Source organism: Melospiza melodia, chromosome 3 (genome assembly GCF_035770615.1).
Source record: "Melospiza melodia melodia isolate bMelMel2 chromosome 3, bMelMel2.pri, whole genome shotgun sequence".
Taxonomy (NCBI): Eukaryota; Metazoa; Chordata; class Aves; order Passeriformes; family Passerellidae; genus Melospiza; species Melospiza melodia.
Window position 1 is genome coordinate 135,230,364 of NC_086196.1, and position 71,684 is coordinate 135,302,047.

Sequence of the window (71,684 nt, forward strand, 5' to 3'; positions counted from 1 at the left end):
CTTTGCCAGGTGAAGGTCATTTGGAAAGATCTGATCTTTTTATTGCTATTCTTTACTTTTCTTTACTTTGTACAATTAATTCTGTTCTGTACAGCAGCTGTTGTGATTGTATTTAAATGTGAGTGCGCACTTGGTCACCAACAAACAATGTCCTCTTTATTGCTTTGGAGTTTTGGTTTGTTTTTTTTTTCCTTCCATTTAATTTAATTTATAATTCAGTGGTGAAAAACATAATCTTTTATATTTCTATTTCCTATACAAGCTACCTGTTTTACATGAGTCTATGAAGATATGACCACATTTGATCAAACATTTCACGGCAATAAAATCTATGTTGATTTAACCCTGATCTGTCTGGTGCTTCAAAATATTTTCCATCTCTGAAAAAAGATTGTCAAACTTGACCAGGAGCCAGATCTATGATGTTACAAGACATAGAATTTTCATTAAACAGGTAAGACATAGAAAGCAGAGAAACTATAAAAATATTATTCTGAAATTACAGCAAGGAAATCTGTTTATACAGAGATTAAAGTTTGGATTTATTGCACCTAAATGTGACTATGTTAAATAGTTATTTGGTCTAGAATCTGCTACCCAGATTTAATGTTTTTATGTAAAGAGGAAGACCTAATGCAAGGCAATTCATATTGTGCTAAAGCAGGAATCCAAAGTGGTTAGGATGATTTATATTAGATAAGTGGTGGGTTAGATTAGGAAAAGTAGCAGGAATCCTCATGTCTGTTCACTCATAATGGATGCACCCTGGAAAACTTGCTAACCCTTGATATTTAATATTTAGAGGCCCTCAGATGTGCTTTTCCCATAACTGTGGGAAAGGTTGTAACAATGCTGGCAATCAAATCCTCATCCCTACAGCCTCAAACTAATTATTTACTCTCCTCCCTGAAAATTTACAGCAGTTCATTTCCAAGTGCTACTTCAGCCAAGGGTCTGGGCTAAATGCCACTGCTCCCACTCGAGATCTTTATTCCAATATTGTGGCACAAGGTTTGACTCTTTCCAGGCAGAAACAACAGTCATAAAAAAATCTTTAGATTTAAACAATATCCTCTTCCAGGTATGACTTAAAGCAACTCTAGCTCAGAGGTTTAGCCAAGATATCCAAGAACAAATGGATCTAAACATTTTCACTAAAAATTAAAAAAACCAAAAATGATGTGGTTTTAACAGCAATTTTATCGACATATATATTCAAAACTTTGGGAGCCTGATGACAATCCTTCATTTTGTGTTGTTTCAGAATTGAGCAATCCTAGACAAGTCACCAAGGGCAAAGCTGTAGTGAGAAAAACTTCAGAAGAGTTTCAGGTAGAAAAGGAAATGCATTGGGAGGAAGTTCCCACATATTTAAACTTATTTTAATCCAACTATCACCTCTGTTCCCTAACAAATGAACTCTCAATAATTAATATTATCCCTGTAATCTTCTAGGAAATATAATTCCTCAGGTGTTGCAGTGAATATTTCTAACCAATTCTGTCTGTGCTCTTCTCCAAAATCAGAGGAAATGCAACTGTGACAAATTCATCAGTATTTTAAACACAGTCACAAGAGAGGCTGCCTTTCCTATCTCTCTTCACTTTGGTGTGTTAATTTTTCCACTCAATTCATTAAAACAAAAAGTAAACAATCCCACTGAGATTTGCAGGGGTGCAGTGCCAAAGCACAAGTCAATGTGCAAAAGTAGCCTCTAAGTTGTAGATAGTGAACCATACAAGAAGATGAAAAGGAAAAAAATTAATAGAAAAAAAATTAATCTCTGTCAGATTTTATATGCAAACTGCATACAGAGAGCTTGGGCAAATGTGCATTCAGAGTAAGTGACCAGGCAAAAAAATTGATAAAATCTGTAAAAAACTGAGTGTCCTGAACTCCAGGAATTAGCAGAGTTATTCAAGTATGTATGGTAATATTATCCTTTATTTCAACAGCAGAGCTCCCACTTGTTATAAAAGCTGTGTATTTATATTTTGCTAGAAAGTGCAGTTTAGTTTCTAGGCAGGGACGAAAAGCCTAATCTAACAAAATCTAACCTCTTAACTCCTGTTCAGGTTCACCTTCCCATAAAAGAACATGAATAAGAAATTAATGGGAAATTCAAGCCTTAATGGAAAGGGCATTTTGCTCTGGGCAGAGTTTATGTTGTGGAGTTTTATAATGGAAAGATATTTGAATTAGTGATATATAAATGCATCTCCTGGAGCAACTCAAAATATCAAGATTTGGAGGCTGGCCCTGTCTACCCTGTCTGACTACCACTGCTCCTCTAGAAGGATCAGGGCCTTATTTGACCTGTATCTGTCAACCCCCTTTGTATACTTTGGATTCTCAAGGAAACCTTGGTGAAGGTTTTCCTTTCCTCAAGGAAATGCTGGTGAGCATCATCTTCCAGCAAGAAAAAACATACATTGCATTTGTCTGTCTACATGCACAGTAGTAATATTTTAATTCAGAGGCTCCCACCTTAATCTCCATCTTAATCTGGAGAAAAGGAAGCTGAAGGAAGACCTTATTGTTCTCTGCAACTCCCTGAAATAAGGCAGTAGTCAGGGAGCTGTCAGTCTCTTCTCCCAGGTAACAAGTGACAGGAAGAGGGGAAATGGCTTCCAGCCACACCAGGGGAGATTTAGATTAGATATGTAGAGAACTTTCATCATGGAAAGTGTTGTAAAGCATTGGAACAGGCTGCCCAGGGACATGGGGAAAATAACATGTGGAAGTGTCACTTGAGGACATGGTTTAGAGGTGAACATGGTTGGACTTGATGGTCGTAAATATTTTTTCCAACCATTCTGTGATTCTGCCATCTAAAGTCTTAGACTGGGCATGTGATGGCAGGAAGATGATCCCATTACTGCTATGACCCAGAGCTATCTATTTTTCACATGCGGGGTGTTTTTTCTTATTAATTAATGCATTTAACACAAATATTAATGAATCACTCTGGGCCATCATTATGGTCAGATAAATTAAGGTGTTATCAAAGCACTGAATCTTTGCCAATTAACACATGCAGTGTGAAGCCAGTAATAAAACTGCACAGAAAATTAGGAATGGCCAGTAGAGAGCACTTTAGTGGAACTGGATGCTCTGTGAATAAACTGCTGGAAGTTTGCCAAGATATTATTTCCTTATTTGTCAAATTTGGATCTGAGAAATAAGTGGGAAAACTTTCCCTGAAAATTGCCTATGATGTGAAAATAAAAAGGAAAGATGAGCAGACATATAAAAATATTGCACAATGAGCTATAAACAGGTGTATGAGGAAAACAGCTTAAAAATTATTATTTTTATTCACATTAAAATTTATGTTTCTCCCTCTTTATTCTTTCAATTAAACCAGAAACCAGAGATCCTCTGTGGCAAAACCACTTTTGAAAACTGCATTGTGAGTGTATGCTTATCATGACACCAACTGTTTTGAGTAAAAAATAAAAAAACTTTGATGCCTGATTAACAAGCCAAGTGTACTGTGGCAGCAGAAGAAGCTTTTGTGGACCCACTCTTACTTTTGTAACAAAATGAATTGAGAGGTACCACTGGTCTTTGCCTACTTTTCATTGTTACCATACAATTATTTTTTAACTCCACTTAATCTGCCTCTCAGAACTCCTAAACAAAAGCACAGGTTTGCCCAGATCTCCAATTTTAGACATAGAAGTCAGGTACAAATTTGGACAGGTTGGCTAGAACAACTCCTTTGACTCTAGGGGAAGCTTAGCTTGATTAAACACCTAAATTTATGTAGAATGGGGAAACCCCCACACTAAACTTACCTTCAATTAAAACTAAATGAGAGGAGCTTCTCATCACCACTAGTTCAGCTCAGGACTGAAATTGGTGCTATTGAAGAAAGAGTTTCATCAACTTTATCTCCTGTTCATCCTGCCCTCCAGTTTTCCAGGTTCAATTCATCCACCAGACTGGACAGCGTTTCCAGTCACAGTTTGCTGGTGTTACAGCCTCTGCTCCAGATTCTGCACTGTTATTAACCTGCTGAGTTGACTCAAGTTTGTTGTCTTGAGGAAAAAAAAGAATCAGAGCACCCCAAAAATGGCTACTGCATAAACAAGCAAGAATGAGAATAGGAAGAATATTCCTCATGTAAATCAACAGGGTCACAGAAAGACTGCACCAGTGGGAAACCAAGGAGTCACAGATAAAGTTTTGAATAATTTGGTTTATTAGTTGATGGGGTTTTTTGCAGTTTTGTTTTTTATTCATTGGTGTTTCTAAACAGATTGGTCTCTTGTCCTGAGGCCAGCTGTCACGGCCTGGCCACAGCTCTACAATTAAACTTCAGCTGGAAACCAGACAGGGAATCCATCCTTAGACTGCTGTAAAGGTGTTTGCACCACATAACCAAGGATGTAAGGATGTGATAAGTTCCCTGATATATGATGTGTTCTGCAAGACACACAGGCAACAGGATGATCTATCCAGCCATTCCAGCTATTTCAAATAGCAAAATCAGTATTTGGGGCAGTGAATATATTTCAGTCTTTATTTATTAGTACAATTCAGCTCTGTGCACTTTTTTTTGTTGTTGTTAATTGCCTGCCGAAACTTAAGCTGCATCTCATTCATTACTCATTCAATTATAATAGAAGATGCATTTTGACTTTTCAGTTTCAGCTGCTGTTAGTAACTTCTGGGTAGAATTTCTCAGGAGTCTGTAACCTCAGCTTTCATAAGCAGCTTCTTGCCTCTTAGCTGCTTCTTTTGAGTAGCTGATTATGTTTCACTACATAAAATGTTCCTGTCAGTCACTTCTGACATGCAGATCATCTGAACTTTGTGCAAAGTGCAGTAAAGACAGCCTGCCCTCAGGAAGGGCATTAAAAACATTCCCTAAAATATCTGCACCTAATTCAGATCAGACAAACGTGCCACAGCCACTATCAACAAGGACAATGTGGGGAGAGAGCCCAAGATGAAGCCAAAGCCAGAAGAAGTCAATCACAAATTAGCTTTTGGAGTCAGGTACATACATGTCATATCTGTCAGCCCCATATTTCAGGGAGTCTTGTCAGGATCAGAGGAAACCTCAGTGAGGCGAACATTCCCAGCCTCCAACTGAGAGGCTGAATCAGCTGTAGCTGCTGAATGACCCCTGGATCAAAGTAAAAGTCTCACTTGTAGACAAAATAAACAGTTATATTATTCAAATTTTAATAATGTGTGTCAATGAAGATTATCTGTGATGATGATGATGATGATGATGATGATGATGATGATGATGATGATGATGATGATGATGATAATAATAATAATAATAATAATAATAATAATAATAATAATAATAATAATGGCAGTCTGTTTATATCCCAAAATGCTAAAGCTTTCTTGTAATGTTAGTGGTACTCCAATAATTCTTAGGATGACAAACAAAAGTCTGATCCACTGAATAATATTTAATGATTAGATAAAGTGAGTCTATTATTCACCATGGGGAGCAATGTCCTCTAAATATCAGTTCAAACAGAACCACCTAGTTTCCTCTTTTCACCTAGTTACACAATACCCCTAAAGAGTGATAATTCCTTTCATTTTCCAATATCACACTATATCCTTGATTTCTGATACTCAAGTACCTTGGGGCTATCTTAATGACCCTGTTCAGCCTTTACTTGAGTCAATAACAAAATCCCCATGGACTTCAATAGGGCCAGAATTAATTCCAGACAGCTCTGTTTATTAGCAATATTTTTTCCCACTTATTCTATGAGACTTTTTGTATTTATCCCAAAAACATTACAGCATGACTGCTCCCCTTCAAATGAGGTGGCTGCATCCACACTTCACAAGAGCAAAGGTCTCTGATATGTGCTACCCCTTTTCCCTGATGCTTGGGAGACTGCTAGTTGATCCAAGCCAAAACTTTTCCAGGAGCTCTTCTAACCTTGGGAGAGTGTGGGAGATCACTAGAGATGGCAGAGCAATGCTCAAGCTGTTTGCTGTTTTATTATTCCTTCGTAACTCCCCAAAATTCTCATTCTCAAAAATAACAATGACAACACAGCTGGAATCTCTCTAGCCCCTGAACTCCATGTGGCTGCTCCCAAACATCTGTCCCACCAAAAACCTGTCCTACAACCACAGTGTGTGTCCTCTACACAGCTGAACTCAGCCTGCTCCCGGGAGGAATACGCACAACCCATATATAAATACTGGTCTGGTTTAAATGTGTATTTTCTGTATATATTTAGAGGTCTGTGTTATCCACACAAGGATATTGTTCCCTGCATTCCAGTTTATTCCCTTTTATTATTCCAGTTTCTGCTCTGCAGAGAATCTGTCAGATCATTAGGAGCAATTGTTCTGATTTCATCCCCATGCTGAGGGGGCAAGGTGGCACAAGGAGCGGAAATGTTTTGGTTTTTTTCAGGTGAGTTTTGGTTTTCTTACATCTAATACATGAGGTTTTTTTCCTATACTCCATCTGAAATCATGGAAAGCCACTATTTCCAGGTTTGTGAAATTACAGGAATGAGATAAAAGGGAGAGGGAGGATTTTAATAGCAGGGATCAGTCCAGTGCAATAATCAAACCAGAGCAGCAGGCCCTGTAACCCCTCACAACAATTATTAACTTGTGCCTTGAAAAAATTAAACAAATTGTATGGATAAAAAAAGGGAATAATTTCATCTGTGGTTACACAATATCTTACAATATGACAGCTTGGGGAGCTTTCAAAGAAATGATCAGCTGTCTGGAAAATAAATATTTATTTTTTTATAACTTGGTGAAACACAGTAGATAATTTGTGGCTAAAATTTTCAAAATATGAACAGTAAAATTGACATAATTAGATACTTTACAGTCTGGCATCAGTTCTGTTCCCACTAATGAATTATCTGACTGAGGACTCAATTAATAAAAAAATTAAAGGATGATAATGTAATTAACACTAATCAATATTGGTTTACAGGAAAATAGATGTTGTCAAATAAACTTGTTTTTCTTCCTTTTAATGAGATGACAAATTTGATCAAGTTCTAGAGCACATTTAACTTGCCACCACAATGATCTGACTATAAATATAACAATCCATCAAAATGCTAAATGCCATAAATGCATATAAATTTATCTATTTGATCCAGAAATGGATGAAAAAGATAGAATAATGATTAAACATGCAAATTCCGAAGAGAGTTTCAGGTTTCAGTTCCTGCTCTGGCAATATTTTATATGCTCATTGATGAGAATAAATAACATCATTGATGACAATGTTTGTAATTTGACTGAGAGCTTGCAGAAAAACTGATTAAGGGGAAAAAATGTACCATGATACGGATTATTCAACAAGTTGGATGTCAGTAATCAAGTCATTAAAAGATGAAAATCTTAGAGGAAATCTTAGAAGAAAATCTTAGAGGAAAATACACTGTCACAGGTATGAAGCAGCAGCACATGGAATATGAAGCTCATTTCTGACACATCCCTTTCATAAAGCTGTTGGTGAGATGAATAAAGTGATGTGGCATCCCTGGTGTCACTAAAGCATTGTCTGAATCTTTACAGAAAATACCTGAGCTCCTGGTGGACACCCAGCTGGGTGTGAGCCAGCAATGTGTCCTTCACTCCCAGGTGGAAAAGGAATGTCCTGGGCTGCACTGGAGGTGCTGGAGGCAGCTGGGAGGGGATCATTCTCCTCTACCCAGCTCTGGTGAGCTCTCAGCTGCGTCCAGTTCAAGGCTTCTCGGTGCCAGAGGGACATGGAACAAACTGCAGAGTGTCCAACAAAGGACCCCTGAGGTGATTCATATTCTGGGGCATCTCTCATGGGGAAAGGCTGAGAAAGCTGTGACAGGTTAGCCTTGAGAAGAGAAGGCTCAAGGGGGATTTTATCCATCCCTAAATCCCTGAAGGGAGAGTACAAAGCCAGGCTCCTCTCAGTGATGTCCAGTTAAAGGACCAGAGGTCAAGTGTATCCAGGGTGGCCCTGCTTGAGCAGGGGGGATGAACCATGCTGGCCTCCAGACATCCCTTCCAACTTCAGTCATTCTGTGATCCTGTGAAGTATAACAGAATCTACATAATCTATATAATGAAAGGCAAAACAAGCCTAATTTATTCATCTTAACAGCAAGGTGATACAGGGAACTAACTGCAAGAGTTAACAGGTACATCCTATCAAAAGATTTTACTGTTCAAGGATTCCCTTTCCATAAAACCCTGAATGGAAAACAGACGTATTTTTATCAGATGTAGCAATTAAGAAAGATATAATTTATTAAATTAGGCAAGGACTTTATGTCCATGGCCTTAAAACCAAGACATTGTTATTATTGGTGCTTCTGCAGGAACACTGTGGCTCATCCAACAGTTGTTCCATGCAGATTTTCTGGCCCATGTTCTGCATGAGTTACATTAACTGAGCAATTGCAGCTTTTGTTTCCACAAAGCTGTGATCCTCCCACGTTCCTGGTCTATCTTGTGGCTATTTTCATGACTTGCACAAAATAGATTTGCTGCTCTACTTTAGACTAATTCCACATTCAGAGGATACACAAATGGAATCCCCTAGGGAATGAGAGAAGCTGACCAAACAGCAGCACCCTTCATTTGCACAAGAGATCCTACATGGCATAAGGAATGCTGACATCATCTCGAGTTTCCGAGGTATTAGAAACTCTCTTTTTTCCAGCCCCTTGACAGAAGAAGAAGTCGAGAGTCGTTGGTTCTGGTTTTCAAGGTTGTTTATTTTTTCTCATCTATTACATTCTTTTTCAGACCTGCTGAGGTCTGTCTGGCAGGTCAGTTTGTGGCACACTGACTGCCCTTGGGGTGCTGTTATCTTTTTATACTAAAAACTACATGTACTTTATTTACAATAATCTTCCAATACCTATCACCTATGTTAGGCAGTCTGTCTCTAATCTAAACCAATCCAGAAGTGCCACCATCACAGCAGAAGACAGAGGGCAAGAAGAACAAGAAGAACAGGACGTGCCCAGATTCCTCCATCTTGGCTCTTGAACCCCCATTCTAAATCCCCAAAATTCTACTTTTTCACCCTGTGACAAATTAACTATTATTCTACTCAAACTCTTGTGGCTTGTAAATCTTCACACAAAGTTGGTAATTTTTTCCATGGGCTAAAATCAAAGGCACAGGTGTCTTTGACTCAGTGCCAAGGTCTCTGAGCCCCTTGCCAGGGTCTTGAGTCCTCCAAGGCAGCCAGAGGAATATCCTGGGTTCCAAGAACCTCATAGGAATCTTTTGCTAGAAGTTGTTCTTGGTGCTGCAACATTGATCCCTTTTGTTTTTGTCAGGTATCTTCCTGATGTTCCTGCCTCTGGGATGTGATCAGGTTGGTTCTGATTAATTGTGTTCAAAGCCAGGCTGGACAGGACTTGGAGCAACCTGCAGTGGTGGAAGGTGCTCCTGCCCATGGAAGGGGGTTGGAATGAGATGGGTTTTAACGTCTCTCCCAATCCAAACTATTCTGGGATTCTATCATTCTATAAATCATGATTAACAACAAACAAGGTAAATCAAAGTGGAGTTTCAGTAAAGAAATTGGTGTGGACAAGGTCATGCTCTCAGGATCAGTCCAAGTAGGGCTGGGAAAGGGAAGCATCCTCCTAAATTCCAGTTCCCCTCTCCACTACACTAATTAAGATCCCTTCATTTACACCCCATATGCTTTTAAGAGTATTTCTGGTTTGTGTTTTCACTGAAGTTTTACAGATTAATCATCTTATAATCAACACTAGTTACAAGAGGGGTTTTATTAAAAAGCAAAGACTGAAACAAGGTTGGTCATTCAGAGAACTCTGATACTGCACTTGTGATTCCATCATAAGAGAAAACTCAGGGTAAAGCCCCTGTAAAAAAAGTAGACCCTCAAAAAAATTAGTGCTTACCTTATCAGTGAAAAAACTGACCACGATGAACATCAATAACAAAGAACAATGTTGTCAAAATGGAACAGCAATTCTGAGAGTCATTTTTTAAGGAGCATTGTCATTACATCTTTAGGAAAGTATTCTGAAATGCCATAAACAAATCTGTTTATCAAAGTGCAGATTTTCATATTTTTTGAATTGTACTCTTCAGGTAGCAAAATCAAATCATTAAATGTTCATTTCAAAACTCAGAGTGGGAAAAAAGCTAAAATTTGAATTTTCAAATTTCTCATTTTGATAGCGGAGAACAAAATGTTTAATTTCAGAACTGTTAAAAATATTCATTTACACTTGCTCATTCTTATGCCTGTTAGGCAGGAAACATTGACTTTTATTGTGCTTCTGCATTTATAATATGAAAGGAATGATATACAATTACCTTAGGAATACAACTCTAAATTGCATTTCTATATTAATATTAATATCATGTTCTATAACTAGAATGAATATTTCATGAAAAGTGGTGAGGATGCAGTTAACCTAAACCAAACAAGTTTGTGCCTAATTTTTAGGTTCTATCTGAATTATGTGCTGTGACTTAACTAGCACAGAGTAGTTTATTTCCATATTAATAAAGTTTAAGTGACTGAATGGACTCTAAATCAAAGTGATCCTATTGATTCAGACTCCTGGGAACAGTGCCTGGTCCTTCCTGCCCCTCAAACTGTGCTTGGAAGCTGCCTGAATTTCTGATATGAGCCAAAACCATGCCAGGATCCTGAGGAATAGGAAAATTGAGTAATCAGAAATGTTGGGAAGGGAAGGGAAGGGAAGGGAAGGGAAGGGAAGGGAAGGGAAGGGAAGGGAAGGGAAGGGAAGGGAAGGGAAGGGAAGGGAAGGGAAGGGAAGGGAAGGGAAGGGAAGGGAAGGGAAGGGAAGGGAAGGGAAGGGAAGGGAAGGGAAGGGAAGGGAAGGGAAGGGAAGGGAAGGGAAGGGAAGGGAAGGGAAGGGAAGGGACCTAAACCCCCTCTAATACTTGGGCTAAACTCCCTGAAAGCCACAATACAGTGTATGAACAAACTGAAGGGAGAATCCAGGGAATGGAGTAACTCCAGATCCATTATGAGCAATTTTAGGAGCCTGAAATGCATTTCCCCTATCGATGCAGTTTGCTGACTTTGCTATGTCTTCTTTCATGTACCCAGAATTTTTTCTCTCCCTAAAGCATTGCCTGTGGTCATATTTTCCAAGTGCCTACTGAAAGAAAGCAAGTTAAGAGAGTGAAGAAATTAAAAAGCAAGGGGGCTGGGAGTGATACTTGAGGAAAAAAGTTATATTCTCAAAACAGATAATGGGCCATGTCTTAATTTTTCTTCTCTCCCTTTAAAACTAATTAACTCTCTCCTGACATGAAAATTAAATATAGCATTTGCTCTGTTGCTTGCATCCTAAAATGGAAAAAGTGTATTTCCTCACATGAATATAATTTAAAGATTGGGTTTTTTTGCTAAATTATATACAAATACTTTTTAGCCACACAAATATAGCTGAACTAAATTAAACTAATAAAACTGGAATCTCCTGACTTCCTGACATTTTAAATATTCACTAAAACTAAGACCTCCCTTTAACGGGTGCAGTTTGCCCAGTCTTGATTTTTTGGCTCTATTTAGGTATAGGGGGATTGTTTGGGAATGGAAAAAATAGAGACATTAAAAGGATATGTTTTATTTAGATACTCAAGCTAATTTCAGTGATGGTCCATATCCCATGAAAGATAACCTGTTATGACTGATTTCAAATTTTCAAGGAAACAAGCTCAGCAACTTTTCAGTGTGTTTTGTTTGGCTTCCAGGAGGAAGAAGGTTTAGAAAGGATTAATTCACTTTCAAAAGGTGGATGTGGAGACAAAGGATAACCATGCAGCAGTCAGAGCAGCACTTGAGAGTTCTCAGCCTCCCCTTTGTGTTCCAAGGGATAAATCACCCATAAAGTCTTCAGTTTAATGCTCTATCACCTAACTCCTGCTTTTCCTGTCAGTCATGGAATGCTGGGAAGTTGGCACTCAGTATTCAAAGAGATTTTGGTCTTGAGACAAGGAAACACAAGGCAATAACACAGGCAATCCAAGCTCAGCTGGTTGGGCAGTACAACCTGAGCAAGGCTTAACTTCTGAAGTTCACTCAGCCTTGAGCTGAGCTCAGATCAAAATAAAGATTAAAGGACACTGGAATGAGAAAAACAGTCCTGAAATGTTCTTCATTCTTAACCTGGGAGATCTGATTGCTGTTTCAGCTCCAGAGGGTTTGGGGTCTGCAGAACAGTTCTGAAAAGGGGATGCCAAAGCTGCATCCCACCCCACCACATCGCCTCAAGGTCAGGGTCCTTGTTGGCATCGTGTACCTGGATTTCTTGTGGGGAAAAAAACCCCAGGCAGTGCAGAGGGATAAATCACATGGATTGCAAACAAAATTAATCTTGGATGCAAGAATTCTCCTCAGTATAGTAATGCAAGAACTCTTGGAAGGGCTTCATTTTCCAAAGAGGCTGTGTGAGGTTTGGTCTGGGAGAAACTGAGCCTGACCCATCAATGTGAGGGTTCACCATTTGGGGTTCCTGACATCAAAAATGGGTCACTAAATGGGTACCACAGAAAAGTGAGTGATGTTTGAGCTAATTTCTTATCACAATTAGGCAAAATCAGTGGCTTCAGTTTTGAGCTCCTCAATAAAAAAAGGTGCTGGAATGGGTCCAGAGTATGGAAATGAAGCTGGTGAAGGATGTAGAGAACCTGTCCTGTGAGGAATTACTGAGGGACCTGGGGGTGTTAAATGTGGAAAACAGTTTGGACATGTCCATAAGGGTTCAACACATGCGGCTGAGCTTTCCTACCTTGCTAAAAGCTGTTCTAGGTATCCTTCCTGCTGCTGGGTTTGGTGATGTCCTTCCCTGAAGAAAGCACTGGTGGGTTTGGGAAAATGTAAAATAATGGAATAGAATTATTAGCAGGGTCTGTAATGACAGAGCAAGGGGTTTAAACTGAAAAAAGACAGACTTGGACTAGATAAAATGAAAGAATTTTTCAATTAGGATGGTGAAACACTGTTACTGGTTTTCCAGAGAGGTGACGGATGCCTCGTTTCTGGAAATGTTCAAGGCCAGGTTGGACAGGGCTTGGAGCAACCTGGCATAGTTAAAGATGTCCCTGCTCAAGGCAGGGGGTTGGAGTAGATTACCTTTAAAGTCCCTCTCCAATCCAAATTATTCTATCATCCTACAATTGTATGGTTCCATGAAAACCCTCGTTTTTCTGGGGATGGTTTTGTCTGGAGATGTAGTAGGAAACACAGATTTAACAGCAAACGTTATGAAAAGCTGGATTTTTAAGAGAAGAGTCTTGGTATTGCTCACAAAGAAAAGGTATAAAGTGGTCATCAAAGCAATGATTTTGTAAATCTATTAGCAGGTGGCAGTAAATTTCAAGACACCTGCAATGCAAATTAAAAGCTGTACAATTAAAAATAAGCTTTTAAATAAAAAATACTGATTTCTGAAATACACGTGAGAACACACAGAAGAAAAATATCAGGAGCAAAATAGAGCTGGTTTGGAGGAAAAGGTACCAAACATGTTCAAAAAGCTTGGATTTTACCAGAACTCGGAAATCTGCCTTTCTATGAGCTCAGCGAGCAGCAGAGGGCGCTGGGATAAACGGATTTCTTTTAAACTCCAGCCAACAATACGGATTTTCTGGGAGCTGGATACTGAGGGAGATAGACTTTTATTTATAGAGATCCATGCCAGATTTAAACGGCAGAGCAGGAATTAATGCCCATTTCTGAAACAGGGCCTTGATTAGGGGCAGACAAAATTAAAAAAAAAAAATCAAATGAACAAACAAACAGAAAAAAAAAAAAAAAAAAAAAAAACCAGAAAATAATTCTGAGAAAAGCATATGAGCTAAAGGTAGCATAACTTATTGAATTAAAATTAATTTTTTTTCGAGTTCTCAACAAAATAGACATCCTGTTATTGTGGGTTCTTTCCTTCCCAGGGCTATAAACAGATATTTCATTGTGATAATTAGGATATTCATCCTCACTTTATTCTACTATTACTCACTATTATTCTACTAATACTCACCATTCTATAGTGAGTAATACTCATGGTATTGAACATGGGGTATGGAAGATTTATTCTGATTTTAAAGTATAGGTTGAAACACCGAATGGCCAGCTAATCAAAAATCAATGTAAATAAGAACCTGCAACTTTATCCTTAAGGAGGAAAGATTATATCAGCATAACTTCTAGCAGAGGAAATATTTGAGTGTTTGTAATTGCCAAATATGGACCTGGACCTCTTGGAGCAAGTCCAGAGTAGAACACAAAGATGCTCTGACAATTGGAGCAGACAGGCTGAGTGAAGAGAAGGGTCCAGGGAGACCTTGGAGCCCTTTCCAGTGCCTAAAGGAGTTCCAGGAGAGCTGGAGAAGGACTCAGCACAAGGGACTGGAGGGACAGGGCAAGGGAGAATGGCCTTAAAAAGAAAGAGAGGAGAATCAGAATGGATATTGGGAAGGAATTGTTCGCTCTGAGGGTGGTGAGACCCTGGCAAAGGGTGCCCAGAAAAGCTGTGGCTGCCCCTGGATCTCTGGAAGTGTCCAAGGCCGGGCTGGGCGGGGTTTGGAGCAGCCTGGGACGGTGTGAGGTGTGTCAGGGGCGTGGATCGGGCCGATCCTTGAGAGCTCCGATCCGATCCGAGCCGCTGCGGGGAGCGAGTCCCCATCAGAGGGCGCCGCTGCCCCGCTCAACGCGCTCCGAGCTCCGCGGGCACCGAGCGGGCAGCGGGGCTCCCTCCGCCCTGGGCACGGCCACGGAGAAAGATATCCCAAAACAAACCCCAAAATGATAATTTAAAAAAAATATTATGTGTATATATATATAACATATTCCTTTGCCGTCGTACCTGCCAGGCTGAGACATCTCGCCGCTGGAAAAAAACCCCGATGTTTTCCTTGGAAAAGATCAGAAAAGCGCAGCACACACTGCCGGGAAAGGACTGGTTTTCTGGTTTTCCCCCTTTGTTTTTTTTTTTTTTTTATTACTTTTGAAAGTATGGGTTGTGGTGGTCAGTTTTGGCTACATATGTCGCCTTTTGGACGTAGAGTTCATTGCACGTTTGAGGGATAAATCGGTGCAAGCGTTGCCGCGTGGGATTGCTGAATTAAACTGGGGGTGCAAAACAAGTGCAAAAATAAAATGTGAAGGACTTACTTTTCCAAATGAGCTCCTGTTTGTTTGTCATGCTTTGCAAATGCAAGACAAATGTAATAATAATGGGGTTTAAAAGTCAGGATTTACTGCCTATACCAATATGTTAGCAAGGAGACAGTGGACGCCAAATCTATTTTAGTCTTCTTTTTTTTCACTCCCCTCCTCTCCCCTCCCCTCCCCCAGCTCGCAGAACGTATTTAATTCAGGGTGCCACGGAATTGTGGAGCATTAGCAGCCACGAAGCTCATTCACTCTGCCCTGTGCCAGCCTTCATGACTCAAAGACTTCCACAAAAGTGATGGCAAACTGTCCCTTTACGAGCTTGGTATTTTTCTAAGAGGGCCATTCAGATCTATAGGTGCATAAGCGTGGCTGCATGGATATCTCTGCACATCCCCATGCAAACAGCTCATATCCTTTCTCCTTTTCCAGCATTTTTTCACCCTATTGCCTCAGCTGAAATGATCAGTCCAACCCACTCAAAGATGTGCCCTTTTTCTGCTCCTCCTCAGTGCAGCCCTGGCTGTGCTGAGAACAAAACCTGGTATCTGCTTTAATAACTTCTGGCAACACCGTTGTCCAGCTCGTGCTGTAATATCTGGCTGCTGTTTGCCTCTTGCCTTTTGTGGGTTGAGGCTTTAGGAGAAGATGCATACTGAGAAATGGGGAGGGCTGGCAGGGTGGTATAGAGGCTGACAGGGAAAAGGATGAATTTATACTTTCTGCCTTAATTTGAGGCCAAAGCGAACGGAAAAAGCAAAGCCCACCCTTCCCACCAGCCAACCACACACCAGCAAATGTGTCTCCTGATGAAGTTCTCCTCGTTTCCGAGATTATATATATATATATATATACATAAAAGCATCTTTACCTGTAGGACCTTTGAAAGTACAAAGGACCGTGTGCACTTTCCCATAGGATCCCGTGCAGAATAACAAAGATTTGTAGGAACCTTATAGGAAGAGCTTGAAATTTCCAGAGACGGGACCTTGAATTTAGAAACACCTTCTTTCTCTCTGTCTTTCTGCCTCTGTGCCTCATTTTTTTTCCCCATCTTTTTTCCCCTCCTGGTGCACCAGCCCACTGCAAGGCTCGATTGTTTCCTTTCAAAGGCAGAGATGGGCTCTGCTGCCTGTGTCGGCTCTTTGCCGCTCAACGCGTTAAAAAAATCGGACAATGCGAAAGAAGGTTTGCCTGAGGGAGGAAAAAAAAAATAAAGGTTAAAACTGGTCTAACTCCTCCTATCCCCTTCCAAACCGAGGGCTACCCGGGAAATGCACAAATCCAACTCTATTTTTAATCGTTTTCTGAAAGTACTAAACGCTATTCAAATGTGTGCACAGAAGGGTTTGCAAAACTCCCATTTTTTCCCTTTTTTTTTTCCCCACATTAAGTATTTCTAAGTTATAAAATATACAGTCCAAGCCTTAAGTCTAAGGCTTTTCAGTGGAAATCATTGATCTAAATTTGCTCCTTTTAGATTTGCTTGAATGTGCTTTGATGAGACGCTGTTTTGGTGTTTAACTGCATATGAGAGGATAATTTCTGGACATGTAAATAAAAGCATATTGCATGTGGGGAAAAGCATCATATCTCGTTGTAAATGATGAATCACTTAGTGCAGAGGCGACTTATCCTTTATTTTATCATAGGGAGGGTTGAAAAAATATTAATTTAATTTCATCTATCTATCTATCTATCTATCTATCTATCTATCTATCTATCTATCCATCCATCTACTAAAATAGCAGATATATGCACTGCATAATGTGTGTATTTAATCCTCTATACCAACATATATATGTGTAAATGTATAACTAGATTCACATATATGCATTTAAATACACTCCTATATAAACTAAGCAGGTTAACGTGCACATGTGCATATGTAACATGCAGTCTCCATGTGCCCACATGTGGAAGAATATATATAATTTACATATCTAAATGTGGCGACTAATATGTCTATACATGGGGAAAAGTTGCCTATTCAGAGATTTATGTGTGTGTGGGTGCCTGTATGTGTAAATCTGTGATGGTGCAGCTCTGTGTGTGTATATATTTTATATGCCTGCATATAAGTCTCTATATGTGTGTATATGTCTATATCTAGTCACATATATGTCCGTAGCTATATGTAACTGTGTAACAGATAATGTTTTTTACTATCCCATTGAGGTAGGCTTCTGCAGCCTATTGTTTCAGACAACAGATATAAGTTGCGATGGAAGAGGAACGTCGGATTTGGTGTCTGTCCCCCATTTCCAATTATAGATGGATCATTACAGACAGAGAAGTACTGAGAATCCAGACATCTGCTCTTCACATGAATGCACTCACCTCCTAGAGAACAGCCTGCCATCATGCTCTGGAAACTGGTTGAAAATGTCAAGTACGAAGATATCTATGAGGTGAGTATATAATATGCATATGAGTAAGAGAGTATATGTATATTTAAATATACATCTAGCATATAGATACAGGCATGGCTATATAATGCATATATAGCTCTACATATACATCCAGGCAGAAATAGAGACATACAGCAGCACACACGAGTATAGAGATGGGAAATAGAGAGTAAATGCTTAAATGCTTATTTATTTGCATATTTGTATTCAGCATGCCAAGTCCTAAACTTTTTATTTTTTTTTTTTCATGGAAAAGCTGTTTGATGCGATTTAAAACATCAAAGAAATGATCTGGGGATTGGAATGAGGCAACTTAAAGGCAAGAGTTTGATTGTTTAGATCTCCAATTATATATAATTCGATTAAATATGGACAAATGTTGAGGAAAATGTTTAAAAGAGAGAAAAAATAGAAAAGAAGCACAATCCGGTATTCAGGGACTGGATGCATTTCTTTCTTTTATTTTTTACTTTGCAATTCCAAGCTCAGATCAACGCGAATATGGATTTTTTTACTATTGTTTTTTTCTTGTTTTCACCATCGGATACATTTTTTACGACTTTTTAATACCTCTACACCCACAGATAAGATGTGCATGTGTACATATAGCGGCATTAATTAAGCGGCACATACATTCTTGTGCGTGTGCGAGTTCACACGCCCGAACCGATACAGAGGCAGCTCCGCATAGTCCGCGGACAGAAAAGTTGTGAGTTTTATCCAGACCTTATTTTCGAGGTTAAAAAGCCAAACCAAAGGGGGAGGAAAAAAAAATCACAGCTCAAACACTGCGAAACCTTTCTTAATTTTGCACGGTTTCCTGAGCCGGATCTTTCCTAAACGGGCTCCGCGAGTGTGTTCCTTGTAAGTTAAACCGGCGTGCGGGGTTTTCTCAGAAACGAGAGGGAAAAAAAAAAAAAAAAAAACTGAAAAGATGAGTGAGGATGGCGCTCAACAAAATAATATTCTAATTCTTTTTCTATTGTTCTTATTTTTTAATTGAGGGGGAGGCGTTTGCAGGGCGATCATGGGGGGAGATTTTCAGAAGGGCGCAATCCGCCACCTCCAGCGCCGGAGCTGCTCCGAGGGAGGCGGCCGGGCAGGGAGCGGGGACCGGGGACAGGGAAGGGACCGGGGACAGGACAAGGGCCGGGATGGACTGGGCGCTGAGCAGGGAGCGGGGACCGAGCAGGAGCTGGTCAGGGACGGGGCAGGGTCTGGGAAGGGGCTGGGGATCGAGCAGGGATCAGCGACGGAGCAGGGAGCGGGGAGTGAGCAGAGGCCGGGAAAGGACTGGGCAATGAGCAGGGAACGGAGACAGGGCAGGGGCTGGGAGCCGGGCAGGAGCCAGGTGGGAATCGGACAGGAGCCAGGGTGGGATCGGGCAGGAGCCGGGTGGAACAGGGCAGGAGCCGGGGTGGGATCGGGAAGCCACCGGGGACTGGCAAGCACCGGGCAGGCGCTGGGTACCAAGGAGAGCGGGGATTCGGAGCCAGGGGCTGGCGGCAGGGCAGGGGCCGGGGGTCGGGCAGCGGACGAGTGCTGGGAAGCGGTCGGGCAGGAGCCGGGCAGGGTCGGGAAGCGGCCGGAGCCCCCCGGGAAGCGCCGTCGGGGCCGCCCCGTCCCCAGCCCCGCCGCGCCTCCCCTCCGGGAGAGCCTCGGCACTTACAGAGGGGAAACTCCCGGGAAAAGCGCAGGAAGAGAGCGAGGGAAGGCACAGCTCCGGCTGCTCCCGGCCCGAGGAAGGACGGGATGGAGGGAAGCGGGGAGGGGACGCGCCGGGAGAAATGTCTCACTCCTAAAAGCTGCCGTCAGGCTAATTACCATCGGGAAAAAACAGCATTTGCAGAAGGAGCAGAGAATGAGCACACACGTGTGTGTGTGTGTCTGTCTGTCTGTCTGTGTGTCTGTGCGTGTGTCTGTGCGTGTCCCCAGCCCGCTGAGCCCTCGCTGCTTTTCCCTCCCCGTCTCCCGGCACAGCCGGGCCATTGTCTCTGCCCGCAGCAGCAGGCGACAAAACATCTCCCGTCCCCGCTGCCGAGGGATGAGGGATTTTTTTCCACCCTGCTTTTGATGGGGAGTCCTAAGGCGCTGTGGATTTACGGACACCCACGTCTGTAGGTTGCCGTGGGAGAGAAGAGCTGGGGGAGCGGTCGGATGGGATTTGGCCGCGGGCAGGGTGGATCCTAACTTGGGGATGCGCTCCAGGGCATTTTGTAACGCGTAGCCTCTCCAAAAAAAAAAAAAAAATTGTTGGTTTTTTTTTTTTTTTTTTTTTTTTTTTTTTTTCTTTTGTAAGGCCTTAGACTCTCTAGATTTATGTTTAAAAATATTTCTCTCTCTTCTTTCCGATGTATAATTAATAACGCGATGGTAGAGGCGTCTCAGCCACTTAAACTGAATCTGTTCTTAAAACAAAAGTGTGTGTGTGTGCGTGTGTGTGTGTGCGTGCGTGTGCGTGCAGGGGGGGCAGCTCTGGGAAGTGTGAGTCTATTTAGGAAGGAACGTAAGTTGAACTTTAACAGAAATGGCAGACAGTCCAGTTGAACGGGTTCCTGCAACATCAAAAAGGTTTTATATCGCCCCTGGCTTTGCCTCAAAACTATAAATTTACTATCCTTTAAAATTCACTCCATGCATTTCACATGCATTTCGCACAGATCTATGTACGTATATATATTTTTTTTTCATATCAGGCGGTAGAAAGATGATTCAGACAAAAAAAAAAATAGTGGAGCCCAACAATGCAGATTCAAGTATTTATTTGGCTATTGAGAATAAATATGATCTGTAACACGCACCAGAAAGGCTTAATCTTCACTGTAAATAGACGTATGTTACAGTGACTGCACATTTCTTCTTCCATTTCTTTAAAAATTACCAAAAAATAAAAAAAAAAAAAAAAAAAAAAAGAAAAACCTCTTTTTTCTTCATTATTACCTTAAAAACCCCAACACCAAACTGCAAGAACAAAAGCACCAAAGGCAATCAATTCCTCGTATTAGGAATAGTATAATTAAATATATATTAAAACGAAAAGGAAATATACTTTTCTCCTCCTCCTCTTCTTCTTCTTCTTCTTCTTCTTCTTCTTCTTCTTCTTCTTCCTCTCCTCCGCCTCAAGCATTGCTTCATTTCGCTTCCTTACTCCAGCTCAGCACTCTCCACTTTCCGCATCTTCCTCCGCTCGAGTTAATTGAAGTTCTGCCTCTTCCTCGCTAAACTTTTTCCCCCCTCTCCCTCTCCCCAAACTCTGCCTCTGCCAGCCCCCCTCGTCTGATTACATCTAGTAATTCTCCACTGAATGAACGTCATTTACAATAGTAGGGGAGCTCTCGAGCTGGCTGCCAGCTTCACGCTCCATTTGGTCCTGCATTCTCCCTTTAAAGTAGTCGTGTAATATTAATAGTCATGAATATCAATTATTATGAGGCGGTGTAGAGAAGGAAAGGGAGGAAGGGGTAGCGGAGCAGTCTGAGCCTAGCCTTGGGTTGAAGAGGATTGTATTTGGGAGCTCAAAGGCAAAAAAAGAAAAAAAAAAACAACAAAAAACCAAAAACAACAAAAACCAAAAAAAAAAAAAAAAAAAAAAAAGGAGGAAAAAAACCCCGAGAGGGAGGGGTAAATCATATATGTAGATAGAGGTTTCCAGGCTCGGTTTTGGGGGCACTGGTCTTTTTTTTTTTTTCTTTTTTTTTAAACCTTTTTTTTTTTGATGGATAGACTTCGAAATATCTCAAGCTGTTCTCCTGTGTCCAACACGTCCCTTTGCAGATCTCCTTGATATTTTTTCCCTCCAATTGTTAGTATTATCACCATTATTTTATTTTTAGCTATTACAAGACTTTTTTTATTTCCAGATGTTAGTCCACACCTATTCCGCCATGGTGAGTTTGGATCCATGTTGTACTAGAATTGCATGTTCTCTCTCTCTCTCTCGATCTGTTGTGTCTCTCTCTCCCTCTCTCTGTCTTTTTAAACGCCTTTGGCTTGGTAATTTAGCACAATAATTGGAGGAGGCTTGCAGCTGCTTCTCCCTTTTTGCATTGTGTGTTCCCGATTTGAGCTAGGGGAGTCTTGGGGGGAGAGCAGGGGGAAAAAGAACTTTTTTTCCTTGTTGTTTTTCTTTTTTTTTTTTTTTTTTTTTTTTTTTAAGCCATGTGTGCCATTGCTTGTGGGGGTTTGAACGACACTTTGCGGAATAGATATTTTTCTTGTTTACTTTAACCTCGCAGCTTCAGTGCGTTGGAGTTGGACAAAACTCCTCTCCCACCTTTTCTCTGAAGCCTGGACACGCTCCCCCCACCCCCTGTCCCCCCCACACACCCCAAAGACTTTTCATTACAATTAACCCCCACCCCATTCTCCAGAATATAATATTGGAAAAGGAAACAAAAGACACTGGAAGTTGCTGCAGAAATCATAGCGTCTGGATATGTTCAATACCGATGTTTCATTTTTATTTTATTTGATTTTTTAAAATTATTTTTAAGGGGTAGACTCCCTTTAAGCAAAGATTCCCTGTAATTTTTATTTTGGCTTTCTTTTTTATTTTTTTTTCTTTTCCTTTTTTATTTTTTTTCTTTTTCCCAAGTCCATTTTCACACAACTTCTCCCCTCGGAGTCTTCCGAGAAGTGCAACTTTCTTTTTGGGCTTTTCCACGTGAAAATGGGTTGGTGATTTTGAGTTGCAGGACTTGAGCAGAGGGAATAAACAGATGTTGGGAAACTTTAGGCAGGAGAAGGGGTGGGTTGTCTGGATAGACGGGTGGTTTGGTGCTCTTAATTTTTTAATGTTCTCTTTTTTCCCCTTCGGTTTGATTTGAGGGGGCTGTGGATTGGGAATTATACTACTGGTCTGAAATCGCAGATCGTACATGTATTCGGAGCACTACTCCTACATTTTTAATTATGACATTTAGCAATTCTCCCTCACACCCCCTCCCCTTCCCCCTCCTTGATAGTTCCTGGGAATAGACACGACGTGGGTGCAAAACATCGGAATATTTCTAATAAGTGGAGGGAGAAGGGGGCACATCTGAATCCCACTTTCCAGCTGTTTACATCTAATTTTACTTTATTTAACTCCGGGGGTGGGTTTGTGCTCCTTTTGATTTTTAGTGGGGTTTTTTTTTTTTTTTTTTTTGTTGTTGTTGGTTTTGGGGAGTTTTTTTTCTAAAAAAAGTCCTCTTTTTTTGTTGTTGTTGTTGTTTGTATGTCGTTCCGCCCGTAGGACCGGCATGATGGAGTGCCCAGCCACAGTTCCAGGCTGTCCCAGCTGGGATCCGTCTCGCAGGGACCTTACTCCAGCGCTCCTCCGCTCTCTCACACCCCATCCTCGGATTTCCAGCCGCCTTATTTCCCACCCCCCTACCAGCCTCTTCCTTACCACCAAAGCCAGGACCCTTACTCCCATGTCAATGACCCCTACTCCCTGAACCCCTTGCATCAGCCCCAGCAGCACCCCTGGGGACAGAGGCAGAGGCAAGAGGTGGGATCAGAGACCGGGTCACTGCTGCCACAGCCTCGGGCCGCCCTGCCCCAGCTCTCGGGACTGGACCCCAGGCGGGACTACCACTCAGTTCGGAGGCCAGATGTCCTCCTGCACTCAGCTCACCATGGCCTTGACTCCGGCATGGGGGACAGCCTTTCTCTGCACGGCATCGGACACCCAGGCATGGAGGAGGTGCAGGTAAGGCGCAGCGTTTCTTTCTCCTGGAGCTCCCTGGGCTGGGAATGGTCACTGAGGGATTTCCAGCAATATTGCTGTGGGTTGCCATTCTTTTTCCCCACCGGTCTGTAACTCCCCCTCCCTCATCCTCTATCTTTCTCTATTTTTTTTTTTTTTTTAAATAAGAGAATTTATTTCCTCGCTGTTACGCACAGGCTCTGCTTTATAAACCCTCCCCTACATGGCGAGGCAGCAAAGCAGGGGGAAGGCAGACATGCTGCTCGAAATATTCCACGTGTTTCAAAAGCTGGCAGAGTTCAAGCTTGGCTTTTCAAATTCCAGTTATTTCCCATGCAATCTCATCTTCCACTCCCCTCCGCCCTCCCCCTCCTCCCCCCAACCAATTTCCTGCCGTTCAGAGATTTTGATGAAACTGTCGAATTACTACATTTTTCATCCGGGAGGGAGGGAAATTATAAACAAAACCCAAATCAAAAGCAATAACTGGTGATCAGGAACAAGTCCCTTCAACATTCCCCCCCACCCCCTTATCAGTTAAGTGTGCTTGGTGTGGTAGCGCTGATTTTAAATAGTTTCATTCCCTCTTTTGGATAACAAAGGAGTTTCGCCGGGCTCAAAGCACAGTATTTTCCAGCTTCCTTCCATCCCACGCGAAACTCATCATCACGTGTTATTCCCTAAAAACAGAAGGACCCTTAACAGCTTCGCTGCTGGGGCGGTCCGCACCTTGCTGGAGCAGGGCATGGCCAGCCCATGGGGACCCCCGAGCCTGGGGCTGGAGCCTCCAGGGTCCAAATCCTGCCTCAGGCTCTCCTAATCGGGATTTTTGGGGTTCCCTTCCATGCGTTTTTATATTTTTCCCCCAAAAGTTTCTTTATCATATATCATATCTGTGTATGCATTTAGTCTTGGGATAGACAAAGGTATGGAGCACTGAATGAAATAACGACTTCGAAGTTGCAGAAAGGGAGAAAGAAAGGGAGAAAGAGGAGCTGGGAAGATAAAAAATAGCCGTGAAAAAGGGATACTGCTGAAGATGAGAGGAATGAGCGGCAGGGAAGCGGAGGGGATGCATTGCTTTGGTTTGAGGCTGCAGGGGAAAATCCCCGAGATTTGCTGGGGCGAAATGTTTTAGAAAAAGAGAAAGGTTTTGCTGTTTGGGTCTGCTCCTGCCTCCGAGCTCAGTGACCGTCGGGTCGCTGCTTTCTGCGGGTTTCCGAGGTGGCTTTGAGACCTGGGGGCAGCCCCCGGGTGCGATGCGCAGGTCTCGTCTCGCATTCCTGGCTCAGACAAAGTGGTTTGCAAGTCAAGACGAGTTTTACCTCTGTGAATGCAGAAAGCAGATCGTTCTCCTCCTTTCTCTCTGCAGCCGATAGGCGTTAGGGACTGCTTGTGCCTGGGTATTTACACTTTCCCCAAAGAATAGCCGGTAATTGTTGTGCTTTTGTGAGAAAGAGAGTAAAGCAGAGGAGAGGGAAGGAAAGAGGTAAAATGAGAAGAAAAACATAAAATGCAGAAAGGACTAAAGGAGAGGGGAAAAGAAGAGAAGATAGAGAAGAGAGGGAAAGGAGGGGAAAAGATAGGGAAATAAAGACATGAAGAAGAGAAGGGAGAGAAGAAATAATAGGAAAGAAGGAGCTCAAATAAAGCAGTTCTCCATCCATTTCCCAATAAAACATCCCTTCTGAGGGAAGGGCACTGCACTGGCGGAAAGTGCCTCCCCTCGATGCTCTGGGGGCATCGCGGCCACCCGCGACTGCTGCCCGGGGCTGGCGGGGCCAGGGTGGGTGAGGTGGGACAGGGATGGGATGGGATGGGACAGGATGGGACAGGCGAGGCTGCAGGACCGGGGTTTGGGGTACTGAGACAGCAGGAAATTAAACAGGCCCCTTATTTCTGAAAGTTTGTTCCCAGGCTGGGGGAGGAGGGGAAGAGGGAGAGGAGGGTATCCCAAGGAGAAACACATGAAGGGAGAGGTGTCCAACTGCAAGTTAACACAGGCTGGAGGGAAAGCAGCCCAAAACTCGCTGCTGCCACTCAGCATTTTCTATTCTTGTCCCTCCACTAGTGACAGATGAAGCTGGGCAGTTTTCCATCTTGATATTTAACATGGATTTATTCTAGATTCGGGGAACCTTTTCTAGCAACAGGAATTTTTATTCAGGCGATGTATACACATTATCCACCATCACTAGATAAAATTTTCAGAAAGGGTTTCAAATACTGAGGTTTTTTTCTTATTTCAGTTATCCAAAAAGTTGAACGGATATCTAGATATACAGCTGGATAAAGATGTTTCTCTTTGCTGTAGCTTATGCATGTCTGATCAAATATGTGCCATGAGAATGGGCTGGGCTGAGGAGAAGGAGACAGAGAGAGAGAGTGCGTGACAGAAAGAAGCAGTGGTTATTTTATAAACACCAAATCCAGTCCATGTGTGAGCCATTGTCCAGGGCTAGAATTAAGTGATTGTAACACGATAGCGCTCTGTTATTGTAAACAGGACACACTGTATTGCTATTGCTGCCCCTCTCGAGAGGAATTTTCAATCCGCGATTTACAGCCTTCAGACAGGGAACAGAGAAGCCAAGACCTCCTTATTGAACAAAAATTTGCATCTTCTAATAGGGACTCTGAAAAAAAAAATCCACCTTTGCACTCCCAGATATTTTTCCCACCGGCTGGGTTAAAGTAGGATTACAGTAATAAAGGATTCGATGGAGGAAAAATGGAGGGGGAAATTCAGACTCTTTGAAGGAAAATATGGAGCTCAGTTTTTAAGGTTTTCGCTCAGATGTATCCACAGAAGTTGAATAAAGTGGTTATAGGTAGAACTTAGGAAGGTTCACGCTATCAGATTATTGGAGGAGGGAAGGGAGGGGAGTCTTCCTCTCCAGATTTTCCAAGTTTATCTGGAAACTCATCACCTTTCCCCTCCCTGCACACACACCTCCGCTCCTCCTCCTCCTCACTCACGCTGCTGCTACGCACTAGCTAGAGACACGGAAAGTTAAGTTGCACCAAAACACCCAAGTCTCTTATAAAGTAACCCCTGGTATCACTTTTAACTAAAGAAGTCTAGTAATTAAAAGTCTGAGTTGTTTTTCCACGTTTCCGCATGCAGTCCTAATTAAATCTTTACGATCCTCTCTGTGACTATTAACTGCCAGCATGCTGAGCGAATATCCTGTACAAAAACCCAGCAGGAGGGCGTAATTAGATAGAAAATCAGACAGGAGTCTTCTCATTAACTACAACAACTAACCCACGTTGCTGATGGAGCGAGCTGAGTGCACGCACACGCATAAAGGGTGCGCGCAACCAGAGATAAGGTGAGATAAGGAGGAAAGATGGGGGAAAAAAGAATAAAAAAAAAAAAAAAAAAAGAGAAAAAGGGAAGGTGATGTTTCACGTTTACCTCTGTTTCTGTGCCATCGAGGTGCGCCACGCTGCACTCCAGCAGGCTGCAGGATTTGCTCATCATCCCTCGTTGGGAGCTGCTCAGGGAAAGGAGGGAAGACTTTGTAATTTTATTTTGTGCCCTTTAGGTATGTAGCCTATTGATTATGAGAGAGAGAGAGAGACACACAGCCATGCCCAAACACAGCACATAAGGCACCGCTCTGTGTGTGCGCTCGTTTGAGGGTGGATTCAAGGAAAATGAAGGGAAAGCTCTCATAGAAAATATTGTTCCATCGTGTTTTGGGGAGATGTAATTTTCTCCTAAAACACATTCCATCTGGAATGTCTCCGCTGAGCACAGAGACGGAGATAAGGGCCGGATCCGAATAAGCTCAGCTTCTCGGCATAGCAAAGATAAAGTTAAAATCATGGTGAAGTAAATCATTGCTTTGCTGGAAAGGTGCTTCGCTTATCAAGGAAAAACGTGACAACTCCCCAGATACACAAAAACACTGAAAAACCCAAACTCTTTAGAAATAGTAATGGGGAAAATAAAATAATAAAGCCAAGAAACCCAAAGGTCTCCCTTTACCTCAGAATTTACCCTAAAACGGAACCTGTCAGAATTCTGCTATTAATTGTTCTTATGACACTTCTTCTTTTTCGGACATGGTTTTACTGTGCCGGACACAGACTCAGCAGTAATTTTGGTTTGTTTGGGGGGGTTTTGTATATACCACTTTCGTTTTGAGAAATGAAACCCAGCATTTGCTGTGTCCTCTGTGCCCGTCTTTGTTCTCTTCCCTGCTAAAGAAGTTAATGCCATAATAACAGGTGTGCTCCTCGGCAGGCTGGAAAGAAAGGGGGGAGAAAGGGGAAAACAAGGCTTTGAAATTCGGAGACTTTTTTTTTTTTTTCCCGGGCAATCAATTTGATGGTTCATACTTTTGATAATGTGTATTCCTGCTCCTCCCTCCCCGTCCCCACTAATTCAGGACATGGAAGCAACCTCGGGAGCTGTAAATCTCTCTCTGCTCGTCCCCTGTACGATGTGGGCGTTGCACAGCGCTGCGAAAGGCTCAGGCTTTAATTAAAAGTCCATAATGTAAACTATGATATATAAAAAGTAAATGGCCCTTGAATTAGTAAGATGTAGCAGGGTTAAACAAACAAACAAACAAAAAAAAAAAAAAAAGAAAAAAGAAAAAGGAGGAGGGGGAGGAAAGGGGAGGGAGCATTTAAGTTGTCCTTAATCGTGTTCATTTATGTCATGCAATAGATCTTGCAGATGTTGCCAAATTGCCACATTTTCAAAGGAAGAAATATAAAGCTTTATGGAATGCAAAGAAGTCTATGTGATATCTATGTTTTATAAGATAACAAAACCAGTATTGCATCCCATATGCTTCACACCTCCTTTTGTTTTATTAGAAGACTATATAATTTGTAAGAATTTAATTTCCTTGTCGATTGGGGGAAATAATAATAACAATAATAATAATAATAGTAACAACAATGAAAAAAATCCCTCCTCCCCTAGTGAATTAATATAAATGGAAATAACAGGGACTCCAGTTTGGAATGACATGATTTATGTACGTGATTCTTTAATATCCAGTCAATTTGAATAGTGATGTTTTTATATCCACAGTCAGTTGAAGATGCCAATAACAGCGGTATGAACTTATTGGACCAGTCTGTCATTAAAAAAGGTATGGATTATTCCAACAAGCTAGACAAACTTTTTACTGTGTAGCGATATCTTCATGATATATTTTGACTTTGGGGCAATGAATTTCTCCGGGAAGCAGGCGCCCGTGGCAGCAAGATGAATAGTTGATTGGATCAGCAGATAGAGTGAAGGGATAAGACATGAGAAAGGAAAAGTTTATATCCCCGCCTTCCCCGCCCTTGAAAGGGTTTAATTACACGAATCCTCTCTAATGGGGCACCCCGTGCTCCAACACCGCCCCCCTTCCCTCCCCTTCTCCCCCCGATTCTCTTCGGTGGGGACCCCTTGGCTTTTAATGGGTTGATTCCCTTTGGGGCTTCAATGCATTTCCCAGGCGAATCAAACGCGGAGAGGAGAGAAAGAGATGCCCATGGAAAGGCAGACTCAGCCCTCCAAGACTCCCCCCTTCCCCCAAGATTCCCCCCTTCCCCGTGCCCATTTTTTACATCTTCCTGCATATGCGCCCATGATTTAGTGCAACTGCAGAATCACCCCATACTGTTAAAGCGAATGTGATATTAACAAATGTTTGCAGTCTCTTGTACAGCTGTAAGCAAAATAATTAACTAATTAAACTAATTAAATGTAATTACAATAACTCATTTTGGGCGTATTGCAGCTGCTTAATTTTTTTACATTTCTCTGACAGTCACTCGGAGATGCTTGGCGATTAGTGTTGTGTTATGCTGATAGACATTAAACAGATCACACGCTGCAAATGGAGGGAAAGCTATCTTTAATTATCTAAGGAGTTTCTATTTCTAGATTCAATTTTAAGTACCAGAGATGAGGTTTAAAAACGCTGTCCCTTATGCTTACTATCGACGGCGCTTATCTCCAGGACCTTGTTATTTGTCAAATGCGCACAAATAGTTTAACAGCGACGATTTTCTAGGATGTAAAGCAGAATAACAGGGAGGGTGTTTATGTAAAATGTGTTGAAGGCAGCATGAGGTCTTTCCGTGTATTTATTGTTTGTTTTGTTGTCGGTTGTTTGGGGTTTTTTTGTTGTTGTATTTTTTTTTTTAATTTAAATACCCATGTACCGTCTCTCTTTCACACCCAAGATCAAGGTCTGGTTATATGAGAAAGGACTAATGAAAACTTGAAGACCATTTGACAGCACCATTTATGACTATTGGTTGAAAGGTCTAAGGGTTTGGTTTTTTTAAAGAAATTGAGAGTTACTTAACTTTAAAAAAAAACAAACAAACAAACAAAAGGGTTATATGTTTCTGCTGTTTTGGTTCAGTTTGAATGTTTCGTGGTGTTTTATACTCAAGGTCTGTAACCTGACGGTTTCTGCTTGTGTTTTTAACTTTTTTTTTTTTTTTCTCACTCTCCTCCCTCTTCCCCACCCCCACTTGACACCTCATACACTCCCTCTTGGGCGCGTTTGATTAATTGGCACTTGATTTGTGGTCGAGAGACTCCTCGCTAAGGCTGTTCCATGATGGTCTTTCGCAGAATATACAATCCAAAACACTCTTTTTCTTTTTTTTTTTCTTTTTTTTTTTTCCCCTTTAGCACACAGCCCGCCTGTGTCTCTCCCTCCTTTGGCTGACGAGCACAGCGCAGACGTTCCGTGTGCGTGCTGGGTGGTGCAATTAGACAGCGAGTGGCACTAGAATGTCAATGCCTGCAATTATTACGTATTAGGCAGAGGTTTTTATGCGCATTAGGCATATATTTAGGTGTGCTTCGTGTGTGTGGGCATTGCAGATGGAGCAGCTGCTGCCCGAAGAGACCCAGTCCCATCCAGGCGGGATTACTTGTGCCTATTTGCAGCCAGAAGAGATACCCTGAGTTAATGCATGATGAACAGGAGACACATGCTCTTTGGAAGTAAGGTTACTAAGAAAGAGCCCGAGATGCATTTGCGACTCTTTAAAAGTCACTGCAGCAGCATTTTCTTCCTTAGAAGTAAGGCTGAGATCCAAGAAACTTTACAGCATGAAGGAATATTGTATTATTTCTTCATTCCATTTTTTTTTTTTTTTTGGGGGGGGGGGGTTTGCACAACGAGTTTCCTGGGTGCAGAGGAAGAGAAAAGGGTAATAAATAGCAGGTCACATTCGTGGCAGTCAATATTTAATCGGGACGAGGGAAGGAGCAGCACAGCGTTCAGTATCAATTTCGCTTTGTTCCCTGCAGTTTGTAGCTGTGAGGGTGTACTTTGAAACAAGAACAAGTTATTTAAACTCTGTGAGTCGTTCTTGCAGGCAGATGGCACGGACAGATAGACAGACAGACAGACACACAGGTACTGACAGATTTTTGTGCAGTGGAGCACTCCTGTGTCTCATATTCTGCAGAAGAGGGTTGCAGGGGGTCTGCTCCACCCAATCCCAGCTCAGTGCCTAAAATTCTTTCATTGCAAAGTAGTGGGAAAGGTATGATGGGGATTTGAAGCCTAAACTTTAATTATATCACCCAGGCTGTGTCTGTTCCTTTATGGCCTCTGAGGCCTGCAGAGGGAATTATCTCTCTATGCAAAAGGTTTGCCAAAATATTAAGGAAATTATATCGGGATTCATACACGGCTATTGATTGATCTCACGTATCGATCCCACACAACAGCTTACATATACCCAGGCTCTTGTTATGTTTGCTACCCGAGCTTACTTGACATTTCTGAAGTAATTTAGTTAAGAGGAAATGAGTTGTTCCCAGTAGAGAGAGCAAACGAGTGGAGTGAAGGTAGCCAGCGTGATAAATGGCTCTTTCATTTGGAGATCTCCAGAGCTCGTTTAAGGCTAATTTTCTGTATTAGCCCCCTTTGAGCTATTAATGCAATAGGCAGGGACCGTGGCCCCTTGTCTCGTAGCTGCCCCATTAGAGCGAGCATTAAGCTACCAAGCCTGAACTCCACCGTGGTGGTGGTGGCGCTGAAATAATGAAAGGTGCTTTTTAAACTCCCCTAATCTAAGCTGGCAGAGGGTGGTTAATACGATTTGAAGGGGGCTGGTCAATGAACAATCAATAAACTAATAATGAGAAGGATGCGGTACATTAACAGCCTAAAAATCCAACGAGACATTAAAAAATCATCTCTAACTCCCACTTCCATTAAGGTTTGGGTGGTGGAAGTGGGAGGGAGGGAACCAGATAAATCATCAAGATGATAATAATCACCAAGAACATTAATATCAGATTCAACTCAGCTTTCAGAGCTTACCGGCTGCACATTTTGAGGACTTTCTCTCGATTTTTGCTGAAATGAAGAGAAGGTTTGCCATGTGTCAGGAATAAAAGATCGGGTCCCCTTGTCAAATGTTCATCTGAAATTTCCTTGGCACTCTCTGTGGTGAAAGAAGTTGTCTTCCTGCAAAACCTTACATGGCCTGAGTCCCAAGTTAATTTTTTGTGACTCTGGGGCACAGTCAGTGACCTTAAAATTATTCTGATGTATTTATTTACTTTCAGCTGTTTCTGACGATCGCCTGCACACTCACATCTGATTTAGCATGAAAGGCCATTTTAACTTGAAGCCCTTAATTCATGGTCTTGCAAACACGGTCCCGTTGTTCTTCCTATTTTAAGGAAACACATGAAAGAAGGTGTCTTAACCTTTTGTTTTTGGCTGTTAATAATCCAGCACGAGTTTCCTGCCCACCCCTCGGAGCAGCTGATCAATGATTAACCGAGAACCGCTCTGGCCTCGGTTTTCAGGTGATGGATGTGGGGCTCAGGAGATGCTGCTTCAGTTTCGTGCTCATTCCCGGGTTACCCACTGAACCTGAGGATCCCCTTTAATTAAGTGCAAAACAGTTCCGAGGGAATACATTCCACCTTGAAATTCAGCTTTCGGTGGGGGAGAGGGGCTGGAGGCGAGCAGGGGACGAGGGGGACAGAAGGAAATGCGAGATGAACGCTCACTTTTTGTGTTTGTTCCTTAAAATTAAGATAAGATCCGGGACTCTTCAGTTTCAGCGGCTCAGGCGCTGCTCCCGGACGTTTTAGGTTTGGCTCCTGAGTCAGACCGAATCACCACTTACAGCAAAGTCCCGTTGTTAGCGTGGACAAAGAGCTTCTTACTCATTTAAAGCCCAGGCAGAGTAAAAATTGTGAAAGTAGTTTGATAGTTTATTAGTAATTAAGTCACCCACGACGTTTTTTAGTAAGAAGCACGAGAAATATTTCTTCTAATTGATAATTTAACTGACTGTTCCACTACGATATTATTCAGCTGGGTTATGGCAATGGTAGCCATAGTTTAAACCCTTATTGAACAGCTGTTTGCAGGACATAAGTCTATTATTTCTTTAGCTTTACTGTCGTCAAAACAGCTTTTTTTCACCCCATCTCCACTTTGTGCGCATTTTCACACATTTGTGGCGAGCAGCCCAACAGAAAACCACCACCAAAAAAAAAAAAAAAAAAAAAAAAAAAAAGAAAGAAAAAGCCTAAGACTTAATGTATGCACAGAAAATTGTAAACATGTAAAGAACTGAAAGCTTCACGCTGAGTTTCGCCATGCTCCATTTCCCCACCATTTCCTGCTGTCGTTCTAAAGCGATCTCACTCATCTAGAGATCCCGTTTGCAGGAACAGTATGCTTATAATTACTAACAAATCAAGCGGCTACTGTTGCTCTCCCGGTTTATTGATAAGCTGAAGAGAAATGGAAGGGGGAGAAATGACAAAGAGGCTGGAAGTAACCACAGGAGGAGAGAAAGGAAAAAAAAGAGGGAAGAAAAAAATAGAAGGATGGAAAAGGAGAGGGGGAAAAGAGACAAAGGAGGTAAATAAGGAAAAATAAAAGAAGGGAGAAAGCAGAGATTCGGAAAAGGGGAATTATGTATTTGTGAGTGCTCATACACACGCAGCAACTAGAGTTTGGGAGTGAAAGAAAATCGAAGAGTTTCTGCTGGGGATGACAAGAACTAAATGGGATAAAGTGAAAGCAGGAGCGGTGGGGACGCTGCGTTGATACTTGTGTGTTATTTTCTGTGTCATTTCAGCAGTTGTGGCAGTCCCTGACCAACTGGGGAAGTTGACATTGGCTAAAAATACACCCTGCATTCGGGTTTATTTACATAGGCTCGGGGATTTGACACAGGCAGCCGCACGCACGGACGTGGAGATCTCCTCACCCACCAAAGCTCCACGTTCTGTTATCTCTGCTGATGTCTGGGCTGTGCCTGAAAAGCTCCAGCCATGATAAACATATAGATATGATATAGATAGAGATAATTCATTCCATGGCAAACACTTTTTTTGTGGCGGCATTAGGTAATTTACAGAAGATATGGAGCCTAGATAGAATAGATCTCTGCGAAGCTATGAAATTGCGATAGATATGCTTACACCGCCTGGCAAGTCTCTCAGATGGGCTCAGAGCTATCAGGCTCCAGCTGATGGGTTTGTTCATCCCGTCCTTTTCAGGGAAACACTGCTAGGAAAAGAAGCTGAGGAGCTCTCAGCATAGCAGGGAAGGGCGCCAGCCTGCTTCCCAAAAGCAATTTGCAAGGAGGGGGAAAAAAACCCCACCGAGCACGTGAAAATCCATAATTCAAAGGTTAACTAATGTAATGAGTGCTCCAAAAGGCCAAAGAGAGCGGGGTGAGGTACATTTAAGCATTGCACGGGGCCTTCTCTCTTTAGTGAGTTTGGACTAAGATCAGATGTTCGTGGAATTGCTGCCTCTTGTTTAATTTCTCAGTTCACTGGACAGTGACCTGATAAACTGGTCACTAAATATAGCCACGGTAAAGGTGTACTCGAGCCACAGGGCCCGTGTGTTTGTCCCAAGGAAAAAAAAAATGCCAGTCATGAAAATCTGTCTGGTGGCACTGCTTTTATCCAACTTTTCTTTTTTTAATTTCTATTTTTCTACCTGATGCTTCACTCAGACAGATCATTGTGCATGAAATAAGAGATATATTCACATATATTGAGGGGGGAAATGCAAATACAATTTTTTGGTCTGCTGGTACTGCCTCTGCTATACAAACGAGTCTTTTCCTATAGAATCAATGGCAAAAAAAAATCCTAATAATATCAACGAGAGCAGGAGCGGGCCTCTAACTCTTTTATAACTATTTCTGAGCCATTCTCAAACTATTTGAAACCACCTTTATGAGCTGCATAAAGTGCCTAACTAAAAATAATAGAGAAATAGGAATCCATTTCACTTTCCGATTCCCTGAAGTCAAGCCACTCAAAATAATTTGTTTATACTGGAGACTATATACAAGGCATTCGAAGCAATATGTATATCTAAAATCGACATGCCTTTTGGTTTTTAGCTGTTATAGAGCTTTTATTGTGGGGGTCTGGTCTGGCAGTAGGAAATGATCTGCAATAAAAACAGTGAAACACGGTTGTGTCTATTCCATGCACCGAGGTTATAAAATTGGCAATTGCCCAGTAGTTAGCACTTGGTAATATATTAGGATACCCGATCTTATTGTTTAGCAGCTCCAGACGACTTAAATATCCGCTCAACCCTAATGGTTTGATTCTCCAGATATGTTGCAAATAAACAGGGCTTTTATGACTTAACTGACATGTATTATAACTACCTAAATAGCTGGCATATGTGCATAATAGAACCTTATTATTTGCCGGATTGGTTTTGCAATTGATTGAGTGGAAAGGGGAGATTGTGGAGCAGTATCTGCTTGAAGAGGGTGTGTAATCAATTAGTCTTCTCCTCTGAAACATGCCCGCTGGACTGCCAGGGCTCTCCCACCAGCGAAATCCCCAATTTCAGCCTATATTTTCTATAAGGGAACTCGTGTTGCCGCACTTCCGAGAGGAAGCTGCAGTAGCAGCTGTCAGCTCTTATTAACTCCTGCATAAAACATACCTTAAGTATGGTTTGTTATCAATTACTTGCAGAAATGAAACAACTGGGAAAATGCAGCGAGGCTCCCTATAAATTAAAGTGATTGGGTGATTGATTAGAGCACCTGCTGTAAATCATAACAGTTACACACAATTATGAGCAAGTTATTTAAGTTCATTTGTAAACAAAATTCATGTCACAGGGGAATTGCTCTCAGTTTTAGTTCAACCAATTTTTTTTTGTTTATTTCTGAGTGTGTCTGGTTGCTATTATAAGAATTTGTTCGTTATAATCCCTTGGTTACTCTTAAAATAACCTCACTGGTTTCTCAGAGAAAAGAAAAACTTATTTTTATCTTGGAGAGAACAACATGGTTTTATTTTGTTTAGTTTCACATTATCATTCTCCTTTTACCTTTCCCTATAACTACCTTTAAATACGTGTTGCAGTAACTAAATCAGTTTTATTCAGGGGCAGGAGAGTTCTTTCTAATTCACGGACAGCACAATATGATCAGAGTGGAGAGCACCACTGGTTAGACCAGATATTTTTTTTCCTGGTGTTCATTTTTCTGAAGGAAAAGACTCATTTTATTTCATAAACCAGACTTAATAAAAACACAAAGCAATAACAGAGCTGTCTTCTCATTGCTGTATCCTCCAGCCTTGATACTTATTTAAGACAGCAACTCCCTTTGTGTAGTGAATTTATTCCTGGCTCAGCTTAGCAGTAATGGAAGCATTAGCCAAAAAAAAGTAAATTTTCCTCTTTTTTTCCCCTCCAGAAAGGCGCTGTCCGTTGTACAAAAGGCATCGGGGGGCTCTGGGTGAGACACAGGCTCAGACCCGAAAGTTGCCAGGTGCTTGCCAATATGTATTTTATTTCCCAATGATCAAACCCTGCATAGAGGCTGTACTGTACCACCCTTCTCTCCATCCATCATTCATGGAGCACTTTCCTAGAGGTTGGGGGAGCATCACCCTTTAGGTTGCTGGAGGTAGCCAGAGATTCAAAACTCCCTTTCATTTTGCTGTTCTGTGCATGTCAGAGAGACTGTGCTAACCCTGTGCTCCCTCGTGGCCTGATGGTTTCTCTCTCCCCTCCCTCCCCTTTTCTCTCTCCAGTTCCGGTTCCTCCAAAATCTGTTACTTCTTTGATGATGAATAAAGATGGCTTCCTGGGTGGCATCTCAGTCAACACCGGAGAGGTGTTTTGCTCTGTACCTGGCCGCTTGTCTTTGCTTAGCTCAACTTCAAAGTACAAAGTAACGGTGGGAGAAGTTCAGAGGCGCCTTTCCCCTCCAGAGTGTCTGAACGCATCTCTCCTAGGAGGAGTACTTAGAAGGTAAGAGGCTGGGGAAAATCTGGGAATGTGTCTGGGCCTCCATGCATGCTCCAGAAACCCTTGGTCAACAGTACAGATGATTTCAGATGTGCATTGATCCCACTGTCAGAGCCTGTGTGTGTAATGCTGGTGATAAGGCAAAAATATGCAGTGTTCAAACATTGGGATGAATATATGGACAGTAGAGAAAGATTTGGCCTTGTTTAGTCACAAATGAAGGAACTGAGACAGAAAGATTTTCTCCTTGTCCATGCACACACTTTCTATCTTTTCTCCTCCTCATACTTCTCTCTCAGAAAGTGAACAAAGTAAAATGCCCTGATGGGCTTTTTTTCAGGCTGAACTGCAAGTATTTCAGGAGCTGATGTATTTCTAGGGATTTCCTGGATAAACCCACGAGGTTTGCTCTGTGTGGCAGTAACGATCAGGCAATTATGTCAATTATGACACGTGGTGTCACACAAGGAATTGGCAGGGATCTGATAGGCAAACCTGTCTAAAGAAAAACCACCAACAAGTAGCCCTGAAAGTCAGAAACTTTGTGCTTCACGCAGAGAAAGTTGCTGCAGCTCACACCTGGTCTAGAGGCCTTTGCTGCTTAATATTTGTGCAAATCACCCACTAATGTCCTGTTGGATTTTGCAGAAGACCTCAAAATAGTTGGCATTGTTGGCACTGAAGAAAGTGAGGAGCAAGGAATAACCCTGAGGTTCGGTTGCCACTCTATCATAACGAGTGGGAGATTGAGCTTTCATGTAGAAGCAGCAAGAATTTAAGCTCTGAGGCCATTAGCTGGAAAGGCTAGCAGGGAGAAAGGGCTTTTTCTTCTTGGCAGTGCCTGAGGGACTGAGGATTGTCAGCTCGGCCTGTCTGTAGGAAAGGTGAGCTCCGGCTCTGTCTCCAGTCACAACAGGGGAGAAGCCACGAGGTTACAATGTGAGGTACCAGCTCACACACTCAGGCTGTGAAGGTGCAAGATTTCATTTTTTGTGTGTGAGGTACACACCAGACTGGAATAAACATCCTAACTTTTAGACAGGGACAGAGGAATGCAAACTGACAACGAATAAACTTCAGATTATGTCTGAAAGTTGCTAATCTTAGGAAATATCTTGAAAACTCCTATAGCAGCAGCTGGGATACGTTGACTCTAAGGTGCCTTAAAATAAATTCGATGTTTGGGGTTCCCCCCTTGCCCCCCGCCAAAAATTCTGTGAGGATGTCAAAGGCTCTGGATCCGTGTCTGGAGATGAGGGAGAGAGTTCTGCTACATCTGGTCAGACCCAAATACCCACGTGAGAATTGGGGTCTCCTAAAATAGCTGCTGTTCCATGTGAATGTCTGTAATCATTGTTCAGCTGCCAGGGAGAGCAGCAGAGATTTTTACTTACAGATGCAAACCTGCCTGCTCCTTGTGCACAGCTACAAATGGAGCAGGGAGGACATCTGAGAGATGCTCTGTAGAAAATAGAATTACCAAGGTAAAGAAGCATTATTATTGGACTTCAGCAGATTTCTGGACGTGGCCCAAGCCATAATTATTGGCTGCTGCTGACTTCAGTTCCTATCTTGAATCTAAATTTTAAACAAGGTTTTGGTTCAGAGCAGATGAGACGTAGAAAGCTGCTCTCTTGCAATTCTGCCATCCAGCCCCCATTTACTTCGATATAAAATAGTGGGAAGCCAGTCTGGCTTCTCTGTAGTTCCTGATTTCCTTTCTCTAAGTGCGACTTCTAATTCTTAAACAAATTTTGAGTAAGAACTAGGAGAGAGTTGGGATAGACTTTGTTCTTAGGTGCCAAAACTCTCCTTAATTTCGCAGGTGGCAAGATTTCATCCCTGGGGGTTTACATATGTATGGGCGTTCGAACAATAGCTCTGAATTTTTCACTCGCCCTTTTATTGCCCTTATCAGTAACCTCCGACAGATATTCCAATCTTCCCCCAGGCAATCCATTCCCTCTTTATAGCGCGCCCTGCCTCAGGTGAGCTCTTCCTCTCAGCATCGCCTCCTCGCACAGGAGCACACTCACAGGCGGGAAACAGTTTAATTATAAATATTTCCCTCCTTTTCAATTTATCCACAGGCGCACACACACTCCCTTCGAACTTTTCAGATTTTCTTTTAATCCTCTCATCTCATTCTGGCTCTTTCCTGGAATAGCAGAGGGTTTAATCCTCCTTTACCTTCCTGCCCATCCCTTTACTACATCTTAATATAAGCTGGCACCATACCCACTTGCTCTCTAGATCAGAACCTTTCCATTAATTATTGCAGTTTGGCGTTCTTTGATTTCCCTGGATAAAATCGGGAGAAAAGTGGGTTCATCCCCACTTCCACCCCCTGGGTGAAATTAAGAAAATCCCAGCAAATCCAAGCAGAAATCAACACCCCCAGAGTCCTTAACGTGGAGTGAAAACCCTCCCAGGCTTCGCTGACTGCACAGACTAAACGTTTCTTCCAGGAACACTGCGGGGTTGATCACGATGTTAATTTCTTTGCAATTCTAGAGCCAAATCGAAAAACGGGGGGAGATCTTTGCGAGAAAGGCTAGAAAAAATCGGTTTGAATTTACCAGCCGGCAGGCGTAAGGCCGCAAATGTCACTTTACTCACCTCCCTGGTGGAAGGTAAGCCGAGGGTCGCAAGCCCCTTCACACCCCTGCTCTGAGCTCCTGTCTGGCATTCACAAAAAAACCCCACAAAACAAACCCCCAAAACAAACAAACCATAAACCCAAAACAAACAAGCAAACAAAAAGCCTCCCAAAAATCAACAAAACCACCAACTTTTGGGATCGGGTGGGAAAACGCTGCAGAGGTGAAAATCAGGGTGGGTTGGGATGAACACGGCCACGGTTAAGGATCCCATTCCCAAAAATGAAGTCACTGGCTGGAGGATCACTGATTCCTCTTGGTGGCAAGAGTGAGGGAGCGTTTCCGTGTGTGTACGTGTGGATGTGTGCGTGTGCATTTGTGTGCGTGTGTAACTCCGCAGGGCAGACCCACTCCTCATCCCGTTAATTTCCATTCTGTGATCTCCGACTCCAGATCTCCATCCTCCTGATAATTCGCTCTTCCTGAGCTGATTTATGGCCACTACAAGATGCTCAGTGAGGAAATATAATGAAAAATTACTTTTATCCCCCTTTTTTGGTAAGAAAGCAGAGAATTTAGGAGTAGCAGAGCTCGATTTCTCTTAAGGTGTCTGGAGCTGAACAAAGACACCAGCTACTCCTGAGGAAGGAGAGAGGGAAGGGCAGACTGAAATTTCAAGTAATTTTAAGTCAGCTAATGTCATTTTGGTGGCCAGCGTGTTTCTTTGATTTGTTGTTACTGTATCGACAAGGAAAACTTAGAGCCACTAATAAGTTTAGGGTTATGTGCGTGTTTATGCTAAGAGAAGTTGGACTTCCTCCAAAAAAAACCTAACAGGAATAGTATGGATGCAATTATGAATTATATGTATCTGCATTACACACACACACACCGAGAGGCGTATAAATAATCCACTTATCTCTTCTGCGTATAAAGCCAGTGCAAATATTTGCGCTAGATATTAACTTTTCCACTCTTTTGATTGAGTTATGTGAGCGACAAGACCTTGCTGCTTGCAGAGCTGGAGGAAGGCTCGCAAAAAGAGGGGTGGGAGCTCCTCCTCCACCAGAATGCCAGGCTCAGGGTGGGTTTCGGGTGTAGCTATAGAATTTGTGAAGCATTTCGGGTGCCCTGTTAGTGCAGCTTCACCCCAAGGTGTGTGTGGAACACCGTGCCCTCTGCTCGCAGCAGCACCAGCCCCTCCCCGCAGCCGGTGTGAGGTTCAAAAGCCAGTGGGGTTTTGTGCAGCGATGCTAAAATCTGTGTCAAGCGCGCAGCAAGGTGTACATTCCCCTCCTCTCCCCTGATTCCCTTACAAACCAACAGTTTGCCTCCAGAGGGTTCCCTCCTTTTGGAAGAGGCTGCACATGATGGAGTTTTATCTCCTTTTTTTCTTTTTTCTTTATTTTTTTTTAATTTTTTTTATTTTTTATTTTCCCCCTTGCTGCCAGCAGCCCGGTTTAGCAGAGCTGCTCCTGCATGGCCAGGGACAGAGGAACAGGAACGCTCCGGTCGCTCCCGGCCCGCGGTGCCCGGAGCCTGCCCGGGGGGACCCTGCCCGGCTCGGGATCCCCGCTCCAGGCTCTGCCGGTGCCCTGGCCTTCATTAACCGGTTTGATGATTAGCGAGAGCCATTGGAGAGCAGGAGATGACGTTGGAAAGCAGCTCCCGATGGTTAAAAATAACGCGGTGCTGGAGTTATTAGACATACCTGCTCGCTGGAAATCTTCCCCCTCGTCCCTCGGGCGATGCTTTAAAGGGTTTAACGCTTTATTCTAGAGGGGCTGAGCTATAATCTGGTGGAATCCCTCTAGAGTCTGAGGGGGTTTTTTCCCCCCCTCCTCTTTTCCTTCATTCTGCAGCTACTGTCTTCTTCTTGTGGCGTGAAGTACATCAGTAGGAGTTGGATGACACAAACCTCTGTAGGCAAGAAACCTGAAACCAGGCAGGCAGGGAAAGTGAATTAGAATTACAATTGGAATAATAATTATTTTGTTCACAGAGAAAGTTGCCATTAGCTGTTATCTTTCCACCCGGCAGACAAGAGTTGTTGTTGCATGATGGTCAGTTAAAAATGCAGATTTTTAAATTGCCATCGGGCTAAATGCAGTTATCTCCATAATTTTACAGATGTGGCGACAACTGTGATAATGATGCAAGAGCTCTGTGCGTGAATAAATTGTGTCTATAACGTCCCACAAAGAATTAACATTCATAATATATCCATATCTGTAAGATTTTGGACAATGAGATTTTGAAACAGGAATGGTTTCTCTGCTCTTTAGAGAAGTTTGGGTCCTTAGTTTTTCAGGATTTGAGCAGTTTCCTCTCGCATTTTTCTTTGTCCAGGGAAAGTTTTGTGTGTGTGTGTGGTGTGTGTGAGCTCTTCCCTCCGTTCTGATGGGTACAGACCCACACGAGTGCAAAGACAAATCCCACCAGCTCAATATCTGTCCTATCGACTTCTGTCCCCAAAGTAGGGGTTGTGGGGGGAAAACACAGAACTGGAGCCTGTCCCTGAGGTGAAATGGGGGATGAGAGGTTTCCAAACACGGCTCAGAGGAGCCGGAGTCCCCGGGGGAGCAGTGGGTCCCCCCGGTGTCCCGGCGGGTCGGATCCAGCCTAGCCCAGCCCGGCGGTGCCCGAAGGGGTTAATTCCCGTCTCGTTCCCTGCAGGTGAGGCCGTTCATTTAGCTCGGGATTTTGGGTACATCTGTGAAACGGAGTTCCCAGCCAAAGCTGTTTCTGAGTACCTGAACAGACAGCACACAGACCCCAGCGACCTCCACTCCAGGAAAAACATGCTGCTTGCTACAAAGTGAGTGCCAAGCTAACCCTTGTCCTTCTGCCCTTCTCGGGGAAAATCCTCAAGCTCCTCCTCTGATCCCCTTTGGAAAGCAGACGGAATTTCCAGGCTCTAAATTCCAACAGCCCCGCGGGGAGGAAGGATGCTCAAATCACCCAAAGGACCTCTGCATCCCTTTTGCAGTGGCGACCCTTCTTACGGACCCTGCCCCTATAGGGATTACAGGGGATACTCCCCCAGATGTTGTGCATCACTTCCAAGCCATCCCCAGTTAAAAAAATTTTATGCAAAGTGGACCAAAAATTTATAATTTGCTTTCACAGCGTGTTTCTCTGTCCCTGCTGCTGCTCACATACACCTGTCTGTCCGCTACTAAATTGCAATGCCTTTCCCAAACGATTTAATAAAAAAAAAAAAAAAAAGGAAAAAAAGGAAAAAAAGAAAAAAAAAAAAAAAGCCCACCAAAATGCACTGCTAATGATTCTCGATTTGCCCCCTCCCACCCCATTTTTGTCCCTTGGGACTTCCTCGGTGGGTGTGCTGTATTTGATGAATTACACCAGGCTGTGCCTCCCAGGCTGCTTCATGGTTTGCTCGGGTACTCGGCACTGGGTGCTGGGTGTCCACACATCTTTGTCTGTCAGGAATGAAAAGGGGAAAAAAAAAAAAAAAAAAAAAAAAAAAAAAAAAAAAAAAAAAAGAAAAGAAAATAAAGGAAAATCCCAGCCCAAACAGCTCTCATTTATTTCATGCTCTGGGACGTGGCTTGCCTCCGATGACAGTGTAATTTAAAGAAATATATGGAGGGTTGAAAAATCATTTGCTCAAATTTGTCCAGATGTTTCTTAGACGTGATTGGAATTTGATTGCCCTTTTCCGCAGGGTCAGAAGATATTAATGTCCCAGAACTTTAATTGCTCACAGACCCTGCTTTGCTCTTTGAAGATGTAAAATGTTGGACTCATTACTGTTTGTTCTCCAAATTCAAAGTTTCCTCTCTTGCATTTTCTTAATGGATAATACACATAGAAGTAGACCTTTATCTTTCCTCACCCTCTGAAACCTTTAACCCACTGGGAATTTCAGAGAATTTCAGAGGCTGAGAGCTGAATGTCTTTTTTAAGGGTTTCTTCTTTCTTTTTTTATTTTTTTTTCTTTTAATTCTGGTCTTTTTTATCTCCAGTCCCTGGGTAGGCACCTGTCTTTAAAAAAACCTGAATCCTTTGGGTATCTTTAAAGGAACTATTCCTGTGGGAACCCCACCAGCCTCCAGGGTTTCTACATTGCCCAGGCACCTGTTGACTCGAAGGTCTTTTGGACTAGAGTAATTTAAAATAAAATGTTTGTGTGTGAATTCATTAGAAAAATCGAATCAGATTTTTCAAAGGTGCAGACAAACAACCAGGAGCCAGATGTCAACTCTGATGTGGTAATTGGGGTGTCATGCCCCTAGAATAAAATGGGAAGTGCTTGCTTGGCTTCTCAGGCCATGAATAAGCCAGCACGGAGTCCCAAAATCCTGATTTTTCTCAGTAAGGTGGCCCAGTCTGAGCAGAATCAGAGGTTCTGTTTTAGCCTTCCCTGCACCAGGTCCCTGTGGCACCCAATAGCTCTCAGTGCACGGCTGTGCTTTCCTTCAGGAAGAGAATTTCTGGGAGCTGCCTTGAGCCAGGGCCAGGCCTCCAGGAGGTTGGCTTGGCAGATCCAGGGCTCATTTCCCTTTCACCCTGGTTGTTTCTGAAGGCACCAGGCAGGGCTGGGTTTTCACAGTGCTTCAGAACCATCCCTGTGGCTGCTGGAGAGATTTGAATCTCCAGAACTGGTGTTATCCCCTGGAGAGCATCATTCTGAGCAGGGAGCTGCTGGCTCGCCCTGCCTGGTCCAAGAACCTCCGGGGGAAAGGATGGTGGCAAAAAGGTCCCATCCCATGTCTTGGGATCAATTTTAGCTTGATCCTACCCCTTTGGCTGGATTGTTGGATGAGCCTAACAACATCTCTTCTCTCTCTTCGCCTTTCTCTCTTCCCTGCAGGCAACTTTGTAAAGAATTCACAGATCTCTTGGCGCAGGACAGAACGCCCATTGGGAACAGCCGGCCCACCCCCATTTTGGAACCGGGCATTCAGAGCTGCTTGACTCACTTCAGCCTCATCACCCACGGCTTTGGGGCCCCCGCGATCTGCGCCGCCCTCACGGCCCTCCAAAACTACCTGACTGAAGCTCTCAAAGGCATGGACAAGATGTTCTTGAACAACAACACTGCTAACAGGCACACATCTGGCGAAGGACCAGGTAGTAAAACTGGAGACAAGGAAGAGAAACACAGAAAATGAGAGAGAGAGAGAGAGAGAGAAAGAGAGAGAGAGAGAGAGAGGAAAAAATTTAGAATGAAAGAAAGGAAAAGAGAGAGAAAAAAAATAATAAATAAATAAAAGGAGAAGAGAGAGAGAGATAATCTTTTAAAACAAAACCGTCTTAATTTTAGCTTTAAAAATACTGGATTGGGCTTTGGAAGAATTCTATTAGGTAGGACAAAATAATAATAATAATAAAATAAAAATAATAATAATAAAAGAAAGACAGTAATTTAAGATCAGAGGAGCACAATGGCGCAAGACCAGTGGTTCAGAGTCTCTTGCCAGGAACATGTGAAGACAACCACCAGGATTTTTTCCCCCACTTCTGTTCTTTCACATTTTTAAATAATGATTGGGGGGGAGGGGAATATAATAATAATTAATAATAATAATAAAAGAAAGAAATGAATAACTTATTGGAAGAAATCGGAGAAACATTTTTGGTGTCAGTGCTTTGATTTCTTGAGCTGCATGGTCTGTCTCGCTACCATTTTTCTTTTTTTATTTTATTCTTTTTTTTTGGTCCTGTCTCCACCTAGACTAAAACAATCTTCCAGAGTGTTCCTTTCTGAGCAACCCCATGGCCTCATTCCCCTCAGCTCTTCCCACCTCATCTCACCACCCTGGTTCTGTCTAGACTAGGAAAGGAGGGGAGCCCCCAGACCCCTCACCAAGCCATCAACACCAGCTGCCTTCACAGCAGCGTCAACTTAACTTTAGGTGCCACCAGAAGGGACGTTCGGGGTCGCCGTGGCTCAGCTGAATCTGCCAGCTCTGTTTTTTAAGAACTGTTTTGTGTGGGTTTTTTTCCTGGTCTAGACAGACTCTCTGTTTAGATTGGCAGCGTTTACAGGTGTGTTTGGGTGCGTGTGTGCCTCTGTGTGTGCATCTGTGGATGTGCACACCCGGCTCCCCACAGGGGCGCGGGGATCCCGTGTATGTTTGTGGATATATATGTATATATGTGGATATATACATATATATATATATAAAAAATATGTGTGCGTAGCCACGCATATTAGTGCATGCAAACATACCTTTGTAATTTAGTAATTCTGTCTTTGATGGTAAAATGCCTTGTCTATAATGGGTTGCAAAAATTTTTGAAGTAAGGTCTGGTACAATGTCAGCGCTATCTGATTTCTTAGTTTTCTGAGATCTCCTCTTTTTCTCTAGGGAGTTTTATATTCCAAACTATGCCAATCTTTCAGTCCTTAATTTCCTTGACTAGTATGTGTGAGAGAGCTCTTCCCCCATTTTTAAAGAACTGTTAACAACAACAAAAAATGAGTGATATGAGTATGTAATTCTTTCTCAGGAGTATGCACTATTTTATTTTCTTCTGTTTCCTAAAGCTTTGCCCGCTTGGCTTATGAGCTTCTTCAAAGAGGACTAGAGATCCCTACACAATATATCAGGTACAGAGAAAAAAAATCCACAATTCTGATATTCTGATACTTTTTTATTTTTTGCTTTTTTTGCTTTTTTCAAATCAAAGCCCGTTGTTACTGAATTCTGTAGGTGCACTTCTTTAAAGAAGCTCAAAGGGAATAATTTGAACAAGATAAAAATCTAAGTTGAAATCGAGGTGTACTGTTGTTGCAAAGAGAATAAGAGCTGTGTTGAATGTTACGGCTCTTGCTTGGCACTAGGGTTTTGTACCCAGGGAGGAAAGAGTTGCCATGTGAGCTGGCTCCTCGTGATGGGAGTGGGGAGGGTTTGCCAGGGAATATCCTGATTTCTGAGCTCAGTCTGAGGAAATCTGTTTCTCTTAGAAAGGTTTTTTTTAAAAAAAGAAAAAAAAATGTCTTGTGACTCTTGCTTTGGAACAAGTCAGTGTGGTGAGGGGGGCAAAAACTTCTTAACTCCGATGTTTTTCTTGGTGGTTTGGTGTCTGACAGGATGTCTTATGCATATGATTTGGGGTGGTGGGGGTGAAGGGGAAGTCTTGCTTCTTTCCTCTCTCTTTTTTTCTTTTTTCAACATACATTTCTCTGTCTTCTCTGGTAAAAATAATGCTGAAATGTAAGGATATGGATTTCTGTTTGGATTCTGCCATGTTGGGTAATTGCATGTGTTTCTCAGTGGGGTAGGGCTCGTGCACTAACACATCTTTTGACTTATGTCAGAACTGGGTGTGGGTAAATCTCCTGGAGTCTCTGGCAAAATTCCAGTGGGGTCAGGCCTTCCCCTAGGATCCCTGTGAAAGCTGCAGGACTCTGTCCCACCATCCCATGCAGGCACACCTGAACTCGAAACAGAGAGAGAGAGGGAGAAACCTTAGCCTTCCTTTCGAGATACCTTCCAAAGTGGATAGTGAGGGAGAAATAATTCTGCAATGTTCTCAGCATCCTTTGATGAAATGTTCTCCAAACAAAAGAGCAGATCCTCTTGTCCCCTTTAATGCCCTTGGCTCTCTGAGACATGGTTACAGCTGAGGGCCTGCTCTGCCTTCCAAATCTTCTTGCAGCCAGGTCTCAGTTCTTGTTCTCTGCTTGTGATTTGGGCACACGGGGCAGTAGAAATCCAGGGATGATCCAGCCCCAAGGAGCACTGGCCCCCCTGACCTGCTCCTTGCTCTTTGGTTCTTCTGGGGCACTGGGGACTCTTCTGTGAGAAAATGGGGGAACTGAGGCAGGCAGCCTTTTCCATGGATTGTTGGGATGAGTTGGAGGCAGTCTTAGACCCTGGCATGTCCCTGCCAGTGGGTTTGGTTGTGGCAGGGATTATCACATCCCTGTGGATGTCACCAGAGGAGTTGTGGTGGTCAAACCATGGGTCACCCACCAGAAGGCTGGGGACCTTCAGATTGAAAAACAACATCTCCAGTCTTCCAAATCTTGCCCCTTGCCAACCACCCCAAAGTTCATCAGGCTTCAGGAAAAGGACAATCCAGGCTCCAGGGTAGGGCATGGCCCAGCAGTGAAAGGGAAAGAGGGAATCTGGGGAGGAACAAATGGCCCCACCTGGAAGCACATCTCCCTTCTCTGCCTGATGGGAATATCCTGTTTATAGGAGCAGAGCACCAAGTGTTGGATCTTGCCTTTCCCCTGCAAACAGGATTTGTGAGGAGCCTGCGGGTTCAGCCCTTCAGCATCGCCCAGCCCAGTGGGGCTTTTGGGTGTGGGGAGCCCCCAAATTATCTCTCAGCCTTCCACATCCCCAGCTGCCTGTGCTTTGGGGCCATGGAAACCTGCCCCTGCTGCCCCAGAGCTTCCAGCAGGAGGCTTTGGGGCCATTTGGGAATGGCCTTTCCTTGTCTTTGGGGAAATGCAGGGAATTCTCCTTTTAACTGCAGAGGACAGTGTCCCACCACCACTGTGAGTTAATGGGGAGAGGGAACTCTTGGAATTTCCTGGGGAAAGACTTACATGTGTGAGGGCCTGCTCCTGCTGCTGCTGAAATCTTCCCTAGACACAGGTTTGGTCACCTGGACCGTGACCTAAACCTTGAGCAGGTTGAGGGAAGAGTTTCAGCCTGTCCCTTGTGCCTTCTACCTGGAGGAGACAAACTGCAGTGCTCAGGCAAAAAAAATCCAAATTCTCACTGATTGCAGTGGGATGCCCTCCCCTCACTTCTCCCCAAAGTGTGGAGACAAAATTCATGAGATTTATGACTTAATGCAATCAGGCAGGGAACAGGAGAGGAGCACATCCCTCTGTCCTTCCCCCCAGCCTAGTGCTGGTCCCAGAGGGAATTGAGCATTGCTTGGTGGCTCCTATCAGTGCTGAGTACAGAATTCCCCCCCCCAGATTAAACTCAGCCTCCCTCTGGAAGGTATTTTCCTGCTCCCCTCCACTTTCCCAGCCCGACTACTTCTGTTGGCGGGGCACCTCAGACGTTTATCTGATAATTGAGTTATTAAAAGATTTGGTTTCCTCGGGATCATGAATCAATAAACAGGAGGATTAACAAGGCAGCTTTGCTTTGTAACTCAAGGGAAAAGTTTGAGGAGAGACCATGAAAAGTTTGTTTTCAAACCAAACAGGTGGGTTGCTGTAAATTTTATTTCATTCTTAGTCTCACTTCTTTTTTTTTTTTTTTTTTTAATACCAATTCTTTATTTGCCTTTGGAAAGATTTTTACTTTCGTACGCTCCCTGACATTTTTTTTTTTTCCTGGTTGTTATTCACACAAGATGTAATGGAAACAAGAAGCCAATTTCATGGGAATCCTTTTACAACCCGATGGTTTCTTTAAAAATCGGGTTGTGTCTTGTCCCACCTAATAGAAATTCTCTGTGAGAAGCTGTTCAAAGTCCCTTTGCGCCCCAGAACAATCTCTCCCCAAATCCCCAAATTTGCATTTGGGGCTGGCAGGGAGCGGGGAAGGATGGTTTTAAGACCTTCAGCTGTGCCCTAAGGGCTTATTCCCTTCTCTGCTCCTCTCTTTCTGACCGGTTTATCACACAGACCTGTCGGGCTCTGTTTTAATACATTTCTCGGAGAATTTGGTGCTTGTTTCAGCTGCCGTAAGCATTTACCAGATCGACCCAGACAAATTCCCCCTCCCCTCCGGCTTCCCTGTGTGAGAGAGACCGTAGGCTTTTTACAAATAGTATATTTTCTTATACAAAGGGAAAAAAAAAAGTAAAAGAAAACATCCCCAAACACACTGGCAAACACCTGAACATTTCGAGAGAGACGAAACTGCGTGCCAGCAAGAAATAAAGGCAAAAAAAAAAAAAAAAACAAACCCCAAACAAACGCAAAGCTATGAAAAAACGAATGAGAAACTGGAAAGATGAAAGACAAAAACAATAAAAAATTCTCCTTTTATGCCCCAAACGATCCCTTTCACCTCCTCTTCTTGAAAAAATCTGACCATGCAGTGAGAAATATCAGTTTATCGACTCTTCCTGAGAAGAAATGCGGAGAGGCATTCAGTATTGAGTTTGTATATATTTATTTATGCTTAATTTAACGGGAATGTGTAAATATGGCGAGCAAGTAGTTTTTGGGTTATTTATCTGTGACTCTATACCTCTGTGAATGGGTGGGGGAATTTAAAAATGAAAAGTATAAAAAAAAAAAACAAACAAAAAAGAAAGAAAAAATAAAACCAACAAAAAAAAAATCCCGCTTGACTAGATAGTATCCTATCTGAATCTTTTCTGTTCTTTATAGACAAGCTGTTATGGTAATGGGTAGAAATTGGTTTCTTGTCCAGTGATGACCTGATTTACATAAATAATAAGAATAAGAATAAAAAAAAGAGATTGTTGTGTTTTGTTGTATTTTCCTCTTCAGTTTTTTTGAATGTTGGTGCTGCTTTGATTCTGCAGACGGATTTACTTATAATGCCAAGAAGTCTTTATTTTCCCAATCTAGGCTTTGGGGAAATTCAGGACATGTCTCTACATAAAAAAAAAAGAAAAGACAAAAAAAAAAAAAAAAGACAATAAATATTGCTTCTCAGAAATGTTGGTATTTTATTTCTGTCTGACTCAAAAGTGTCCATATTTTTTCCCCACTCTTACCTCTTCATTCTAAGCCGACCTATAATAAACCTCATGTCATGTTAACGTGAGCTTTTGTTTCATTTTGCTTTAACCAGCTGAATTCGGAGTAAATCTTTTTCTTTCTAAAGTCTGACCCATTAAAGGAAAATTTATGTAAGCCTGCAGCTCAGCAAACTTTTTTTTTCCCTCCCACCGCTATGTCATTGTAACTGTACATTTCGCTTATGCATACGTGGATGTCTGTAAATAGGTTCATATTTATATATTGAGAGATCGGGAGTGATGTTCGTGTTCACAGTGCGAGTTTATTTTCTACTTTTGGATCCACACTTGCAGCACCAGCAATTAGCAGAAGGAAATATTCAAAGGAAAACTTCTTTCTCCCCCTTCCCCCCTTCCTTTTCCCTCCAAATCGGATTTATTTAGGTTTGCAATCGCCTCAGAGCTGAGGGGAGATCCGGATCCCCAGGGTGAACCCGCAGCCACTCCGGAGTGACTCTGGGTTTTCCCTGCGGCTGGGAAAAGGAGGAGGGGGAGCAGATTAGGGCCTCAGGTTTTTTAAAATTAATTGTGTTTTTTTTTGACTGGTCTTATAGAAAACACCTTTTTTTTTTTTTTTTTTTTTTTTTTTTTTCCTGGAAAGGACTGTCAGTTTAACCCTCCGCACAGTCACCCTGAAAACAAACACATACGTGTGCTCGAGCGGAGCCCTGAGGGTGGAAAACCGGTTTAAAGGCTCGCTTTTACTGCGGTGAACTATTTCAGTCAAATAACCGGTGTGAAGGCTCGTTTGGATTGGGGTTTTTCTGCTGGTTTGTAGAGAGAGCGGTCGGTGGTTGGAGAGGGCAGACGGAAAGGTGCAGGAGCCCTGACAGGCGGTGGATCGGGATTTTGCAACTTAATATTGCTCTCGGAGGGGATGGGGGAAATAGCAAAAATGAAATCCATCCCCACCTCCATCTCCCAAACTACCTCCCTTCTCCCTCTCCTTCCAGCTTGGACTGCAGGAGCCGGCTCAGCTGATCGCCCACGGTGTCCAAAATAAACCATCATCTTCATCATAATAAAAAAAAAAAAAAAAGAAATCCAAAACCAAACAACATTGCAAACGACGACCCCAAAGTGTGTTCTATGGGAAAGCTTTCGAGGCTCGGCTGCCTCGGCCTCAGCCAGGCTTGGACCCAGCCGTGACCTACTTTCTCTCCGTGGTGTGATGGCAAAAACGCCCGGAGCAAGTTTGTGGGGCCCGGGATGGAGGAGGCGGGCGGGCGGGTGGATGGATGGATGGATGGATGGATGGATGGATGGATGGATGGATGGATGGATGGATGGATGGGGGGACGGGGACAGCAGCGCCCGGGGTCCGAGCACGGGGGAACGAGGTGGGGGAGAGAGGGCAAAGGGAATCCCCACTCTTCCCCTTTCCTGATTTTCACCTGGACTTTACAGGGAGGGGAGCGCCCCAAATCTCCCCTCCTCAGTCCCTCTGAGCCAGCTGCGGGCAGGTGCGGGGGTGAGGATGCCGGTGGGCTGGGAATGGAGCTGATTCCCTAAAGCCAGGCTGCATGCCACGCTTTTTCAGTTTGTTTTGTTTGCTTTTGTTTTAATCGCACCACCGATGGTATTATTTTTAGGAGAGCACATGTTTTGCATGAAACCTTCCAAAAACAGCCTTCCTTGTTCCCAGCTGGGTCTGGGGGGAGGTTGTTTGGAGGGAGAGGGGGGAGGATCGGGAAGTTTCTCTGTTGTTCAGGAACTGTGCAACAGTTATGTAAAAAGGAGTTTATTAAAAAAAAAAAAAAAAAAAAAAAAAAAAAACCCCCCAAAAAAAAAAAAAACCGAAAAAAACAGCAACAAAAAATAAAACAAAACACCAAAACAAAACAAAAACAAATGCACGGGGAAAAGCTCTCCTGTAGCTCAGCAGAAGCCCCCGCTTGTGGAACACGAGGGCTCCCTCTAAAACGGGACCCGAAGAAAAGGGGGAGGAAGGGCTCACCCCGAGTTTCCCAGGCTCCCGGCCACTGTGTCAGGGTTGCAAATCCAAAGCAGAGCCATGTGTCTGTTCATAACAAAGTGCAGTTCGCTGCTTCGGGAGGCAGCGCTGTGTCCTCCTCCCGGGCCGTGCCGCCAGCTCGGACACTGAACACTGAGCTCTGGAAATGCGGTGTCAGGAAAGCAGGAATGTTCCTGCTGATCTCCTCTTTACTACATTTTCCCAGAGATCTTCAACAAGACAAGATCAGATTGATGTCTTTTCTTTTCTTTTCTTTCTTTCTTTCTTTCTTTCTTTCTTTCTTTCTTTCTTTCTTTCTTTCTTTCTTTCTTTCTTTCTTTCTTTCTTTCTTTCTTTCTTTCTTTCTTTCTTTCTTTCTTTCTTTCTTTCTTTCTTTCTTTCTTTCTTTCTTTCTTTCTTTCTTTCTTTCTTTCTTTCTTTCTTTCTTTCTTTCTTTCTTTCTTTCTTTCTTTCTTTCTTTCTCTCTCTTCTCTCTTTCTCTCTCTCTTTCTCTCTTTCTCTCTTTCTTTCTCTCTTTCTTTCTCTCTTCCTCTCTTCCTTTCTTTCTTACTCTCTCTGTTTCTCTCTCTCTCTCTTTCCCTCTCTTCCTATCTATTCACCTATATCTTGCTCTTCCTCCTGGCATCTTCCCCAGCTCAGGACAGACCCAGGAGTGGCCGCAGTGACCCCAGCGAGCCCAGCAGCCGCAGCCCAGCTCAGCACCACCTCCCCTCCCCTCCCCAGGGCTCTGGGTTCCCATCTGCTTTCCCAGCCATGGCCAGCAGGGATCTTCCCTCCCTCCGCCTCTCCAGCCTTGCCCCGTTCTCTCCCTTTAAACTCCAGGTAGTTCCAGTTTCCATTACAAAACTTCAGCGTGATTTATATCGTTATAAACACCAGTTTTGTCTTTCATCCCTTTGGGGTGAACTCCTTTTTTCCCTGCCTTTTTCCCTCCCTACCTGCATGGTATGGCCCACATTTATACGAGACCTCATAAATAACATCTGGTGTCCCTATGATGGAACTAGTCAAATGTCTTAAATAATCCCCAGCACCAATATATCCACCGAATTCCTGCGTTTTCTCTGTCTGCCTCATAAACAGGCACTCACATATATTTTCCCCCGTAGCTGGAAGTGTATCTGTGTCTGTGCACAGCTGCACCGCGACTTTGTGCTGCATTTTGTGCCACAACTTCGCGTAGCTCCAGACTCGGTTCCACTGCTGCCTTTTAGGAGTTAAGGGAAAAACAAAAATGCTTTCGGAATTTAACCCTTGCGGGAGCGTGCAGCCGGTGCAAGGGGCCGGTCCCTCCCGGAGCTCTGCCCCAGGGCTGGGCTCTGCTGATCCCGCACATCCCGGGGTCCCAAAGGAGGAAGGGCTGCCCAGATCCCCCTTCCAGCAAAATCCCCCCTCTGCTTTATACGAAGGTTTCCTGGGGCAGGGAGGGATAAATCTCTGGGGGTTTACGAGTTAAGAGTGTCTCTATACTCTCCGCTTTATTTCAAGAAGAAAAAAACCCCGAAAACTACGAAATGACCGCAATTACTTGGAGCCTCCTCCAAACAACATTATTATTAATATTTTTTAAATGTGTATGTGTGATTTTGCGCATGTATTCCTCACCCGAATTTTCAGACTCTTTTTACCCCCTCCGGCTCTGAATGGGACAAACATATAAAAAAATCTCCCCAACCAAAATAACCCCAAAACCACCCAAATCTAAATTTGCAAAGTGTTTTTTTAATACAAAGGCAAACACTGGACCTCCACGGTTTCCCAGCGTGGGGGTCATTATTAGTCCTGTTAAGTACACAGCGAAATCTCACGCATCTCCTGACAGCGTGAGAGGAGGATGCGCTCCTCAGGTCCAGAGGAACACTTCCTTTTCAACAAAAACCTCTGGCTCCATCCAGGTGATAAATCAGTGCTCGTCGAGATTTACTAGGAGCATCCTCTAAAATTGCAATTATATCTATAGTTTTAATAGTTTAAAACACCAATGTGAATGAAATGAGTGTGAGCATTTATTTTCCTTGTAAAAATCCGTCAAAGTACCAGGGAAGATTTTTTGCCTCATGAAATCAGCACTGACAGTAGTTTATCTTCGTGCACAAAGCATCACTTGGCAGGTTTTTTTTTTCTCCTGTGAAATTCCCAGCAACTTAACCGAAAGCTGCAATTTTCTCAAAAAGAATAGGGGTGAGAATAGCCCCGCACACCCCTAAACTCCGCTTTATTCCAGTGCAGAGTGGAACCTGTCTTGGCGGGGAAAAAGGGAGCCTGATTCCAGCTCTGTATAGAAAATCACAGTGTAATAATTGGTAATGATGGGAAGAGGGTGGGGATGGTGGTGGGAGAGCTGCAAACGGGGCTAGAAAACATTTTTTTGGGTAAATGGTTTTCACGGAAATAGTCCGGAGTAAAAAATGCTTTTTAAATCGGAGAGTAGGAGGGAACGCAGCGAAACACTTGAAAACGAAAAGTTCTGGACTTTGCTATTAAGATGAGAGGGCGAATGTGAGAAATGAAGCAAACGCGGGCTCTAACCTGCCCCAGAGCCGCCTGCTCATCTCTGCACTCACACAGCGCCGATGAATGGAGACGGAGACACTGGAGGAGGCTGTGGTTAAACCCCTCCAACCCCGAATTCCCGGGATTTTGCCATCGCAGCCGGAGCCTGGAGGCTTTTCCGTGCCCCGGCAGCTGCCGGGGGAGGACGGGGCCGATGGCCGAGGCAGAGCCGGGATCTCCTTCCCCTTACCTTCACAGGTTTCTCTAAACTTTAACTTGGGAGTGACATGAGCGAAAGCAGCTGAGCCCCGACCTGGAAAGAGATGGGGTTTCTACTCCCTTCTTTTATTTTTGTATGTATGTATAGTTTTTCCTCACCCTCCTTGCGCTGGCTTAGGAGTTTGGGCTTGTTTGGAAAGTTTGGAAAGAATAACCATTAAAAAAAAAAAAAAAAAAAAAAAAAGGAAAAAAAGGCAAGTGTTTACAGAGAGTTCCCCGTCTGGATAAAAGGTGATAATTGTAGTGGTTTTCTCGCTGATGTGGAGCAACACCAGCACCCCAAATAAAAACCCTGGGCTGAGGTACAGCCCTGCGTGTGCCCATCAAGGAGGGCTTTTCCCCTTTCTTCAGCGGTAAAAATCGTGCCTGTGTGTTTGTGTATTTACATGTGCTTGTGTTACTGACCTGCGGGAAATATTTCACAGCTACTTATTTCTCCCGATGCAGAAAATGAAAGGTACGGGGTTATTAAAATGAAGGGTTCAGGGCTGTTTCCTGCTCTCCTCCTCATTGCCTTTTCCATCTCTCTGTTTCTGTGCCCCGTCCCGTGCAGGCAGAGCCTTTCACAGGCTCTTTTATTTGTCCGAAACACCTGACACAGGCTGCGGGAGGCTCCTTCTGCAGTCTGGGCTCCAAACCCTGCCGGGAGGGATGGCCCCGCTCTGAAACACGCTCGGACAGGGCTGATGGAAAGGGAGAATTGACAGTGATGGGGAATGGGGGGGGGGGGGGGGAAATTTGGGCTAACCCCAATGATATCGGTAATCCCGACTAGTAAATAATAATTATAATAATAAAATGATGATGATGATGATGATGATGATGCCATTACAGATATAATAATAAAAAAGCCAGGAGAAGAGGGAGGAAGACCTAAGAGGGATCCTTTTCCCTTCATCACCACCTCCTTCAATCCTGCAACTCTCTCCCGTTTCTAGGGGGGTCTGCACAACCCCAAAGCGGCCCCTTCTCCCCTCCATGCGGGGTGATAAGGAGATTGCTCTGCCCGCTCTGCTTCCCCGACTTCCCCCCTTCCCCTCGCCCCCTTCCCAACATCCTGTCAAGCAATAGGCTGTAAAATAGTTATCCAGCCCAGCACACAGGCAAGTGCCGTTTGAGAGTAATTTCTGCCCCGAGCACTTGGCCGGGGGCAAAGCAAGCGTGCTCTCTAACTGATCAACCTGGATATTTCATTATTCATTAATTTACTGTTTAACCAAATCCCACTCATTATCAGAGGCAACGCTTGGCAGAGCCCAGCGAACAGTAGCAGTTGGTGTCAGGCGTGGAGAATTGGCCCATTTGATCCTGGGCTGTTTTATTATTCAACACCACTGACTGAGAAAAAGGCCCATGAATAATAAAGAGCCAAAGCGTGTTTGAACTGAGAAGCATGACACAGCCTTACAAAACAGCAGTTAGGAAATTAAAGGCGAGGTGGCCCAGGCTTTGCATTTTTTATTCTCACTGTGGGCACAAGCATTGGGATTCCACATTTTTGTTGCTCCTGTGTTTATTGTTGTCGCTGTTACTATTTTCCCACAAGCTGTTTGAGAGGTGTGAACTCAAAATGTGGATTGGGATCTTTTTTATTGCAAAGTTGCTCTCCCTGCTCTATCCTGATAATAGTTTTTGTTTTAATAATGGCATATGTTGTGCTGCATGATTTTTCTGCCTTCCTTTACACCATGAGAAATGAGCCCACTACAAACATCAGACATTGATAATTTTGGGTGTAAATCCACAAAAACCCTCTCAAGAGAAAGTTAACTGAGCACTGGGATGCCAGTGGTGCCACAGAATTTCTGCTGAGATCCTGATGGACCCGCAGGGCTGGGTCTTGTCTTTGAGGACCAAGCCTCCAGAAAAATGCTACTCTGAAAGCGTTTTCGTATTTTGAAGAAAAATCAAAATATGATGGTGGATCATCAGCTGAGAAGCAGAATACACCTCCTAGAGAGTGACAATTAAAATTTTTTCATGTCCCCAGCAAATGATTGAATTGTAATCCTTACTGTCACCATAAAGCTTTTCATTCTTTGGAACCCAGATCTTTGCCACTTGACCTTAACCTTGCCTTAAGTATGGCAGAAGCTCACAGGTGCTATCTCAGTTATGTCAGTATTGGATTTTCCAAAATGCTTCAATTTCTGTAGGATGTGTGAGAGTGGTGACTACGGAGTGCTGGCACTTAGCGTGGCTTTAGAATAATGGTGGTTAAAAGATGAGGTCCTGAAAACGAATGAGGAGCAAGCAGCCAACAGCAGCTTGGAAAAATGTTGATTAAAATACCTCTGACTTATAAAAGTCATACAAGAACATTGCAGCAAGACAACTTATCTGAAGCCACAATAATCATGGGAGTATTCACAGCAGCCAAACTTGAATCTCACCCTCTTCAAACACAAGAGCTTTGCAAGGTGTTTGGTCAAAATATTCTTTCTGTCTTGTTATTGTGATCTTTGTTGATTATGACAAAGCTGTGGTGAAACAATTTCTAATTTTTCTATGCTGCATTACAATTTCTGTTATATCTTTAAAGTTATTAGGTTGTGGCAAAAATCTGGCTTTTAATCTTTCCATGAGGACATGGCAGGATGCATTTAACCCTCCATATTTTTATAACCTCCTTCTGTTGGCTTTGCCAGGAGTTATGTCAGGAGCAGTCGTGGTATTTTAGTCCCTGCATGGAATGGTGGGCAGAGCACACAGGGGTGGGTGTGGGATGAGGGTGCCATCACTGTGACCCTGACACAGGTGTGTCCCCCTCCGTGGTTTGCATCTCTTCAGGCTTGGACAGTCCTGAAGATGTTTGGACAGTCCTGAAGATGTTTGGATGATGAAAAGAGATTGTTCCCTCTTTTTGTGTCTCTCCCTACCTTGTCTCTCCTCTGCTGTCCTGCCCCTCTGGGACACACAGAATTGGGATTTCTGGTGGGTGGTAGATTTTCAGGGGATGATATGTGCCAAGTGCAGGTTATCTGCACATATTAGTTCTGGTCAAAATCAACAAAGACCTCCTAAATGATTTAGAGTTACTTGATGTGGATCAATTGCTTATTTAATAAAAAGTGGCCAATTCAACCCCACACCATATGTCTTGTTTTATTTGTGGCCTGGCTTCCTGCACAGGCATTTTTGAGCAGTCCATGTGCATCCTATTGTGATGGCAGGCATTTATCCATAGACTCTGTCTCGTCCTGCAGGGTGTTTTAGGTTTGGATGGTTTTGGTTATGTTATTTTTCTTTTTTTGTTCTTCTTTTTCCTTTCTCCCACCACCTGCCACTACTTCTAGGAGTGAATTTTGTTGGGATCTTGTCCTGATTAATAAAAACTCCAGTCCAAGTCTCTTTCAGAAACATACATTTGGAAATTTGGCTTCTTAATCAGAGCTTTTCCTTATCTTCCTAAATCAAAACCTGCTTTAGAAACAACCTCAGATTCTCAGAGCTTCCTCTTAAGTCTGGTTCATACTGACTGTGGGTTTTAAATACTGAAAAAAATAATGTGATGTCTGTGCATGTGGGTGCACATGGGTTGGGACAGATAAGCCTTCTCTCTTTATGCTTCTGAAATGTCTGAACACAACATTTTCTTCTATCCTCTTTTCTTACTGATCTTTTATCAATATTCATGGCTGTGGTTAGTGTTCCTGGAATTGAATGCACCTGGTGAAACCAGTCTCATTGCCTCCCTGATTTATTGTTAACATTTGTGTGAGCTTCACACACCTCTGAGGTGGGTCTTGTCTTCATGAAGACATGATACATGATAGGCTTAAGAGAGAGGTTATAGAGGCAAGGAATCATGGAATGGTTTGGGTTGGAAGTGTCCTTGAAGGTTATGCTGTTCCAACTCCCCTGCCATGGTCTGGGAATGTTCCACCAGGCCGCATTATTGGGATGTCCATCCAACCTGGCCTTGGACACGTCTGGGTCTGTGATCACTGAAAAACCCTTTTGCTGAATTTGGGAGAAGAAGGATTTCACCTGCTCATCAGCAGCTGCTCAGGAAGGCCATGCAGCCGTGCAGAGGGGATTATTTGTATGGACCACCTCAGGTGCCTGCAGGCTGCTTGATGGGTTCTAGTACATGTGTCAGGGAACATCAGAAATTTGCTTTTGTAATATTCCCTGGATGCAACAGAGGATTGAGGAGGTGACTACATTCCTCCATAAGAAGCTCCATCACTCTCCCCAGATGAAAGACACAGCCCAAATTTACAGTGCTGGTACTGCCTTTTGTTTCAAGTACGCAGCATTTTGTGTAATGGTGCCTTGATTTAATGTCATGCCAAAAACGAAAATAAAAACCATCACTTCATACATTCTTCAGGAGTATAAAATAAAGATTCAAGGTGAGGGCAAGTCTAAAGAACAGCAAATCTTTCTGTTCCTCAGTAGGAACTGAGTGTTCTTTGTGCCACTAAAAGGAAAATTAAAAAAAAATCCCACTTCACTGTCAGAATGAAAGAAGGAGCCTGGTGTTTCCATGCGTGCATGGATGTGACGAGCAGACGTGCATCCCAGGGAGGGCTGTTGAGCATAAGTGGATGTGAATGCCAGTGGAGGATTATAGGTGCAGAGCTGCAGGTTTAATCACATCTGATGATAATTGACCGTGGGGGGAGGTGGGCAGCCCTGGTGGTGTAACTGGATGGGGAGTGTGAGGGTGTGATTGTAATTAAGTGTGGGTGTAACACTCTGGACATAACTGGATGTGAGTGCCAGGAGTTGGGCACGTAAGCCAATGTGAAAGTGTCTGAGTGAGTTCATGTTAGTGCAGGCAGGAGGGCGTGATTGAAGCTGAAGGTCAGAGTGTGTGTGTGATGGGGCTGGTGTGTGAGCAGAGGACTCTCGGTGCCAACAACAAGGGCTACAAAACCAGTGGATGCAATTAATGAACCCAGTAGTAAGCAGTGCTGGGATAGTCTGCAAAATCTTGCTCAAATAAAATACTCCATGGGTTTTTCCCCCTTTTTCCCCCATATTCTTTAATGTACAGTTTAATCTGTAAGTTACTGCAGGAAAATTTGCACAAACAAGGAATTTCCAACAACTGTTAGGAATTTCCAATATTTGTGTCAGAGGTACTTGAAAATACTCTTTTTTTATGTGTGTGTAACATGTGCTTCTAAGAGCTGCATTAATCCAATCAAGGCAAAGAGCTAACACATCATAAACTATATGTAAAATCAAAACTAATTAGCACAGCTTGATTTTCATGTATCAAACACATACAATCAACAGCTCATAGACCTGAGACTGAGATGCCTCCAAGAAATTATTTGGAGTGTTAATTCAGATAATGACTAAACTGCAACCTTGAAGACCATGTGTGAATCAAAAAAAAAAAAGGTGCATTAATTCAATCCTCCTTTTCCCCTCCAAACTAGTTGTTTAGCTCCAGTTGTTTGTGTGCCAGAATGATTTAAAGTGATGTTACCAGCCAGACACTCTTTGGCTTTTACCAATATATTAAAGTTTCCTATTATTTTCACCTTCCTTTTAACAACTTCTCGTTGAGACAGGCATACACTTCTCATGCCTTAGGGCTTCTTGACACTTCAGAATTTACCAGAATAGCTATTCCAGAATTCTGGAATAAAATGGGCTACATGGGGGCTTTAATTAAGCAACTACTTGGGAACCATTATCCAGAAATAGTAAATTTCCAGGAGTAGAAAACCTTTAGAGAAACAATGTGGCTGAGTGAGAGACATGGCATGAGAATGAGGAAAAATGCTGTATTTTCTCACCTCCACCTGAGCAGCTGCTTTAACTCTCATTTTTAATGTTCATAAATGGAGATAGAGAGCCAAATTCTGGTTGTTTGCTAAGGATTGAAGTTAATCTCACTGGATTAACTTCACTAGAATTGCACTAGATTTTACTTGACTAGACACCTGTAAATATTGCAAAGGTTGCCTCTACATGGATAGAAAGAACTTCCAGTGGGTGCCTTGAGTCACCATGACCTGAATACCTAGATTGGCTTGAAGAGCATAATTTCTATATCTTTGTTTCTCAGTGGACTTTGCAGACACCCAGAGGACTCAAAGAAGATATTATGAACTGCCTTTTCTGCCTAGTGATGCCCTCAAAGAACTAAGAGGCTGTATCTGATAAATTGCTAAATTAGGCAGAGATAAGTGGCAAAAAGATGAGTTTTGCTGCTCAATTTATGCTGAGAAGAATTTTGAAGTCTTCAGACAAAAAAATTGCATTTTTCTAGCAGTCTTGTCACCACTGCAGAATTTTCTCCTTCCCGGTGCTGTGCTTTTCTGTGCAAGGGGATTTAACTTGTTTGACCTAGGAGGATTCAGCCTTTGAGGCCTAACAGGTGAGACATGAGCTCAAGTTTCCCAGCATCTTTGGAGTCAAACTTCTGACACCATGACAGGTGCTTGGTGTTGCTCTGCTGCCACAGGAGGAGCACACAATGTCTATCAGCAGCAGAGAGTCTTTGGATGTGGTCTCCACATTCAACACTTGCCACTGTTTGTAATACAAAGACAGGTCGAGGGGGGTACAAAGGGAAATCAGACTCATTTTCTGTTTCCTCTCTCCTAGTTTCACAGTCACTTAATTGCAGCATGAGGAGGTGAGATTCTTTTTTCATAAATTAGCCTGGTGGTTTAAAGGGCTTTATAGGGAGACAGGGGCCCAAAATCTCTCAGGTGGAGCAGGACACTAACCTAAATCTCATTTTTTCTGGCAAAAAAAAAAAAAAAAACAAACAACCAACTCTTAATTCAGGTACACTTTGAATAGAAGTGGTTATGGACTGGAAGTGACACCATCTCTCATCTTTTAACAGAGATAATGATTTGGGTTGGAAGTGACATGATCTCTCGTCTTTTAGGAGAGATAATAGTTTTACACCCATTCCCCCTTGTCCTGTCACTATCTGCTCATGTGGAAAGTCTCTCTCCATCTCTTACAAGCCCTGTTCAAGTACAGGAAGGCTGCAATGAGGTCACCCCAAAGTCTTCTCCAGGCTCTTCCAGTCTGTCTCCATCGAAGTGCTCCATCCCTTTGATAGTTCTCTGATTTGTGATTAATGCTCTTCTCTGTTGTAGAGGAAAGCCCTTGGATTATGTTCCCAGCCTTCTCTGAGGTTGGGAGAGTCTGAGGACATGGATTCAGGTCTGAGCTGTGGGTGTTGAGTCACTGAGCGTGGTGTCTGCTTCAACACCCACCCACCACTGCCACAGCCTTTGGTGACATCAGTGGCCCAAGACTGGGGCCTTCAAGTGTGAATTTTAAGGAATGAATCAGTGCACACTCCCATAAAGGTTCCTGTTGGAAATGACTTGATTAAAAATAACACACTTAGGAGAGGTGTTTCAGCTCCAGCCAGACCTCATTAACAGAATCACTCTTGATGTTCTCCTTGGCAAGCCTGGCTTTAGGTCTGCTTCAAACTTGTTTATGAGGTTGTTTGAGGTTTGTGCAGCACACAAGATCTCCAGTTGGAAAAGTGTCACTGCATGAGGCTGTAATCCTTGCTGTGGTCAATGTGTTGAGAGTTTTATATTTCCTGACCGCAGGATCTTTCCATAAAGTGGAGGGGGGGAGGGAGATTATTGTGATTAGCCAGCTGGTTTATTAAAACTTCTGGAAGCCATGGTGAAGCTTTAATGAGATTATTGCGTCCATAAACTGCAAAGTTTCTTCTGCTCTTTCTTATTATGGGGAAAAGAGAAGAACTGGCCAGGCCTTTCTCAGGCCACGTGAAAAGTTTTTAGAGAATGTAACTCTGGGAGTGAATGGTGGCAGTGAGAGAGGGAGAGGCTTTCCTGATGCACTCACCAGCTGAAAGTTTGTGAGGTGTTTTTTCCTTTCCCCATGGTCTCTGGGGGTGTAAAGTGCAGCAGGACTTATGGCAGCCCCACCAGAAATGGGGACAGGGGTCTCTCCTTCCCTCAAATCTCCCTGGTTAACCTGCAGGCTGAAATGTGAGCGGGTTTTCCATGGGCTGGCCACGATCCATGGTCTGAAACCATATATTGCATTTATAGATATTGTTTTGGCAGGGTCCTGAAGCACCTACACAACAGTCTGTGTGTGACTTCAGCCTGGCCTGGCTGTGTCCCCAGCCAGAGGCACACCAGGCTCTCCCTTTGCACCTTGTGAGATCCATGGAGCAGCAGTTTTCACGTGGTTACACCAACATTTAGCATTTGTGCAGACATCAACACTGCCACAGACATCTTTTATGAAAAATCCTTTCCTTAGGATTTTTCCTCCTGAGAAGCTGAGAGGCCTCAGGAACAAAATGTAAACATTGATTATCTGCTGCTGTGGAATGCAACAGGTGCATCTGTGATTGGTCCATGTTGGATGTTTGTAATTAATGGCCAATCACAGCCCAGCTGGCTTGGACAGAGAGCCAAGTCACAAACCTTTGTTACCATTCTTTGCTATTCTATTCTTAGCCAGCCTTCTGATGAAACCTTTTCTTCTATTCTTTTAGTATAGTTTTAATGTCATATATATAATAAAATAATAAATCAAGACTTCTGAAACATGGAGTCAGGTCCTCGTCTCTTCCCCAATTCGAAAACCCCTGTGAACACCGTCACACAACACCTTTTTGGTTTGCTTTTACACTCCAACTCACTCATTGCTCTGCCATCTAGCAGAGTGACATGATGCAGGGCACAGGGAAGAGTTGAAGTGTGACCTGGATCTAAGGAAAAGCACCAGTAAGGTCACTGTAAGGATTACTTGACTTTTCTGTCTTGATTCCTCTTTCTTTCTACTAACTTAAAATTAAATGTGAAAAAATTACAGGCTGTTTTAGTACCTTCTGAATCTTCTCACTTTGTTAATTATGTTATTCTAGATCTTAGTTTTCCCAATTTTTATTGTTCTACCCTCTTTTCTCTTTTATCCGCTTCATTTTTTCTTTGCTTTCACATTCTATTTTTTTTTTTAAGCAGGGTGGCATTTAGCCAACTCTCATTTTGCTTGAAGATGCGGGAGGAGCACCAGAAAAGCTTCACAAGAAAGAAGAAAAATATGCCAGGTTTTGTCCATTCCAGTGAGCCTTCCTGGACTTCAGGAAAAGAAGAAAAAAAGAAAGATTCAAACAGTGGGAAACTCAAATATTTGTAACATAAGGAGTTATGAGTCCATCCTCCACAGCAGACAGCTTGGAGCTATCAGACCCCACTTCCTTGGCATCTGGCCCAAATGGCACAATCGAGTCATATCAGTATCCATATGGGGCAGATTATTCTTCATTTGGGTGACTTTGATGCAAAAATAGACAATATCACACCTTCTGGTGTCAGGCTGCAGCACACAATGCTTCCATATCCACCTCTTTGCAATCACACCAGTAAATGCATTTTTTTGGAACAAATCAGGAGTGGAAAGGGTGAAACCCTTCAGTAGACACCCTCTGTACATCCTAAGGTGCTACAGGTCCTAGGAGCCATGCTAATAAATTTAAAACCCCGATAAAACATTTCTAAAAGAAACTAGTGTGTGGTCTGTTTTATAATGAGTGTAATAAAAATCACTGGACCCAATTTATCCTTAATAAATGCAGGGCCAGAGGAGAATCCTATTTTTCAGTTGTTACTGTAGAAAATATTTACTTTTTTTTTTTAGGCATCAGCTCAACAATTTCTGTTTATTTGTAACATAAATGAAGGGGAAAGGATGTAGTTAAATGAATAAGCCATATAAATACAGGCATTATAAAGACACAGGGTTGGCTATTAAAGTACTCAGGGAAGTAGTTATGAAGTCTAATTCAGCTTTTATGTCAATCAGGAGCAAAATTATAATTGATTCAGTAGAAAAAAGGGCCTGTCCTTAATTTTTTCAGTGCTGTTCAGTGTAAAGTAGTTGATTCACAGTTTTAGCCTTTTGATGTAACACAGAATATTCCTTTTGAGATAGGCTAGAACCAATGTGACACAAGACTTCCTTCAAGGATGCGATTTTATTAGCCTTGTGTAAATAACTTTCCTTGTAGTACATATATGAAGAAAAAAAAAGGAAAAAAAAAGCTAATTTTGGAAGGATCCAAGTAGAATTCTGATGATAACCACACAGGGCCAATTTATTATTAGGCAGAAACACCATCAGTGTAGACAGGGCTGGAAACACCCACAGGTGGGCTTCCTGCAGTTGAGCAAAGCTGATGGGCAGGAGCACTTTATATGCTCTACTTTGACATATTTGTACTGGACATGACCTTCAGCATCTTTACCCATTTCAGGAATAAACCCACAGGAATAAACCACAGTCCTACACTGTGCGGTATCCAGGAAACTGCAGGCTTTCCCTGCCTTTTATCCAACTACATCCAGAGATCCAGCTTGTTTCAAGGGGACTGACACATGAAGTGATAGACTGCCAGCAGTGTGACATGGCACTTCTACATCAAGGATCTCATACAGAAACAGTTGATAATTTGAATTGTTTCTTTCAGCTGGCTTTGAGCTGACACAGGAGGGTAAATTTGCTCATCCTTTTACATAGAATCTCTGTGCAAAACTGGGATCCACATACTTGCGTGTATGTGATTTAGGAAAGTCACTTCAAGACATTACCCATGGCATCATAGGGTGGGTTCATTTGTAAGAGACCTTAAAGCTCATCTCATTCCACCCCACTGCCATGGGCAGGGACACCTTCCACTATCCCAGGTTGCTCCAAGCCCCGTCCAGCCTGGCCTAGGACATTTCCAGGGATGGGGCAGCCACAGCTTCTCTGGGCACCCTGTGCCAGGGCTTCTCCACCCTCACAGCAAAGAATTTCTCCCTATATTTTATCTAACTCTGCCCTTTGGCAGTAGGAAGCCATCCCCCCTTGTCCTGTCCCTCCATCCCTTGTCTGAAGTCCCTCTCCAGCTCTCTTGGAGACCCTTTAGGCACTGGAAGGGGCTCTAAGTTTTCTCCGGAGACCTTATAAGTTGTTTGAACCAGAGGTTTGCAGCGGAGATGTTTGTATGGCACAGAGAATTGGAAACATCCTGTGCTTGTGGCAGCTCTGCCTATAACCTACAGTAGACACAGCCAAGTTTTGAGACTCATTCCTGAGCCTGGGAAGTGGTGAGGGGACATTTTAGACTGTATGAGATAATCCCTTACACTTTTGTTTGGCCTGAAGTCCATTAATCATAAGGAATCCTCTTATCCCCCTCAGGGATAGGGTCTGATCTTAAGGTGAGGAAAAACATACCCAAATTTTCACTTGCAAAAATTGCTGCAGAGGTTACAATATTAAGATATCCTGAGCTGGAAGGGACTCACAAGGATTACCAAGTCCAACTCCTAAGGTCTGCTTATTTGGAGAGTTACCACAGGACATATCTGATCCATAAATGATAAGTATATAATGAAGATGGAAAAGTTCTGCCCCCATCCCCTCCTCACCATGGCCTCCAGTACTCACCTGTACAACGCTGGAGCAGTCTGTGTCCTGCAAACAGAAGTAGCATGTGGCAGAGCAGCAAATTAGTGGGTTGGAAACCTTCAAGAATAAGACATGAGGCAGGAATAACCTTGAATCACCAAATCCAGTCTGCTGGTGCAGGAGTTAGGAGTCTGAGGGGTTTTTAAAGGAAGTTTCTCAGCAGGAGTTGCAGATACCCAGAGTTGCATCCTCACCTCACTGTGCTCTGGGCCCACACAGTACTGGGGGTTCTTGTTACTACATATTCTGAGGGTCAGGTGATGCTAAAAAATGGCTTTTACCCCCTACAATTATCCAGGGAAGTTCTGCATGTGGATGATAATTCCTTGCCAAAGACAATTATATTATCTCCAAATTCTCAATGCATTTTTGGTGGGCAAATAAAGCCAGTGCCTCAGATTGCCCATAACATCTCATTGTTTTATTAAATCACCATGGCAGCAGTGGTTGTCTCACAACAGAAAACTTCTCCACAAGGAAAAGGTGTTTGGATCAATGTGTCCAGGGTGTGTGTGCCCCCCAGGCAAAGGAATCATCGGTCACTCTGTGGGACTGCATGGTTTTGTCCAGGAGTGTAGATCTGCATATAATACATGTTAAAGCCCAAAAGCTCCATCCCTTCCTCCATCTCTAACAGCACAGAATTATTCCACAAGTTTCTATTTTTGCTAATTGGCTGCAGCTCTGTAATTATGAGATAACCGCTCCAAATGAAATATTTGGGATTGGGTTTGAAATATTGTCTCTTCCTGCCTGCCTGGGGGATTTATGCAAATGCAGAAAAAAAAAAAAACAAAAACCCTTCCACCCTAAGTCAAAAGATTCTGTGGTCTTATCCACCTCTTCCAGGACTTTATGAGCAGGAAGGAAGGTTAGGGCAGTTTTTCATTTCCTATGTGAATGTCAGAACTTGGAACAATAATGGGGTCTGGAATTGCTCTTAATAAAAAGTATGTTGGGATTATCAGTAGAATGGAAGGGAAATGCACCAGGTGAGATAGGAGATATAAAAATAATTTTCCTGTTACAAAGTAGTTTTCTCCCTTTAAATGGCATGAAAGGCTAATCTGTTTAGTATCCAAGTAAGCTATTTATCTGGTAATTTATTTTCCTGAAAAAAAAAACCAACAAAAAAACTCCATCTGATATTATAAACAGAATGTGCATGTATTTTCTCCTTTTTTTTTTTTTGTCTTTGGGTTTTTTTGTTTTGTTTTTGTCTTTGCGTGGGTTTTATTGTTGTTTTGGTTTTGTTTGTTTTTATTTCTGGTTTCAAGTGATGATAAAAGCTGATTATTTTAACTGTGCACCTGACACTGTCCATGGGTCAGAAGCACAAGCTATAGATTAGAACATTTATAAGATTCGACAGACAAGAAGGTAATTTGAAGTGTGAACTTTAAAAGCTTCAGCTGACTTTAGTTTGGAAGAAGAGATGAGAGTGGTTCAAAATTTTACATGACTCAAGTATGCCAGAAGAAGCCAACTAGAGCACCTGGGGGATGGTGGTTTAAAAATAACTCTCAAGCATATAAAATTAATCATATATTTTTAAGGCTTTTATTTCCAGCAGTTTTCCCTGGTCTGAGCAACCTTTACAAGTGGAAGGTGTTGCTGCCCATGGCAGGGGATTTGGAACTGGATGAGTTTTAATGACCCTTCCAACTCAAACCATTCCATCATTCCATGAATAGTTCATACAAAAAGTATTCCATGCCTGGAATTCAGTGCAGAAATTTGGAGACTTTGTCAGAATTCCGTGTTCATATGTAATCAAATGCCATAAAATGCATGCATGTTGCATTAGACATGAAATACGCATATATATGCACATATATGTGTGTTTAAACAGGGGAAGAGGAGAAGGACAGTGAATCATTGCTGGAGAAAAAGAGATGCACTTGAAACCAAAACTTGCTGGGAAGCATAAATATGAAAAAGCATCTTTGTTACTGCAACAACACTCATTATGAGATTTTTAAAGGAATCCTGGATATCTGGGGGGGAGATGAGTCTCATGGAATGTCACATATCTAGATGGCAGCTTCCAAACCCAAGATGGTCGCCTGAGCTGTTGATAATCTCTCAGTAGTCAATGGAAGCAGACAGGATCTTCCAGAGAGTAGCTCATCTCACAGTGGGATGGATTGGGCCATTTCTGGAGGTTTGTGTCTCTCTCCACTGGCTGTAACAGCAACTGATGAAACAGTGTAGATGAATGTCTGACTTTCTGATGGTTAAAATTGGGTGAGGTGAATTCACTATTCCTGTGGTGAACACCAGCCCAAATAAATTTCTGCAGCATTCACTACTTTAAATTGCTAATCTAAATATTAAGAAGCCAAAAGGTTCAACCTGTTCAGGCCTGGGTACACCTGACGTTTTTAAGCATTATTGATGTTGCTACAGTGTTCTCCATCATCTGTCCTTTTGCTGTCATTATTAGGCAAAATCTTGGAGCAGGAGGCCACATTCCCTCCACTTGGATAACACCTAAATCCTATTGCCTGTATTTTGGCACTGCCAGATGAAGCCAAGCAAGCAAATACATAAAGTGTCACTCAGTGATAAAGGGAAGTGGGTTTCAATTAGAGGTAAAGGTACTTCAGTGTTGCTTTTAGCATACAGGTGCCTGTGGCTCTTGAAATATTAAATATCCTGCTATGGGAAGTAGCCAACACTGCCAGTGGAGAAGAGAGAGGGTTCCAGCTTCCACTTATATTTAATTTTAAACAGAAACCCAAAAAGTTGAAGGTGAGAGGATAAATGTAGGTTAAATGTAGGTTATTTTATCCCACCCCTGACCCTGCACTTACAGCTGCAGCCAAGTTCATGAAGCTCCTCCTGCCTGCCCACCTCTCATTTATCCCTAAATTATACCTGGGGATGTGTGTCCCCGCTGAGTCAGCTGCTGCTGTGGACACCCATGGTGTCAGGGGTCCAAGCCAGGCTTGAACAGGCTGTTCCTAACTCTGCCAGAGTGAGTTCAGCTAAAACATTGTGGTCCTGAAGAACACATGGTTTGCCTTGCCCAGAAGGCATCTTCCATGTCAAAATCTATTCTATACCAGGAGATTTGGGGCAAAGAAGGAAAATAAAGGAAATAGAGACTTATCCTTCACTCCTAACATGAGGCACAGGCTGTTCTGGAGGGAGGAATGCAAATTTTATGGGACCAGGGGAAAAAGAGGCAAAATTGCTTTGCAACTGGCTTGTGTGCTGGGATGGGAGACTCCTGCTCCTGTCATCATGTATGCACTGTTAACTGAGAAGTCACAGAGTAAAGCATGCACATGGTCCCCGGAGAGCTCTTTGTCAGTCCTGATGGTGCCAGGGACTCATGAGGGAGCTGAAATATCATCATTTGGGTTACTCCATCAAGTGAGTACCTGCTGCTTTCTGTGGAGCCTCTTTTGGGTGTTTGCAATAAATGAACTGGATAAGATTTGAAGATGTCACTCCAAGTACAGAGGAGCACAGGATCCGTCAACCCTTTACAGACCTTGAGCTACGTGCTTCATCCTTTTTAATAACAGAATAATTTGGACACTTCAAAAAGATCCATCTAAACTTTATTTATTCATGTTCAGAAGTAGCTAAACCAAAGTCAGAAATGTGCCATTGGTATGACATCAATGCAAGCAAGGTCAGAAAGAATCACAAAATCTGATTTTAAGCTCCACTAAGCTTTTATGATAATTGTCATGCAAATCATCCAGGATACCTCACTTCTATTGGGTATTTGCTGAAGCTGTAATATTTGCAGTGTGTTCCTCCCAGGTCCTGGATTTTCTGGCTGTGCACACACGCTCACTGTTAATGAAAGCAAATGGCTACAGGGGATTCCAAGTCTTAAATTTAATAATGGGCAAGAGTTAAAGTAAACAATGACTTAGCACTGGTGCAAGGGCTCTGGCATGGACATGCCAAAGGTGAGCTAGCTCAGCACCGACATGAGCATTGTCTGGTCAGCTCCTGTAAAGGCAGAGAAGGGAAAACACATTTTCTCCTCACCCGCTTCTCTTCCTCCCCTGAACCTCACCCTTACTGCACCTGTGAAGTCTCAGACTGCTTTTCCCCCTTCTTTTTTCTTTCTTCCCTTTTCAACTCTCCAGCTGCTGCTGAAAAGGGAATTTCCAAAGCATCCAAGATCCCAAGAGCAGCGTGCTAGGAATAAATAGCACAAAGACAAGTCATTCCATGGCAAATACCACTCAGTAGGAAGCAGGAAAGCTGAAGCAGTAAGTATGCCAGTAATTCTAATCAATATGCCCTCTTTGCATGTCAGGCTACAAATGCAGAACAAAGTTGGTTAAAATGCACGTCCTGGGACATTTTAACATCTGGAACTTTTTATGTATTCATGAAGATTGTGAGTCAGATTCAAAAAGCTGTTTAAACAAGTGTGTTGATACACATAAGGTTTACTGTATATATAGAAAAAAAGCAGCATTGTTAACATGTTTTTTTGTATCCCTGCCAACCTCCTGCCAACTGGGGATGGAGTGTAGGTTGTTGGCATGGATTCCTAAATCTCTCATTGGAATGGAAACTTCCCAGTGCTGGTTCAAAGGTTAGCTGGTTGTTTGATTTAAGCCAAACAGCCTTAGAATACAGGGATTTATTTTTTTATCGAAATGAGCGTTTATGTTGGTAATTCTCACATTTGGTTTTGGTTGTTACTGGAGATGTTTATTTGGGCTTGAAACAAGTGGTCTGGTTGACTTGGTACTAAAATAGCCTGATTTAATTTGGGTAAGACTTGCATTATAGCAGTAGCTGATTGTTTTTGAAGGGATTAAGCTCTCTTCATGCTGGTTGTGTATAGATTAGACTCCTAGTCCTGTTTAATCAACAAACAACCTGCTTTAGGATGGAGTGAATCCCTGTCTAGAAGTTCCTACTTTGGTATTGAATTCATACACAGAAACTGGAAGACTGGCTTGGTCCAAGTCCTTAACACTGACTTTAGTGCCACCTTTAATAGGTATTAGTGAGATGAGCATCACATGTCCCTCAGAGATAGAAATACCTCAAATCTAATGAAAAATCTCCAGTTGTTTAGGAAATGAAATTTGTTTTCGAGTCCCTTTTGGCTTTAGTTAATGGGAGTGGAGTATCTATTTATTTTAAAGCAATGTGCTTGGTGGAGTGTGAAGTCACTCTTCATTTCATGAACCCTTCCACCAGCAGTTCAGATATTCACAGGTAACTGGTCAAAAGGATTGGGATGAAAAACTGTAGCCTGAGCCCTGTGTGCCCTATGAAAGTGTCTTTGTGGGGGCAAAGCAGGAGGCAAAAAGATATTTCCTTTTCCCCCCCACTTCTTCACCAACCATAAGGGACTCCATACTTTAGGGAACCCACCAAATGGGTTCTATCCAAGAGAATGAGTTTGAGCTACATTTAATTAATCAGTCAATCAATCAATAAATCAATCAATCAATCACTATAAAGCACTCTGAGATTTTGCAAGAATTCAAGGCAAAAATACTGATACTTAGGTATATGGAAACCATAATGATAATGCACACGTAGAAAGAAATAATATTTTATGAATGTGTTTACAGTATCCTCACTTAATACCCATTTGGTTTGATCACCCTTAAAAAACCCTTGAGTCAAAATGTTATGTTCTGTTAGCTCCTTGTAGACTCATAAAACTTTCAATATAACTCATTCATTCTTAATTTTTTTCTTTAAAAAAA

The 71,684-nt window shown here is 42.8% G+C and overlaps 1 protein-coding gene across 3 annotated transcripts; it reads left to right on the plus strand.

Moving 5' to 3' along the window:
• The first annotated feature begins 17,455 nt into the window (after positions 1-17,455).
• On the plus strand, positions 17,456-49,814 carry TFAP2B (transcription factor AP-2 beta). 3 transcript variants are annotated; one of them, XM_063153143.1, is made up of 8 exons: positions 17,456-17,565; positions 22,799-23,257; positions 28,311-28,371; positions 36,309-36,528; positions 39,040-39,158; positions 41,802-41,943; positions 43,963-44,222; positions 45,643-49,814. In XM_063153143.1, the coding sequence occupies exons 1-8, from the start codon at positions 17,485-17,487 to the stop codon at positions 45,681-45,683; spliced, it is 1,383 nt and encodes a 460-aa protein (XP_063009213.1). In that variant the 5' UTR covers positions 17,456-17,484; the 3' UTR covers positions 45,684-49,814. The 3 variants fall into 3 exon arrangements, with proteins under 3 accessions (XP_063009213.1, XP_063009215.1, XP_063009214.1); XM_063153145.1 differs by lacking the exon at positions 45,643-49,814 and adding an exon at positions 21,426-21,452 and having other exon boundaries at positions 17,485-17,565; positions 43,963-44,725; XM_063153144.1 differs by lacking the exons at positions 17,456-17,565; positions 45,643-49,814 and adding an exon at positions 21,158-21,452 and having other exon boundaries at positions 43,963-44,725.
• Positions 49,815-71,684: the final 21,870 nt, after the last annotated feature.

What these genes read in the sequence shown, in the direction of transcription:
- TFAP2B (XM_063153145.1), top strand. Translation starts at nt 17,485, where the DNA reads ATGCACTCACCTCCTAGAGAACAGCCTGCCATCATGCTCTGGAAACTG. An exon ending in AGTACGAAGATATCTATGAG is followed by an intron (nt 17,566 to 21,425) that starts GTGAGTATATAA and finishes TTTTATTTCCAG; the next exon opens with ATGTTAGTCCACACCTATTC. An exon ending in TCCACACCTATTCCGCCATG is followed by an intron (nt 21,453 to 22,798) that starts GTGAGTTTGGAT and finishes TTCCGCCCGTAG; the next exon opens with GACCGGCATGATGGAGTGCC.